Genomic DNA, 72,089 nt, shown 5'->3' on the forward strand with positions numbered 1-72,089 from the left:
TCCAGTTAGGAGCTTGAAGACCCGAAGCAGTAGATTCATCCTCATATCTCTTTTCACTTCATGATTTGTGTTCGAATCTTTGAATTTCAGGACGAAATTCCCTCTAACAGGGGGATAATGTAACAACCCGAAATTCATATCCCTAAATGTAACCCTTTTCGCGACTCGTTCCGATCATCCAATCGCTGTTTCCGATTTCGTTTCCGATTCCGACATTTTATTAAGTCATTAATGTATATTTTATTTTATGACTTAATAAGTGTCTTAATACCCTTAGAACTCATTCTAACGTCTCATATTAATGATCGGAACATTTCTAGAATCAACCATATCGGGTTACGGCAAATTGGCCGGGTGCGACCAAAAGTCCCGTCTAACGTCGGTATCGGGTAGAATTCTACCATGTCCCGAACTTGGACACTATTTAAAGTGATCCAAGTCTTCATTTTGTAGCTTTTGCTTCATTCTACAACTATCACTCCAACCTCTCTCCTCAAACTAGATTTAAGGGTCCAAATCTCAAGTTTAAGGTCTCAAATCTTCAAGGTACCTTCTTATACTCATTTTTTATCATATTGGGCCTTCAAATTCGAGAATAATTCATGATTTAGAGGCTTGTATATGAGTTTACGGCCCAGGAAGGTGCTTAGGCCGTAAACCCATATTTAAAGGGTTTTTAAGCCCTTAAACCCTTCCATGACCCAATCTAGACCTAGTTATGACTTTTAGGAACTTGGTAATGGACTTAGAACACTTCAAACATGGATTTTGAGGGATTTATATGAGTTTACGGCCAAGGTATGTTCTTGGTCCGTAAACCCCTCAATAATGAGAGTAAACTCATTTCCAATGTGTTAGAAAGCCATCCAACACCACCAAAAGCCTTGGAATAAATCATAGAACCAACCAAAAATAGTTTAGGGACCTTAAACATAACAAAACCTCACATATGAGAGTTTACGGACATAGAACATGCTCCAGGGCCGTAAACTCCTAACTATATGTTGTTTGATGCCCTAAATTCACCCCAAGCCTTGGAAAATTATCTAGAATCGCATGTGATTGTCCTAAGCATCACAAATTAAATATGGTTTGAGCATGGGAGAGTTTACGGCTGTAAACTCCAAGTTTACAGCCGTGAACTCTCAAATGTGATGCATATGTTGATTCAATTAAATCCATGACATTAGAAAAATCCATTTCAATATTCCCTTGTCCATTTAAGCCATTTTAGCACTCAAAACCACCTAAACATGAGTTCACGGCCGTGAACTCATGTATATAGGGGTATATGGCCGCAAAATTCATTAGGGAGTTTACTCTTGGGGAGTAAACTCAAATCCCAAGTCCCTCGCTTCAATTCCCGTCCGTAGATGTCACCCGGGTCACTCCAAACACCCGTTTTGAGGTGTTTTCGTTCGTTGGAGTGTAACTTCATATCTAATTAGAGTTTATGAATCTAATTAGATATATTTGTATGCTATTTCATTTTACATAGGAACCTCGCATGTTATCAGGCCTCGATTCAACGTTTAGCATCTGAAACCGACACATTTCCGCGTCCGGTGAGTTCATACCCCTACCTTTTTTCAATGGTTTTTCAATGTTTTCAGGGGGGGAATACAAGCAAAAGTACAAGAATATCTTGTACTTAAACTGACGATTTCAGTTAAATGGTTTCATATTTGTATATTTTTAAGAATTGAAAACCCTTTTAACAAACTATTTTTAACTTGAAGAGTTGTTTGTTTAACCCGATTTTCAATTCTTATTATACACTGTTATAATGTATACTTCACTTTTGAATGTTCACACTTAAACTGATAGAACACATAAACCATTGTAATGTCTGTAATAAAACACTAAGGTTCGAGTGTAAAAGACAGACACCATCAGAAAACATAAAACATCTGTATGTCCTTAACAATACACCTAGGCTCGAGTGTGATAGATAAATATAATCATAATACACAAATCAATTGTAATGTCCTTAATAATACACCTAGGATCAAGTGTAAAGGACAATCACCATAAGATAACACATATATCATTTGTAACGTCCTTAATAATACACCTAGGATCGAGTGTAAAGGACAGTCATCATTAGATAACACCTAGGCTTGAGTGTAATGTCCTTAATAAAACACCTAGGCTCGAGTGTAAAGGACAGGTACGTTAGAACTTAGCTAGTCGTAGATACTACTTTCCTAGTCGAAAAGTAAAGAATAATCTTAAAGATTGGAGACACGTCCTTGTAACACTTCCTTGGCACGAGACAGTGGAGGACTAACCCTGTAACCAGAATCTCTGAACATAGGAGAGCGTGGCTTGAGTGTATAGATCTATACGGGACTGACAATCCCACACCTGGCTGCTAGCTACAGCCGAACCGAAAGGTTCAAGGGTGACGAAAGTCATAAAAAGGATACTGGCCCTGGTCCGAGTCATATCTAGTCTGAGTATGGTTAAGGACTCGCAATCAGGATTATTAACACTTTACGAGTATTTATTAGTTTTATGTACGTAATAAAACTAATGTACGTTCAAGGATGACAGGCACACACATACACACAGTCAGGAAAACATGGGGTTTTCTTGGGGATAACATTGAACATATTCGGAATCGGAAACAGTTAGTACACACAGGATTGGTAACAGTACACACACAGTAAGGAAAACATGGGGTTTTCCTAGGGAGGACACTGACATAATCAGAATTGGTAGTAGTTCACACACACACAGTCAGGAGAATATGGGGTTTTTCCTGAGTAACAGTAGTACGTAACTAGAAAAGTATAGCAAGTTAAATAACTGAACTACAATTCACAAGAACAATCATGTTTTCATTGTACATCGTTTACTTTACTTTTCGGATTTGGAAACTAACTTTACATAAGAAAATATGGGATTTTCTTGGATAACCACGTTTTCAGAAAACTAAGGGAACTCGTACATTTTCAGAAAAACAAAACCGCTTATGAACTCACCAGCTTTATGCTGATTTTCAAACCGCTTGTATTCTCAGGTTCACATTAGACAGGTACCCGACGATCTCTTTTGGTGAAGAAGAAGTACATAGAAGACTCGTTTCGTGTTGTTTATATATGATATGTATCACTTGTATAACTTATGCTTTTGAAACGAATGTAAAACTTTCATATATGTAATGTAGTGGTTGATTTACTTTACTTACTATGTACATTGGATTTGATACTCAACGTGGAGTCAACCCCGGAAATGTTTCCGCCTTCGGTTTTCGGGGTGTGACACCTGGTTTATAGGATGATGTTACTGTTGGGTTTTGTATACTATAACATCTTATGGTGCACATACAACCCTAAATGCTTTGGATCTATGTTTTCTCTAATTATACGTGCAATATTGTTTCCAAAGCATTAAGCCTACAACTAGCATGCAATTGACATAAACAACATAAAATACTAGTTAGGAGTTTACCTCTTTATGTAGCTTGTAGAACTTGTTGTATTTGACCTTTAAGAACTTAGTGCCCTAAGTGTGACACCTCAAATGGTTCACATCACACCTTAGATAAAGGATGACTTTTGAGAGAGTTTATGCACACTAAAAATTATCTCCATGAACTCTTAGAACATTAGGGGTGTCGATTTTAGCTATGGGGTGCTCTCTCTCTCTCTCTCTCTCTCTCTCTATATATATATATATATATATATATATATATATATATGTGTGTGTGTGTGTGTGTGTGTGTGTGTGTTAGGAATTCAAGAGTCATGGGTAAACCCTAATCCATACTCTCGAGCTTATTATCGATGATCCATGATTCAAATGGGCTAACTCTTTATGGATTCTTCCATAAACTTAGTCCATCATGTATCATAAGCCCAAAACATATATATATATATATATATATATATATATATATATATATATATATATATATATAACTAATTTACACAATTAGCCCCCATTAATTTAATTAGTCTCTTTTGATGACTGAATTAATTCCAAATTAATTCTTGATCAATACTAATTAAATCATATGATTTCATATTAATATATTAGAACTTATAATATATTAATAAATCATAGATAACCTATTCTCAAAAGTCCATCCTATCAAATTGTTGTGGTGATATGCAACCTAAATCGACCATGCTACTCTCAGGTCAAATACATACCAATTATAATTATGGGCTTAGACACCTAATCCAACAGTCTCCCACTTGGATAAGTCTAATAACTATTATTGCAAGTACGACTCCACAACCAGACTAGCAATCGTAGCTCTTAAAAAGCCATTGTCCATCTATTGTTTCTCAATTTTCCGATTTATGATGACTGACTAATTGAACAAATCAAATCAGTCCAGGCTTGGCCAAGCACTTATGGTTGTCATCACTAAATCATCGAGGGGCCCACAAATATCGCTTTTATCCCCCTAAGGGGAAAAGGAATGGATAAACTTCGACTCAAATTCTTGCTTGTACCCACTCACCAAATCACACATAACAATATGTTTTATAACACCAAGTTACTGGTGCGTTTACATATGTCAATGTGCAACCGACTTGTAAATAAAAACTCACATGTCTTGGTTTCAAGAATATAAGATATTATCGTCTCACAATCACTCGTGAAAAAATCCATGAAGTGATTCAGTGCATGGGTTTAATCCAATACTCGAATCTTATTTCAGGGGTACGCATGAACACTACAACAAACTTGTGCTATGTCTAAAACACCTAGACAATCTACAGTCAAATTCATGACAATCTTGCCTCAATACCTACTTCCAAAGTATGATCAGCTGTGGATAGTTTGAATAACCTAGTTATTCGGGAAGTCAAAACATGCAAAGCGAAACATTAGAATAATCGAATCCAATATGGTCTCAGAGCTTATAAATATAAATAAAACACCTTTTATTTAATCCCCATATTGATTACACATTATTCATTGTATAATGTTTCGATTAATCAACTTAATACTTGAATTAAAAAAATAGTTATCCCATGCTCCAAGCATGCACACTATGTTTTCCTATGGTCCTTTCTTTGTGAAATAGATCAATTGAATACATCTTCAATGAAACTCATTTCACAATTCCGAATCCTTACCGTAGATGTAAGAATACCAAATTCTTTCCATTTACTGTAATCTGTTAGATTCTAAACTTATATGCAATGATCATCTTGTAATGACTATGCAAAAAAGTCATAGAGACTTGGCAACAGACATTACAAAGTATTCGAATGGAGAGCAATTCCATAGAAACTAAGTCTCATATTCAAAGTATATTCCTTTGAACATCCTTCTTGCATAAAAGTTTCTAACTTTCTCATCTATTCTTCAACTCCCAATATGGAAACATTCCATATTTTCCACAGGACAACTCATTATTAATAGACTCATGTCTATTCATAATAATGTCAATATGGTCCATCCATTACTATACTTCCAACTGTCCTTAAGTGACCAATCCTTGACGAACCTTAGATTGTCCTTAACAGTTGTTTAACCACTTTAGGCATATCTGGTTCTAGTCTTTTTCCCTCTTAATGCTCTAGTGTGACATCCCCATTTTCACGGCCAGAAAAGACCGATTTGTTTATGCTTTGTTTTATAAATCAGAGTGATCGTTTAAAGAAAACGGTTGCGGAATTTGTTCCCAAAATAAAATACGATAACCATTTATCAAAACGTTTCTCAAAGAGAATGTATTTTCATTAAATAATAAAACCTCGGGATGTCATGTTCCGATACAGACCAAAAGCATAAACAATATAAAATAGACCTTACAACAGTTATTCATAACTACTGGCCTATAATCCAAAATCTCTCGTCAAGTCCACCAACTTATACTCTTGTGCCATTACCTGTAATGCAAAGAAAACTGAGTGGGTCAGGCTTGGGAGCCTGGTGAGCATATAGGGTTTTCAACCCACAATAATATAATTATTATATTCAACCATCAAACAATCAACTCAATTACTCATCCCTATTATCTTTCTTAGGATTTTACCCTAGGAATTCAACTACTCGTCATTCATTCATTCCTAAGGATTGACCTAAGCAATTTACACAAACTTCCATTACTACATAAGGCGCATCTGCCAACATTATCCTTTAAGCGCCTCTGCCAGGATTACGTCATACACTATGAGGCGCGACTGCCAGGTTTATGACATTCTCTTTTAGGCGTATCTGCCGACATTATCTTATAAGCGCATCTGCCAAGATTATCCTATAAGCGCATCTACTATTGTTATGACAATCTCTATTTGGCGCATCTGCCAACATCACGACATTCACTACTTGGTGCATCTACCGATATTATTCTCAAGCGCATCTGCTAGTTTTATGACATTCTTTAATTGGTGCATCTACCAATATCATTCTTAATCATCTTTCATACCTCATCATTTTATCACATACCAACTATCTCATCTACCCATGTTCTACCCAACATATTTGTAGATATAAAATACATATACAGTTTAACTCAGTTAAAAACTATATAAAACATTCATTCCATACTCATCTCAAATAAACAACAATATATAAACACATAGCACATATTTTATAACAAATACTTCATATTTATGTGTTAGAAGAAAATAACTACACACTCACACGTATAAACCACAATATACTTAATACACTCAAACCATACTTGTATTATTATCGTGTTTATGAAAGGTAGTATAAACTCACTTGATCAGAAGATGATCGGACAGCACTACGACTTGCAGAAGTAGTATTCTTCGGTAGATCTGGAAGATCTCCACAAAAACCGGACTTCTCGTGGGCAGAGCTTCGGCTCGCGAATCGCACTTCACAGGATCTCGGGAGCGTAAAACTTCCTTCTTAACTTGGATATGAGATCCGGGGTGTCGGGATGGCTTCGGGGGTTTACACGCAGAGCTTCGGCACAAAAACGAGGAGAAATGAGCAAATAAGCCCGGAACCCTCGCATCCTATTTATAGGAGGTTGGAGCCTCGGAGTACGCGGGGCGTACTGGTCCGAAATCGTCATTGCGTTCGTCATCCGAATAACTCGAGTGCGAAAGGTCGTCATGCTTCGATGTACGCGGGGCATACAGCAGTACACTGGGCGTACTTCGGATATGCCCGGTGACTCCCCCTTCGGATAATACCGGGTTTTATAATTAAATTTAAATATTAATTATTTAATAAAATTCTGAAATTCATATCTTCTTCATATGAACTCCGTTTTCGACGTTCTTTATATCCACGCGTAGGTGCGACTACGCTCTACAACTTTCGTTTAGACTTCGTCGGCTAATTTTGACTTTATTTTTATTATTTATTTTTAGTAGGCCCGGACAGGAAAACTTCGTTATAAATTCATAACTTCTTCGTTTGACGTCCGTTCTCGCCTAACTTTTCTTCGCTTCGATACCAACAACGAGATCTTCGATTCTCGTTTAGATTGTTTCGGCTAAAAACCGCTTGATCTCAAATCGAGTATTTCGGGCTGCATACTGCTAAGTCGAAACTTAGAAAAATCATAACTTCCTCATACGAAGTCAGATTTGGGCGTTCTTTTTATGCACACTCATGGTTTAACGTATTATATGACTTTCATTTAGATTGCTAAGGCTAAATATCACTCTAACATAAATTTACTTTTTACGTCGCGCTGTGTCGTGCCGATTCTGTCGCGAAACTTCGACAGGTCATAACTTCTTCGTTATAACTCGGATTTCGGTGCTCTTTATATGTACGGAATCCTTGTAACATATACTACAACTTAGTTAAGATTATTCATTATAAATAATCTTTCATCAAAAATTCATTTTTTGACGCCTATCGTCTCTAAATTGATTAGCCCTGATCTACGGGCGTTACAATTATCTACCCCTTAGGATGATTACGTCCCGGAATCATCAACGAAAATAGAACTTGTACAATGATTCCATACGCTATCTCTTCATCCTAGGTAATAACCATAAATTCTATGTTTCCTCGAAAGAGTATTTAACTCTATGACTTTCTTGACCGCAGACGATGCCCAATCTTGCATCTGCTTATCGTACTATGTTGTACTTTCAATCGTAACCCTAGAGTTACCAAATAAGTCGTTAATATGGACTCCTTCTTCTTCTCAGGATAAATACTTTCCTTTATCTATTGTAACAAACCGATGGGTCGTGCTCTACTGACCTCTCATTGAATGATGCAATGCTTAGACTCAGGTCTCTTAGAGTTAAATTCCAAAATGGAATATACCTTCCTTCATATTCTAATGTGATATAATCACATTTCAGCATGTAGCATTTCTACCTACAAACTTCTTTTAACAACGAGTGCGACACTATCAATCGCATTAACTTCAACCTTCTGACTTAAGTCAGATGTTACATCTAACTTGGTCCTCTAGACCACGTAACATACCCCTCGTAGTCGAACTCACATTTAAATATGACCACTAGGGTCGGAACAAGAAACATCTTACTAGTCACTACCGAAACAAAGGTAATGACACACTTAAACAAAACGGAATCAATCACGAGCTTCTTGGTAACCTTGTGACTTTCCCTGATCCAAGTGTGAGTCCTGTGCTTCCGGTAGTATATGCATCTACTACCTTTCACACCTACTGATACTCGTCCCAAGTATTGTCCCGCAGTCGATCAACTCACCATACAAGAAAATCAGACAATCATTCAACGCATCAGTTAGCAAAACTAGGGTTTATATTAATTCCTTGAAACGATTACACAAAAGTTCAAGTTTCCCCTATACTATGCCTCTAATAGGCTACATACATGATACTTTTCATATCGCTACTTTATAACTTGATCTTTAGATATAAGATCCTTATTCCTGATTCCTTGCATTGCGATCTGCTTCATCAAGGATCATTTGAAATGCTCTTGCCTTTAGCTTTGGCGGTGCCTCTAGCCTTGCTGCTTGATTTTTCCTTGGGCAGTCTTGCTTGAAGTGCCCCTCTTCGTTACATTCGTAACACACCTTTTTGTTGAAAATACATTCATCGGCGTAATGCCCATGCTTTCCACACTTGAAACATGTCACCTCCACGCCACATTTTCCTGAGTGCTTCTTCTTGCACTTATCGCACCACCTTGCCTCATCCCTTCCTCCTCCTCCAGACTTTGAGAATTTTCTTTTCTCATTAGAACCTGAAGTTCCTTCTAACTTTCTCTTCTCGCCAACTTCAACCTTACTGTCAGTCCTCCCCTTGATCATATTCTCAACAGACTTGGCAGCCCAAATAGCTGCCTCTAGAGTAGGTGCCTGACGCACTGGCACCGCATACTCCCAAGGGAGTCCCTTTGCGTACCGGTCGACTTTTGTCAGTTCGTCTGGGACGATGCGCAAAGCAAACTCCATCTTGTCTGTGAAGGCATTAGTGTACTCATCCACTGACATGCTGCCTTTCTTCAATATCAGAAATTTGTTCTCCAATTCTAGCAGGTTTTGGGCCGAGCAGAACTTGCGCTTGAATTGCACCAAGAACTCTGCCCAGGTCAGTTGTAGTGGCTCATTAGGACTTAGGATCTTCCCCAAGGTGTTCCACCAACGAACAGCCCCACCCCTGAACTGACGTACTGCGAAAGCGGTCTGCAACTTGCCTCTGCAACCACATGTCATGAAGGCTAGCTCCATTTCCGATATCCAATCCATAACTCCGATCGGATCCTCCTTTCCAATGAAGGTCGATGGTTTGCAAGTCAGAAAATCCTTATACTTGCATCCCATTCCATCATTCCTTCCATTCTGGTTGTTTTTCCTAACTATCGGTCGGTTGGCTTGACCAACAGATCCACTGAAGTTTCCTCCTTCCGAGTGCCCTTCATTTAATTCAGGCTCTTCCAATTGAATTGACATTTCTTCACGATTCTGTTGAAGCAACCTCCTGGTTTCATCCATCTGACGATCCAACATCGTCTGAATCATCAATTGTACACCAGCCATTGTTATCGGCTCAGGTGCTGCTGCTACGACAGGTATTTGCTCAATCACTGGTGGTCGATTCCTGTTTTCATCAGCATTTCCAACTCCACTTCTTGTTCTCACCATTTTTGATCTATACACCGAATAAGGTGAAATTAGATCCTCATTCACGATAGATATTCAAATCATCCTTATCACTCCGAAACGTTTACAGGCTAGTTCTAATATAGTAGACGTACGCTTAGAATCCTACACACATAAGGTTTCTAGATCCGGTCGGCAATAGACCATAGATCCGAACAAATAATATCATATATGGCAACATATAACATTTAGCACATAAAGCATTTTAGGCAACTTTCCTAAAATAAACTAGTGCTCGTGTCTAAAACATAACAGACACACATCTCAAAATTCCACTTAGCATTCTAAGTTTAAGTCTAGAAATCCTACAAATTCCTAGTTCGCTTAAACTAATGCTCTGATACCAACTGTGACATCCCTATTTTCACAGCCAGAAAAGACCGATTTGTTTATGCTTTGTTTTATAAATCAGAGTGATCGTTTAAAGAAAACGGTTGCGGAATTTGTTCCCAAAAAAAATACGATAACCATTTATCAAAACGTTTCTCAAAGAGAATGTATTTTCATTAAATGATAAAACCTCGGGATGTCATGTTCCGATACAGACCAAAAGCATAAACAATATAAAATAGACCTTACAACAGTTATTCATAACTACTGGCCTATAATCCAAAATCTCTCGTCAAGTCCACCAACTTATACTCTTGTGCCATTACCTGTAATGCAAAGAAAACTGAGTGGGTCAGGCTTGGGAGCCTGGTGAGCATATAGGGTTTTCAACCCACAATAATATAATTATTATATTCAACCATCAAACAATCAACTCAATTACTCATCCCTATTATCTTTCTTAGGATTTTACCGTAGGAATTCAACTACTCGTCATTCATTCATTCCTAAGGATTGACCTAAGCAATTTACACAAACTTCCATTGCTACATAAGGCGCATCTGCCAACATTATCCTTTAAGCGCCTCTGCCAGGATTACGTCATACACTATGAGGCGCGACTGCCAGGTTTATGACATTCTCTTTTAGGCATATCTGCCGACATTATCTTATAAGCGCATCTGCCAAGATTATCCTATAAGCGCATCTACTATTGTTATGACAATCTCTATTTGGCGCATCTGCCAAGATCACGACATTCACTACTTGGTGCATCTACCGATATTATTCTCAAGCGCATCTGCTAGTTTTATGACATTCTTTAATTGGTGCATCTACCAATATCATTCTTAATCATCTTTCATACCTCATCATTTTATCACATACCAACTATCTCATCTACCCATGTTCTACCCAACATATTTGTAGATATAAAATACATATACAGTTTAACTCATTTAAAAACTATATAAAACATTCATTCCATACTCATCTCAAATAAACAACAATATATAAACACATAGCACGTATTTTATAACAAATACTTCATATTTATGTGTTAGAAGAATATAACTACACACTCACACGCATAAACCACAATATACTTAATACACTCAAACCATACTTGTATTATTATCGTGTTTATGAAAGGTAGTATACACTCACTTGATCAGAAGATGATCGGACAACACTACGAGTTGCAGAAGTAGTATTCTTCGGTAGATCTGGATGATCTCCACAAAAACCGGACTTCTCGCGGGCAGAGCTTCGGCTCGAGAATCGCACTTCATAGGATCTCGGGAGCGTAAAACTTCCTTCTTAACTTGGATATGAGATCCGAGGTGTCGGGATGGCTTCGAGGGTTTACACGCAGAGCTTCGGCACAAAAACGAGGAGAAATGAGCAAATAAGCCCGGAACCCTCGCATCCTATTTATAGGAGGCTGGAGCCTCGGAGTACGTGGGGCGTACGCCTGTACGCGGGGCGTACTGGTCCGAAATCGTCATTGCGTTCGTCATCCGAAGAACTCGAGTGCAAAGGTCGTCATGCTTCGCTGTACGCGGGGCGTACAGCAGTACGCTGGGCGTACTTCGGATATGCCCGGTGACCCCCCTTCGGATAATACCGGGTTTTTTAATTAAATTTAAATATTAATTATTTAATAAACTTCGGAAATTCATATCTTCTTCATACGAACTCCATTTTCGATGTTCTTTATATCCACGCGTAGGTGAAACTACGCTCTACAACTTTCGTTTAGACTTCGTTGGCTAATTTTGACTTTATTTTTATTATTTATTTTTAGTAGGCCCGGACAGGAAAACTTCGTTATAAATTCATAACTTCTTCGTTTGACGTCCGTTCTCGCCTAACTTTTCATCGCTTCGATACCAACAACGAGATCTTCGATTCTCGTTTAGATTGTTTCGGCTAAAAACTGCTCGATCTCAAATCGAGTATTTCGGGCTGCATACCACTAAGTCGAAACTTAGAAAAATCATAACTTCCTCATACAAAGTCAGATTTGGGCGTTCTTTTTATGCACGCTCATGGTTTAACGTATTATACGACTTTCATTTAGATTGCTAAGGCTAAATATCACTCTAACGTAAATTCACTTTTTACGTCGCGTTGTGTCGTGCCGATTCTGTCGCGAAACTTCGACAGGTCATAATTTCTTCGTTATAACTCGGATTTCAGCGTTCTTTATATGTACGGAATCCTTGTAACATATACTACAACTTAGTTAAGATTATTCATTCTAAATAATCTTTCATCAAAAATTCATTTTTTGACACCTATCGTCTCTAAATTGACTAGCCCTGATCTACGGGCGTTACATCTAGGCATTTGAAAAATTAAAACAAGAGAATATTATAGCATATGCAATCTATCCTATACCCAAAGCATATGGGATGCGATTCATAATGTCTAACAAAAAGACACGATACTTGATCAGTCTTTTGTTACAATATTTCTATTTGTTATGTTCTCACAATTCGAACTATGAAGAGGGATGACGTAATCATAATAGAATTTGAGAACGCAACTAACATTTCCATATATATATATATATATATATATATATATATATAGAATTTCCTTATGTTAAACAATTCCAATATAGCATTCATATATATTCTTGATTAAATTTGATTAAAAAAAATCTCAATCTAAGTTCAAAGATTTGAAATTAAGGATGAATTCCTCTCCCTTAATTATAGCAAAACAACTTTTCAACCCTGCAACTTTGCGATTTGAAACTTTTGTTTTTTTATAATTTGTTGGATTAGGTGTCTAAGCCCATAACTATAATTGATATTTATTTGACCCGAGAGTAGCATAGTCCATTTGGGTTGCATATCACTAGGACAATTTGATAGGATGGACTTTGGAGAAGAGGTTATTTATAATTTGTTAATATACTATAAGTTCTAATATATTAATATTAAATCATATGGTTAATTAGTATTGATCAAGAATTAATTTGGAATTAATTTTGTGATCAAAAGAGACTAATTAAATATATGGGGATTGATTTGGTAAATCATTCATTCTTATGGTGTGGGCTAATGATCCATGATTCTTTGGGTTGGGCTAACCTAATGTTACAACCCATGGATGATCCACAGAGGTTTAAACCCATGGAGCCTAAGGAATATGGAATGTCATACACATTAGGGTTTACATGGTGTAACCCTAGTTTTTCCACATTATATAAGGAGCCCCTTAGCATCCAAAATCATGCACTAGAGGTTCTAAAAGTTCATGAGCCAATTTGAGTGTAAGAATATTCTCTCAAAAGTCATCCTTTGTCCAAATGTGTGTTGTGATTCCATTTTAGGCGCAACACTTGGGGCACTAAGTTCTTAAGGCCAAACACAACAAGTTCCACAAGCCACAACCAAGATGTAACTCCATAACTCAATTATATGTTGTTTATATCATTTTGTATGATAGTTGTAAGCTTAATGCATAGGAAACAATATTGCATGTAAAATTAGAGAAAACAAAGATCCAAAGCATTTAGGGTTGTATGTGCACCATAGGATGTTGTAGTATACTAAAACCCATCAATGCTATCAGATCCTAGGATTGTTTTCTATTATACTTGATGTTTTATTGGTTTTCAAAGTGAAAAATCGAATTTTCTGCCTTCTACCCAGTGAACTCGTCGAGTCCAATGGGTGACTCGCTGAGTCCCCTCATAAAATGGTCAACTCGACGAGTCCAGTTCATGTACTCGTCGTGTTGGTGCTCCAGTGCACAGATTTTTGACTTTTGGCCAGAAATTGGATTAGGATCATTACCCCAAACTGTTTTTTGAACCATGAAATGTGTTTTTTCATAAGGTAATGATCATGCTAGTCCAATTAAAAGATAATTGTCATAGTCTCAAGATATGTATTAGTTTATATGATAGACTAATTTCTTGTAAATAGTTGACGTAAATTATCTGAACTTATGAGTTTAATCTAGATCATAGAAAATTTATTTGATTATTGTGTTAATTGAAATATTTGATCTAAATGCCTCTTATGAATTCCATAACTTGTCCTCAAGTAATGGAAAATAAAAAGTTTTTCATGAATGTTTTTTATGAACTCCGTAACTTGTCCTCAAGTTATAGAATTTCAAGAGTCTCATTTTAAAAGTCATCTTAAATGGTTTTAAGGTTTTCCATAACTTATCTTCAAGTTATGGAACATGAAAAGTTTTTCCATAAAAACCTCATTAAACTCATAAGTTAGAGAAATGAAAAGTTTTGACAAGTTTCAAAACTTGCCCTCAAGTTTTGGAATTTGTGAAGTCTGACTTTTGAATACTTTAGTTCCAAACCCTAGAGTTTTAAAACTTAAAATTCTACCCGTATACTTTATATTATTATAAGTTTAATAATTATATATATCTATACGACAAGTCAGTCTTACCGTTAGTAGGCCTCATTCACGAAGTCGGTCTTTAAAGGGAGTATAAGGTTACTGCCTATAAAATGGCAGTTTAATGGGTGTCCACTCTCACCCACCGCTTCCTTGATTGGTGGAGGGTCGTTAGCTACACTACTAGAAAAACAGCCTTTTATGACGCGCAATTAATGACACACACTGATAGAGGACGCGTATTTGTGTGTGCCCTAAAAGATAATGTCAGTTTTGCAAAATATGAAGGATAGAGGACACAGATTTGTGTGTGCCCAAAAATTAGTGTCAGAAAAGAAAAAAATAGAAATGCGGAGGGCGCCTTTCATAAAATGTGTGTCATCTAAGTGTGTCGTTTTATAATTTTTTAATGAAACACGCGTTTTAAGCAGGATTTCACCCGCCTATTGGATCCTAAAAATTAGAACCCTCCCTCTTCTAATTAGCAAGAAAAAGACCTAGCCTTCGTCTTCATAGCAGAATTGCTCTTGCTTTCGTGATCAAATGCCTCGCGACTACGATGAGATAGTGTGAGATCTATGAGAGATCCAATCCAGAGCATGCTTGTGATTGTGTGGCCATCCTTGGTTAACTCACACACTTTGAAACCCTAATATCATATCATGCCTGCCACTAGCGAGCATCATTTACAAGCTGAAACCCTATTCACATATGGAAACAGAATCATCCTGATACCCTCGTCCTCAAGCTCTTTTAACTCCTTCATACTTCTTCCAGTGGAGTTATTTTCCAAACTAGCAGCTCCTGCCGCTACACCACCACCAACCCTAGAATCTTCGTCGCCATCTATATCTATTCCATCCCCGAGTTTGATCTCTACATCAATTGCTTTATCACATGCACCTATCGTTGGAATCCCACCTGTGGTACTGGTGATTCCACCTCTAGCTCCCACGATTCCCCCAATCGTAATATCTAGGGTTAACCAGGTGACTTGGGATGAACACATAGAGATGAGTGCACCATGGAAACAAGAGCAAAACGTAAGCTTTTTAAAGCAATTACATAGCATGAAACATGAATCGTGTTGTTAGTTTCAAGTATATGAATCGCCAATTAGTTTGGGATGAATTTTCGGTAATTATCATGCACCTGTCGTTGGTAAATTTGTTTGCAGTCTGCAATTCCAATCGCAATATCTAGGGTTAACCAGGTTAACGCACAGAGATGAATGCACCATGGAAACAAGAGTAAAAGGTAAGCTTTTTAAAGCAATTACATAACACGAAACATGAATCGTGCTGTTAGATTCAAGTATATGAAACGCCAATTAGTCTGGGATGAATTTTCGGTAATTATCGTTCTTATTTATTTGACTATCATTTAAATCACTAATTAATTTTTTTTTTGTAATTTTTGTTCAGGAAATGTTGTTGTTGCTTCTTCCCCTTATCAATTTGTCTTCCATGAAGAATTTTCTTCTTCCATTCTCAAAAGATAACTCTTCAGGCTGTGCTGGAGATGAAACGCTATGCCCTATCTGTCAGGCCAATCCAACAACCGTGTATCTCGCCCTTCATTGCCAGCATAGGTACTTTGCTAAATAAAAATTACCTTTTTACCCTTTACACTAGGGACCGGGACTGAGACCAATGCCAATGAGAATAAATGTGAAATATGGTGGGACGGGGACTTGCTCTTGATATCTCGTCTATGCAAAAGACATAAATGCCCTATGCAAAGAAATGAATGTCAAGGCATTTGATCTTTTCACCTTAATTCAACAACAACCTGACTGGTTGACAACTAGATTTGTGTAAGTATATATGCATTATTTGTTCCTAAATTTTACTTTATCATTTCATTTATTAGTGTATGTTTAGACAAGTATGCTGCTACTTCTTTTGTTATCTTCAGGACTTCATAGGAACATGACCTAATATATGGTTTAGAGTATGGGATTGGATCCCGAGGTGCAGTCAAGGTAATTCATTCTACTTTGGAGTCACCTCAAGAAATAGGAAATGTATTTTCACATCATGATTTTAGGAGTTTAGATACTTGAAAAGTCCATATTGATGTGAATTTGATACTTACATGATGTGTTTCATGAATCATCGTGGTAAAGTTGAAGAACGTGTCCATTTCCAAGAGTCTGAACCCTTGATGACACATAGAAGAGCATCTGGATGGTGTCTAGATGATATTAGCTTAAGAAAACTTAGAGAGAACATGATGTGGTATCCTCTATCATTTATCATATGCAACACCAAACCAGTTGGTTATCAGGTAAACTCAACCAATCGTGTTGTGTTTCATGTTTGGGCGTGTTTAGATGGAGTATTACTTACTTTTGTAATATTATAATTATTTAATGGTGCGCAGGATCTTGTGGGGTTGGTGATATCTATTCTTCTTTTAGTAGATTTTATACTTGTGTTACTGATGTTGCTTCAGCTTTACTCAAATTCCATGGTGGATTTATTTTTGGTGTTATCTCTTCTCTCTCTCTGAATTCTCCTTCCATTTCTAGCTGGAATTAGCACTTTATTTAAGCATACTCCTAAGCGTTCATCAGGGATTGCATGTTTTTATGCACTCTGGAACATCACATCCTTGGTCAATGTTGTAAGTCTAAGTCATTCCCTTCAACACTTGAAAAAAATAAATTACATGAGCCTTTGTAACTATAGTTTCTGAAACAGGTTGTTGCTTTCATATGTGGATATTTTCATTACAAGAATCAACTCCCCCTAAACAACAATCATCTAAATTCTTTGTCTTGGAGCTTAAGCTTGTAAGCTACTATTTTACTGTTATCTTATTTTATTTACCTTAAAAACCTAAGTCTAGTGGTGGTGGTGTGCAGGGATGATGGTGGATGGTGGATGCTTCCATCTGGATTGATGGTGTGTAAAATTGTACAATCACAACTAATTGATTATCATGTGGCTGATCAAGAAATTCAAGATCGAACATTATACTGTAATGATCCCATAGTTTTTTGGCAGTCATGAAACAAAACATATATCCACATTCCTTTTTTTAATTTATTTATTTGTGTGTGTAGTTTTATAGGAAAGAAAGTACAAAAAAAATATAAATTTTAAAACATTAGATTTACCAAAAATCATGAATACACGCACGTATATGGAATGGATGTAGGTTTAGAGTATGGGATTGGATGTCGGGTTTTGAAAAACGAGTAAACTGCTATAATGATCCAATCTCACAATTTCAGGCTTTGATGTACCTCAAACCTGCAACTTGGTCAAAAGGCTGTGGCTGGAATCAGAGTAGGTTTTTTCTCACTACATAAATAAATGCTTGTGTATGAAATACAATTACAATCACAAACTTCTTTTTCAGAGGATGATGCAAGGCTGCTACTAGGGATCCACTAACATGGATTTGGGAACTGGGAAAAGATATGTCTGGATGAAAAGCTTGACCTTTTGAAGAAGATTGACATTAGGTAATGTTATCTAAGTCCTAACTTCTACAAACTATATTATCATTTATGAAACTCATTATTCTTTTTTACAATGATATCTTTGCATTACTACAATTCCAACTCCACTTGTTAACTATATATGTATTTATTTGTACTTGACAGAGAGGTACTAGGAAGCTTCATGAACAAACAAAAGAAGTTCAATCTTTGCAGGGGTATAGCAAACAGGAAATATCTTAGCTCACAGAGCAGATGCATAAATCATATGAAGAGCACGTTAAGCAAATCACTGAAATGGTATTCCTATTGCTAAATTTGATATATATATATATATATATATATATATATATATATATATATATATATATATATATATATATATATATATATATTGGTATAAATACATACAAGGAGGGGACTTATTTGGAATTTGTGATGTATTTATTGTACAGCATCATGCAAAGAAGAAAAAGTGTTATGTGTGCAATACGAAAGAGGATGGTTGCTGGAGGGAAATAATGAACATGTAAGTTTCAACCTTTTTCTTTTAGCTTTCTGATACATCTTATGTACTTTACTAGTGTTATGCAAATTAAATTCACTTTTTGAAGTTAATCAATCTTTGCTGATATGATGGAGTTTCACTTGATTGCTTTTTGTTTTAAATTAATTGCTTTCTACTGAATATTGCTTTGGACTCATAACAGCAGGTTAGGCGCAAGTTTTACACCAATGGGCTATAAGGTGGACTGAGGTGGACTGAGGTGATAGATCAACCAGAGGCGTCATCTTTTTGTACACATTGTGAAGATCCATGTAATGCTTCTTTACTTGGTGGATCACCTATATGGTGTTGTTTATAGTGTCACAGATTAATACATGTTGATTTTCATAGCAGCATGTATCGTGAAACAGGTGATATTTGAGACTTGGGTCCTTTTAAAAGATTGATTTTATCCCCTCTACATGTTAAAGGACTTGGTAGATCATCATCTAGTGGAATCTTGAGTTTCGTTACTTATGGAGCCAATGAGATTGCTTCTTCTGTTCTAGCAAGTATCACAAGTCAAAGTAAGAAAAACAAAGGGAATTTCAATCGAGTGAATTTAGATAAAGATAAAGGTATAGGGGAATCGTCTATCTTCTTGCATGCCTTCTAGAACCTTTTATGCCATTGGTTTCCATTGAGGCAAGTAAATTCCCACTAATCTGTTTCCAATCTGTAAAAATGCCGTTTTTATCCCTTCAAATAGTTCTTTCTATTTGTTTTATTGATACACAGGTACTCAAGCAGCTCAATTTTCCCCTTCAACTATCCTTCTATGATGATAAGGGAGATATCAAAAAGGCCAAAACGCCTTGGGAGTTCATACCTATTGGCCACAAAATCGGGACCCATGTTCCATTATTCAAGGAATTGGTAATTAACTAATTATCAATAACAAAAACTCAATATTAAAAATATTTCTTTTTAATTTTTTTTCGTGTGTAGAAAGATGAAGAAGTGGAGTTTTTCCGGAATAAATTTGCTGGCAGTCAAGCTGACCGAGCTGATTGGGCTGTTAAGGAAGAAGCTGAAGCAAAAAAAAGTAACGTAAAAGTTGAAGAACACAAAAATTTCAGGTCATTATTATTTTTCCCTAAAAACCCTAAACCTCTGAATATTTAGTGATAAAGCAAAAGGGTTGGTAATTATTATTATTATTATTATTATTATTATTATTATTATTATTATTATTATTTTATTTAATTTTAATAATGTTTGCAGATAAAAGTGGAAAGAAAGAAAAGGGGAAAAGTCTAGTGTTGGTGAAAAAGCAAAAACAAAGGGAGCTGTTGTGGAAAAGGAAGTAACAAAGGGAGATGATTCTTTTCTATCATTAACTAAAATAACATGAATTATGCTTTGATTTGATTTTTTTACTGATGTGTTGTTTTTCGGTGACCACCAGCCACCACCGGAAGACCACCGTTGAAGCCAACCCGGAGAAATCCCGCTGCCATTGCCATATAACATGTATGTTTTTTTATGTTATTTTATTTTGGTTGGATAATCTTATAAATTTCTGATATCTTGTATACCTCGTATGATTATTTGTATAATTGTTTGAATTTGATTATGTGAAAATCATCTACTAAAGCAAGGTTGGTGTAAGAGTTGATGACGAGAACATTGTTCGAAGACCTTCAGTGAGTTATGATGATGTCCCTTAATAGCAATGTAGTATTAGGTTATATAGTTAGCGATGATTATTTGTATTTGACTTTTTAGTGCAACGAATTATCTTTCTTATTTATTATATTATATTTTGTATTTTGTATGACATTAATTTTTGTGCAATGGATTGTATTTTTTTGTATATGGTATTTTATTTTCTATTATGGGACATGAAATGCAAATTTAATTTTAAAATTAGTAAATCTATAAATAATTTTTTTAAAAATAAAAAATAAAAATTACGATACGCAAAAATGTGTGTCATCTTCATTTATGACATGGCCTTTCTTGACAGTTGCTTTAATGATATGCAATGCGTGTCATAAATGCGCGTCGTAAATGCGCGTCGTCTATAGACGACGTGTAAAAGCGTGTCGTCTCTCGTTATGATAGTGCCTTCCTTGACGCGCATTTACGCGTCGTCTGAGCGTTTTACGACACGCAATGAGCGTCGTAAAAGGCCTTTTTTCTAGTAGTGCTAAACGGGTAGGATAGGACATTAATTCTCATTGTAAGTATAATTATAAAGTAACTAAACTTTTATTAAATTCCCAATCTTAGTTACTTTAGGAAAAATGTGAATTTGGTGCTAACCCAATAAATTGCACTTTGCACCTTGTTAAGTCATTAGTAGAGTGTGTGTGCTTAACTGGCACACTAATCTGGGACTGACAATGTGTGGCGAAGGGTAGCATGATGTTAATCATAAATCAATGGAGTGTGTGTGGTTAACCGGCACATTGATTAGGTGGTTGTAACATTAAGTGTACCAAACTAATTTTCATGGTTATTCACACATTGTTTGCGATCCTCGGCATCCAAGTCACAAACTTGAAGGGCACAATCAAGATTTAAACATGCCATTGAAAAAATCGATGAATCTCAAAGGATCTAGGAATTTCAATCCAATTAAAACTTAATAATCACTTTCGTTTTTTCATGGTGGAAATTGGTAAATCGGCATTTACCTACCTTCAAATATTTTGCAATTAGATTACGACATCCCTCTTCCGAATTGTAAAATATTGTGTTGGGTCCTAGCCTTAATATTTCATTTGGGTGTTATATTAAGGACTTAAATCAACTAAATTGAATTTCTCCCATTGTAGATGCCTAGTTCAGACAACTATGGTCTTCCCAAGTCTTTTGGAATAAGCTTTCCTCTTGAAGATGATGTTCCACGGTTAGATCTTGGAAGTAGAAATCATACTTCACGTCCTCCACCTCCTCCAACTATTCTCCCTAACCCACAAGTTCAAAGACTTGAAAAATTCAAGGTCAATCAAGCCCTATTGACTAGCAAACACCAAGATGGAAGGTATGTGTGTACTCATATCTTGGAGATGAAGTCACATATTGACAAGCTGAGAGTATTGGGTGTTATTGTCTCAAAGAAGTTGCACTACTAGAAAAACAGCCTTTTTACGACGCGCAATACATGTCGTAAAACACTCAGACGACGCGCGAATGTGCGTCAAGGAAGGCCCTGTCATAACGAGAGACGACACGCTTTTGCGCGTCGTCTATAGATGACGCACATTTATAACGCACAATGCGTATCATTAAAACCCGTGTCAAGAAAGGCCATGTCATAAATGAAGATGACACACATTATTGCGTATCGTAAATTTAAATGTTTAAAAAAATATTTATATATTTATTAATTTTTAAATTAAATTTACATGTAATGTCTCATAATAGAAATAAAATACCATATACAAAAATACAATCCATTGCATAAAATTTAATGTCATACAATTCTATTTCTTACAATATATAAATTTGCATTCATCTAATCTAATGTGTGTTTCATACTAACAATTCAATTGAAGAATGAAACCCTCGCATTTGTAACATCTTATCTATTTCAGCTTAAGATTTCTTTTCCTCTTCTAACTCCAGAGCTATTCGCTTTCATCAACCCTGTAAACGTCAACACAAAATCACTTGACATTTTCATTCTACTTTTAAAATTAATTCTTATCAGGACATTCTACTTTTAAACCTACCAATCTAGCAAAGCTTCCAAGATAATGAAGGGTATTTATGTTAATCTCTGAGCAACCTCCTTAGCAATAACCCTCTCTTTTGCTTTGGTTTTAGCCTGTGATTTTGACCCTATTATCCCAACACCCCACTTCTTTCTATACTCATCATACTTATCATTGAAATTGGCCTAAAACAAACAACATAAATTCATTCATCATATCAGAATCAACCATAAATATTTCCATATAATTTTTGAATAAATAAATTTTATAAAAAAACAGATACCTTGATGGCTTCCAAGATTCTGATGAACTCCATCTCATCTTCATTCTTGACTGTAGTCAAGCACAGAGTTGCTGCAGTTTTCTGATGAACAATCTCCCATAACATCCACAATAAACATGTTAACTCAAGCAAAACAATCAAAGGATATTTAAGTAAAAATACGTGTAGTTCAACTCCCAAACGACATTTTCCCTTCACAGATGCATCTTTCTCATTTTCTTTCTCCAAAAACACTCTAAATTAGTGTTAAGGTAGCATCTTCTTTTCATCACCACACGGGTTGTATGATCAGAAGGACCTAAAGGAAAATGCAAAATAAAGACAATAAACAACCGAATCCAAAAGGTATTAATGGTATATGGAAAAAAATAGTAGATATACTTTGAGAAAGGAAGTAAGAAAATACAGAACCTAGAAGAATGAATGTCCACACATTGTCACAAAATCTGTACATACGTGTACAAATGCCCCTGTCGTTATATAAACCAAATCATCAGCATCCATACACCAAGGGTATAATCGTCATTTAACTCTTACATGCTTAAGCCAAATCCTAAGAGTGAATGTATCAATACATTATTAACTCTTTGCCTTATGTAACTTATCTCATGTTCAAAGTGATGATATTATGAAAATTTTTAACTGGAATGTAAAGGGTATAATGGTCATTTTCTCTCCACACGAGAATTAAAGAGATGAAAATGATTTACCTTAATAGAGACGTTGGTCTTAAACTGATTGTCCAGAGCTTCAGCCATTGACTACAACCAATGAAACATGAAGTGATAATGATATCTCATAGATTAAATAATCATCAAAACACATACTACCTTCATACTAAATTAACACATAGTTAAAAAAGAAGAATAATAAGAAGAAGCTCTGAAGAGTTAAGAGACCTTATCAAACTGAACAAGAACTTGAATAGCAAGCTCAGGACCAAGAATCCCACTTGATACCATCTCATCCAAAGTTTCAGTCAAACACCTTATTCATGATTCTAAGATAGTAGCATCACTACTAGAAAAACAGCCTTTTACGACGCTCATTGCACGTCGTAAAACGCTCAGACGACGTGCAAATGTGCGTCAAGGAAGGCCCTGTCATAAAGAGAGACGACGCGCTTTTGCGCGTCATCTATAGACGACGTGCATTTACGACGCACAATTATGACACACAGTGCGTATCAAGAAAGGTCTTGTCATAAAGGAAGACGACGCGCATTTGCGTGTCGTAACCTTACGACGCGCGTGTTTATGACACTCAATGCGTATCAATGAAGCCCCTGTCAAGAAAAGCCATGTCATAAATGAAGATGACACACATTTTTGCGTATCGTAATTTTAAATGTTTAAAAAAAATATTATTTATAGATTTACTAATTTTCAAATTAAATTTGCATTTAATGTCTCATAACAAAAAATAAAATACCATATACAAAAAATACAGTCCATTGCATAAAATTTAATGTCATACAAATAGTCGATCCATGGAAAGATAAAACAAATCAATAGAAGTTGTTTTCTCCCTATACATGATTATCACTTACTAAATAACAAACTTTATTTCATATTCATACATATGATTACATTATTCATTAAAAAAAACATATACCTACATATTTGCCTAAAATGTTATTACATGATGCAAGTTGGCCACTTAATTGATGGATCACCAAGAGGAAGACCAACAACTACCCTAAAATGTTCCATGATGTGTCCATACTCATGTCCTGTAACTTTAAACATTAAATAATGTAAAATACCTCCTAAAAATAAAATTGCACAAGAAACAACACATCATAATGAGAAATTACTAACATGAATGGAAGAAATACACTATAAATTTGTTTTACCAAGAGTGGCATGGACGATCAGGTGCTACAAGTTTTTCCAAGCTGCCAAACAAAAGCCAAAACATTGGAAACTATGCAGCTACAAAAGCCAAAACATTGGAAAAAGTTGAAGCAGAGCTTCTTAGAATCTCCATATTTTTCACAGTTCATGAAGGATTTGGCAGTGCCTGCAGATAGCTCAGAGGCAAAATTTTGACATAGAAAAATGTAGCATGCTTCTTTTGAAGTGTGACATAGCTCAGGGGAAAAAGGTAATTTGACAGACAAACATGATTATCTTACCATGTATGAGCAGAAGGCAAACGATAAGAGCTTCCATAAACTTTGTGAATCTGGATGGTGGTGCTAGTCTTTGGAGTAGCTTGAAATCGATTCCCAAATCCAGGCGTCACCTCCTTTCATACAGCCAATAAACATGTTCGTATCAGAAACAACTAATAAACCATGTTAATTCTTCAAGAAAATTTAAATAAATACACAAAGTATATGGACAACTTTATATAAAATGTAGCTATTTGGAATTCCGACAGCCATGCAAGCTCTCTTACAATGGGGGTTACTCATTTCTAGAAAGAGACCTTGAAGATTCCTCGTTGTCTTACAGATAAAGGAAATGTAAGAAAAAAATTAAGTCTCACAAAGTATATGGACAATTTTATACAAAATTCTATTGAAACAGATAGAAACTTGGGAGTATTTATATTAGGTCATATCCTAAGAAGGCCCATAAACAAGTGATATGCTTAAACAATCCTTAACTGTTTTCCAGAGTGTGGTAGTTTGTTATTAACATGGAAGGCTCATAAACATCTATTATACATCATCCTACTTTCCTTTCATCTTATTACAACATTCTACTTTCAGAAATCTACCCAGTTTTAGCAAATGTATTACAAATACAAAGTGACTTCGCCGCTTAATTAGGAAAAAAAAAATTTAGAGTATAATGTCCTAATAAGCAAAACAATTATAAGTAGAATATCAGACATATTATATTCTTTAAGAAAATCCATGACATCAGGAGACAAGGTTGATGGCTAAGTTTGTCTGTTTAAATTTATCATCAAAAAACAAAAAAGTTTATTTGAAAAGACTAAATTCTAACATGTATTGCATGGCCAATATGTCGGACAACCACCATTTGAAACTTTCCCTGCATTTGTCCTATCGTGAGAGCCCTAGTACAAAAACTTACCATCTTACCCTTCCACCAATAATATTGACTTTTTATTTAACAATTATTATATATTATATTGTGAGGGCCCTGATGCAGTCATATTCTTAATTAAAATTTAAACATCATTTATCCAAACAACACTGAATGGGAAGAAAAAGAAAGAATCTGTCAAGTCTATCTATTCCAGCCAACAACAACAACTTTGGGACAGGAGATGACAAAAAATTTTCCGAGAGGCCTTCATACCTGAATACTTTTTATTTACAAAAATAGAAAGTTAAACATAATAAAAAAAATTCCTTCAATGACTACAAATATCAAAGAGTTCATTTTTACCATCCTCTTCAATATTGCTTTGTTTCCTCCAATCGTGCTCTGTGTCGATAGCTGTACATACAACAGCAAGATCAGTTAATTTGCACAAAAGGAATTCAATATATTTGTAAAAAATATTTACAAGGGAGTTGAATTACTAATCTGTTAACTTTTGTTTCTAAATTTCAACAAATAATTTACAAGAATCAAGATATGTTGTATAAAAATTAGGAATGACAAAAGAAAAAAGAAATTAGTTTTCAAAAAATAAAAAACCTAAAAACTTACCACTGCTGTGAGTCATCGTACTTTACAGTCCTGGGAATTGATATTTGAGCAGAATCGATGTTTCTTAAAGGGCCTGATCTCACATTCCACTCAATCTATAAGTATTTACAAATTACAATTCAAATTTATATAAAAAAATTTAACAGTTTTTTAGATTCTTACATATATATGAAATAAGTGAAGTCAAAAAGCTGATTTTACAGCTTTCTTAAGAGTTGGAAAATGTTGCACTCTATTTGATAGAATTTTCTGCATATGCATCAATGAAGCCATAGTTGTCCCCTGAAATTGTAATTTTGAATTTTAATATTTTTAAAAAAGTTGAAAACAAAAAGTTTATAGTAAAATACACTTGATAGGAGTGAAACTACCTTTTTCTTTTTCATCATAATCTTGGCAGCAGCCTGAAAGAAATATCTACATATAACTTCCATGATTAAGTGCATGCTTCTTTTTGACTTGATAGACTTAATATTTGTTTTTTAACCTGTTAAATAGTGTGTCAAATTTAAGTTGTTATTGATTAAACAGCCATTTACAATTTCAGTTTGTAAAAGTTCTTGATTAAACAATCAGTTCTTGTTTAGCATCACTTCCAAACAGAAAGGGTAAAATGGTCATTCACTAACATCCAGACGATTAATCTTAGCAAAAAAATTTGCTTGAATCTAGATTGGTGTTCTTATATGACTCACAGTTTTTTCATTCCACTCATCTGTACTGTGTACTAAGGTATTGAACTTTTAAGCAAGCAATTTCTCAAATGCCTGCAGAAAATTAATTAAAAAAATAATGTCAAGTTTCTGTATGAAGTTAATAACTACAATTATCCCCCTTTCTATAACATTGCCATGAAATCAACTTATAGTCTTACCACCCGTGTCTGGTTTTGCAGATTGGGAAAGGTTGTACTTGGTCCAGTCAAATCAGTTATCCTCCTGAAAACCAAAATGCAAAATTAAAGTAAGTTTCATTGGTGGATGAAAAATTAGTTAAATTTTTTGACAGAAAATGGAATCAGAATTCTTGTAAGTTTGTCAACAAAGATCTTGTAGAAGGAGTAGGTCCCTCCATCGATCTTCCTTGCCAATCACTGCATGATAAATGATTTTATTAAAATAAAAAACCAGAAATATTTGGAAAATGGAAAAGATTTATCGAACTAGGAACAAGAAAAGCAAGATAATATACTCACAGTCTTATGATCCTTGTCCAGTTTCCAATAGGATCAGGGGGGAAGAGATGTGTGTGAAGACCATCGATTCAAGAAGAAATACAATTTACAATTCAGTAATGGGAATAAAAACAGGTAGAATGCTATAACAATTAACAAAAACAAATCAATGAATGTTTGTTGGCATTTCTTGTAGTAGCCCTAATGTTCTTACACACTCTTCATATTATCAACAATAGTTAAAAAAAAATAGAAATTATTACATGTTTCGGATTGGAGCTGTAAAAGGTAGAACAAAAGGAAGATGATGTAGAACACCAGCCTAAAATTCTTTAGACTACCCATCCCCTTTAAAGAATCCTTCCTCTAAATTGAACCTACAATTACAATTTACAAGTAGGGTTAATGTCATAAATTGTGTTGTTTGTCACAAAACACCATTGGTTTATAAAAATGCTAAGCAGGCAACTGTAACTTTCTTTGTGCTCACAAAATAAAATTATTTCAATGGTGTTCTTTCAACAAAAACAAACAGTTTGCGACAGACCTGTTTATGGCATTTTGTTTTTTAAATCAAAGGTATTTTGTAAAAATGAAAAATAGTTGGTCACTTATTTTACTAACCCTTACAAGCATAATCAGTATGTGAATATACCAGAGCAGAGCAAAATACACTTTATTTTTTGTGGGTGCATGTGCAAGTTTAGTAACAATGTAACATGGATAACAAAGAACCCATTATTCTAACAACTAGAGTTAATGTGAAATAAGTTCACATCTAAAACTAAATGAGATTTAATTACAGCTAGGGGTGATCATCGGAACCGGAACTGAAACCGCGTTGGAACCGTCGGTTCCGGTTCTGGTTCTTTTTTTTTCGGAACCGTTATCCGTTGGGTAACCGTCGGAACCGGTTTATATATATATATATATATATATATATATATATATATATATCATATTTGGAATTGAGGGATGTCATATTTGCTATTGCTGCGATGTCCAGATTAAAAAAGAGTTTACATAAATTCAAAATTAATGTATTGTAAGTGAGAAGCCAAAAGAAACTGAACTTGTTATGTTATTTTGGGATGGCTACTTATACTACATAGATGTTGCAATAAAGTAACATGACTTGTTTCTAAATAGAATGGAGAGACAATACACGACAGTATATCATTCCCGCATAGTAAAAAGCAAATGGTTGGTTTGTGGTACTTAAAAACCAATGGTTAATTTCTAAATGATATGTTTATATAACTTTTTAATAATTAATGATTTGTAATTGTTGATTTATAATGGAATAATAATAATAATATTAAAAGCTTAAAACAACCGGGTACCGGGTATCGGAGCCAGTTCCGGTTCCAGTTCCTACATTCCATGAACCGCCGGCTCCGGTTCTGGTTCCGGTTCCAGACAATTAAGGTGGGTACCCGCCTATGCTCATCCCTAATTACAGCAAAACCACTAGACTTCATGCACCCACAACAAATAAAGTGTATTTTGCTTTGCTATTTTTAACAATTTATTGATAAGTTTGGGTAGAAGTAGAACTGGCTTTCCAAACGTAGCAATAATAAAGATTATAATTGCAGGGCCAATGTATTTTTCTTTGCTATTTTTTAACAATTTATTGATAAGTTTGGGTGAACTTACATAAAGAAGAACTATATGAAATGAAAGATCAAATTTGGCATGATATGATGTTCAAGTAGATATGTAACGAGTGTATACCTTCCAGTAATCCAAGGACCTAACCACGCATCTCGACACAAACGTAAGCAAGTAAAATGTAAAATTACATTTACACCATAAAAAAATAATCTGAAAGATCCCCTGGGTTGCAATTAATATCTCTGTTTCTAGTGGTTGGGAGTCATATGTAAGCATGGCCTACAAAATATGGAAGGATGAGTATTTAAATTTTGATTTAGCTATGTTGTATGATTTTCATGAAACCACGAGTAAATGAGCACCTTTAATCCATAAAGTAATCCCACGCATACATTTGTGACACTGGTTGAATGTAAAACATGTCTCCTTCCAATTTTAAGAGACTGCTCAAGTATGCCAAGAAGTGATAACATCCCACTACTATCCTGGGGTGATTCTCAGATCAAGTTAAATTGAAATCCAGGAATCAATGATAATAAAGAGGAAAAATTAATGCACAAAATGATACAAAGAAAACACTACCTGAGTAACAAACATGACTCCAAAGCAAAGGAGCATTTGGTTCACCAACATCTTGCTAATAGTCTCTGGCTGCAAATTCATTCACCAAATAAGTGTACATCAAAGAGTATGATTTTTTTTATTCTCCATTTGGATCAACAAAATATACCTGAGGGAAACTAGGGAGCTCATTCTCCCATACACATGGCAAAACGCCATCTTTTCCACCTTGAAATGCCCAAAGTTCATCTTCGAACCAATCCCTATATGCCAACAAGGATAGTATAGACATACTATAAACATACATTAAGTATCAAGCATTAAGGATCCATAACACAACCTGAATTCTAAATAGTATGTTGTTTCTTTTTCCTGTCTATATTTTATCTCCTTTTGTCATTAAATACTTCTTTTTTCCAATTTACTTTCTTTTTCAATTTGCCTACACTAAAAACATATGCAAACAAAAATGAAATAAGGATCAAAATTCTAAATCTCTTTTAGGGTGAAAGCACATGTCGATCAGTTAATTTGACTGTTGAAAGCAAACAAGTAATTAAAACCCCACTCATCTACTATTCTACAATTAACAAGAAATAATAGGCAATCAAGATTCAAGAATTCAGAGAAAAAAAAACTATTAACCATAGAAAATGATCTTTTTAAGGAAATAACTTTATTAGAAACCAAGATTCAAGAATTTGGAAAAAAACTTACTCAGATCTGTAAGGAGGGTCAACATAAATCAAATTCAGGACTCAAGAAGTTGGATTCCATAAATATGAAATCTCATATGGAGATCAGGCATTCGAGTTTCAACGAGTTTTATACTTTCAGTCAATCACACATTTGAGTAATCGATTTTTAGCAAATTCCAGGCTTTCAGCGGTTGAGCCAGTTTGGTTTCCGTGATGGGCTGATGGCGACTGGAAGAAATCTTGACCTAAAATCAAAATTAGATGGAAGAAATCAGAAATTATAACATCAGATGGGAAGAAATTTGTGAAAAGAGTTGAATTCGTTTGAGATACCGATATTAATCATTAGAAATACCAATCGAAAAGAGAACAGTGAGTCACTTCCTTTTTTGGCGTTGAATTTTTGGTAGGGCAATCTGATGAGAAGCGATTATTTGAGATATCGATGTTAACCTTCGCTTCTTTTTTCCATCCTTCTACACATTATGCAGGGCAATATGGTCATTCTTGCCCTATAAGCACAAAACCATTTGATTATGAAGAGAAGCGAAGAAATGGTAAGGGAGCAAGGTCTGAATTATTTCACCACCAAACACCCTCGCACATACTGGGTTGAGAGAAAACGAGAGAAGAGGAAGCTTAGAATAAAATAAAACCCTAGCACATCCTAGAGAGAAGGGAGGTGGCGATGCTTTAGGGTTTGTAGAGAGAAGGGAGATCTAGAGGAAAAAGCGAAGAAGCGGGCACTTAAAATTTTAGAATTTTTGAGGATTTCATTCTCCGCCTTTAAAAATGCGCGTTTGATAAAAAAATATAAAGCGACATTTCTAGAGGACACACATTTAAAACAAGTGCCCTCTGTGTTTGTATTTTTTTTGTTGGACATTAATTTTAAGGCACGTAAAAATGCGTGTCTTCTATCCTTCAGATTTTGGAAGGCTGACATTATTTTTAAGGTCACACAAAAATGCGTATTGTAAATCAGCGAGTGTCATTGTTTGCGCGTCATTAAAGGGTATTTTTCTTGTAGTGCATGTGACTCAGTTACATAGATATCAAAGAGAAGAATTTGGAGAAGGGTGAATCGAACACCTTATTCTTTTTGTCTAATTTACACTTTACCCAATCATTTGAAACTCAGATCCATTGGTGTATGCTTTACTATCCCGCATCATTGATTTATCACTAAGACTCATAATTAGGCGTTACAGCGTGATACTAGATTGCCGCTTCCAGCTCCTCTGCATATGTAATCTAGAAACTAAAAGTATTAGGCTTAAAATTGATATGTAAAAGATGAGAAGATGAGAAGATAGATGTACCCTGGCATTAAAATTGATACAAACCTTTGTTGGTCAAGTATGGATGTTTGATATGGGTGTTCTGGTCATCAATCTCGTTTTCTTGATTTGTTAGACCATCCGCTGATAGACTCATGCCTGTTGCTAGGTCGGAATGTTCAGATGGAGCAGAGTTAACCCTGCCTCCGGCGGCAGGAATGCAAGGGTTAGTTAACCTAGCCACGATTTGAGGTTCGGGAGTAGTGCTTCTATACAAAGAACCACCGAGTGCAGATGCGTAAGTAAGAGAAGCTGATGACATTGCGTGAGGATGGTTTGGGCTCGAAATGTAAAGATTACATGGAAACCAGATCTTGATGAAGACCAAAATATGCAAAGAAATAGTGTGTTCGTCGCCCCTTATGTGTTTTGAACCAGGCAAGAGGGATAAGATGGAAATACGAGAGTGAGATAGTAAAAAATTAGGGTCAGATTTAGGAACCCTAAATCATCGGCTCAAATTGATAACTAGGAGGTAAGAACCCTAAATCCTCAGCTCATTAGGGTCGAATTAAGCGTGTAAGAACTTGTTGGAACCGAGAATTAGGTTTTTGGTGGAGGTGATGGATCGAGGAATTGAGGAAGCTGTGGATGAAGACGAAGGCCCTAATTCGAAGAGGCGGGGAATTTTTAGGATAAATAGGTGGGGGTTAATTTTTTGGATTTCATTTTCCCCCCTAAAAACTTGTGTTTCCTTAAAAAAATATAAAGCGACACAGTTACACAACACACATTTTTTTATAGGTGTCCTCCGTATTTCTTTTTTTTTCTTTTCTGACACTAACTTTAGGGCACGCAAAAATGCGTGTCCTCTATCCTTTAAATTTTGGAAAACTGACATTCATTTTTAGGGCACGCACAAATGCACATCCTCTATCAGTGTGTGTCATTAATTGTGCGTCATAAAAGGCTATTTATCTAGTAGTGTTGGCTGTAGACTGGGTTCTTCAATCACTTCCCGAGTTATATAGTAAGTTCATTAAGGACTACTATGTGAAAGACCACGACATGACCCTTATTAATCTTACCTATTTGTTTGTTGCTGCTGAATCAGCAATGATTTGGCGCACTGTAAAAGAAAATTTGATTGGAAGATCTACTTCTCAAACTTCTATAGACATTGACAATGGTAACATTGGAAGTCCAGAAAATATTTCTCTTCCCAATGGAAAGGGATCGGCCATAGTCAACCCGGTTGACCAAATGGTAAAGAGGAAGGCTAAGTCTGAGATTGTCTCATGTGTCAATGCAAAAGAAGCCATTTGTTTCTACTGCCATTTGAAGGGACATTGGAAGTGAATCTACCCTGACTACCTGAAAGATCTGAGAGAAGGTAAAATAAAAAAGTTTGACTATTCTTAGGTAATTCTACTGTCTGACTCTATTAAGTTCCTAATTGTTGATTCTTAATACATGATGTGACAAGGTTGCATTTTGATGTTTTGTAGGATCATGCAAAAGGAAGGAATCTTAAAGGAAGAGTATGCTGAATCTGGTCGCGAAGATGGATTTCAATCGCATGGTTCAATGATCGGAATTTTGAGTCGCTGCTTAAGAGTTATAATAGATTGCTTAGAAATTTGTAATAACATAGTTTTCATTTATAATTGCATTGTAAGGAAAAGTTTTTGCACATTTTATAAATAAATAAAATTTTGTTTTTATTTTATTATATCTCCTTGCAATTACATTTGTGAAAATTGATGTTTGTATGTTTCTATGTTAGCAATATGAATTTGATTCTTTCGTTTGTGGTAGTGTAGAGAATTTGCCAAATAAGGAAAGATTCTCATCACCCAAGTTTCAATTGGATAGAAACTTGGAATCATGCAACTTGTATTGTGTAATGAATGAGAACTTTCATCTTTGGGAAATTAAGACTAATTCCTTGTTCATGTGTATATGTGAGTCAAGTGAAGGACTAGCGGATCGGGTATACTTGGTTGTGCGCTGGTCAGGTCCACCATAAAGAACGATAAGACTATTTGTCATTATTTACTAAATTTTAGTAAATATGGTTATACTTATGAGTTTAAGTATAATTTTGAACATTAGAGAAGTTTCAATGTATGGCAGAACAAACGAGAAGAATCAAATTAGGCAGAAAGATAAAAGTATCTCCAATCTAAAAAGATGGGAGAGTACTTTAGTATCGTGTTTTATGATGATATTAATGATTATGAAAAAACATATCACCATTGATCCCCTAAGGTTATCTTAGTGCATTTGTATGGCTAAGAAGAGGAATTGTGAATTGTTGAAATGGTTAAATCAAGAAGATGAGTCATACTTCGTTCCAAGAACAAGTCTTAGAGTCATACTCCAAGATTGTAACTTGAGTGACATAATCTTTAGAAAGGTTTATAACACTTGTCAAATGTAGAGTAAAATGCTTTTTACTGTTGTACATTTGAGATTGGTAAGTTGTGATGTTTTGGATAAAACAAAGACCAACTAAGACCAATGGTGTAAAGTGTTTGTCTTGATAAGAATCCGCACTGACTCTTGAAAATTTGTTTGTCAAGAAATGGTTCATGACAAGAGAATCTTGTATGTCAACAGTTCAGTGAGAGTCTTAAAGATCTTGAAAGTTTCAAGAACTAATCAAGAGTAAACCTATTGTTAAACACTAGCACACGACTTGAGGTTTGTAACCTATCGTGTTGACACATTCTTGTTTTTGTGCCCATTCCAGTTAATGTTGACTATGCATGTAAGTTCTATGAGTTCTCAGTTGTTTGCATAATAACCTATGAAGCAATGGTAGGCCCTTGTGTTGCCAGGTGGCGAGAAATTAAGATTGAACAAGTTCAGTCCATATGAGTTTGGATTTGTCACTAACCTTGTCTTATGATTATGGTTTGACAAATTCACATGGATAGGAACACATGCACCATAAAATCTAAGTGTCATAAGGTTTCTCTCGAATTCATGAAAATGGTTGTGAGGAAACACACTAAGTAGATTTTAAATAGTTAGCAATTGTGACATTTGCATTCATAAATTTGATTATGATTACGACATCCCTCATCATAGTTTGAATTGTGAGAAATGACAAAGGTCTAAACATTTGAGACTTATTACTGTAAGTTCTAAAATTGTTTAGACACACATGTGAGCTATATAAGGAAAGGTGTATGAGTTTGAGAAGCCTAGATAAAGTCTTATCGAAGCTTCTCGTATCAAAAATCTGAACTTTGGAAAGGACGTCAATAAGTATTGATTTCTAGAAGTCCACCTGATTTTAGAATACATGTCAAAGCTAGTGGGAGCATAAGTGTAACAACGTAAATTTCAAACCAAAAATTTCATTTTTGTCACAACCATTTTCACATAAAATGTTTTATAAAGTATCCAATATTAGTTATCAAAACATATCATATCCCAAGATCACAAAAATCAAATCCTCTCTCTCTAGTGTGTAAGAGTCACGCCGGCGCCTTCCCACGGTCCTCGCTAGTACCTGAAACACATAACACAACAACTGTAAGCATATTGCTTAGTGAATTCCCCAAAATACCCTTACACACATATGCCTTTTTGGGCCATACTCTACACGACCTTCCGGTCTATGTGTCTTAGGGGACTTACGTCCTAGTCCCAGTAGACCTTCCGGTCCTACTCGTATCGACCTTCCGGTCCATGACTCCCTGACCTTCCGGTCCACGTCATAATGCCTTCCGGCCCATATCATACATAGCATACATATCACATACATAACGCATACAGAATGTGCAACGCATAGCATACAAAACATGCAACTCATAGCATACAAGACCTTCCGATCACACATAGGTACCTTTCCAGGTACAGTATAGTGAGAAGACTCACCTCAGATATCTCGATAAGTCTCTGTCTCGGTAGAAATGTGATCTAGCCTACGCCTAATCACATAAAGAAAATACTCCCATAAATACAACTGAACTCACCCCTATAAGTCAACAAGGTCAACGGTCAAACTTTGACCCGACTCGGCGAGTGCACTAGGGTGACTCGGCGAGTCTACACGTGTCAACTAACTCACTCTTAGACCCTCTCTTGGCACGTCGAGTACTCCCCTGACTCGACGAGTTCCACCTGGCAAGAATCGTGGGGCCACCCCGACTCAACTCGCTGAGTCCCAAGAACAACTCGGCGAGTTCCAACTCGAACTCAGACCCCTGACTCTCCCTGGCTCACCGTGTCATTCCCCCAAATCGACAAGTCCACTCACTGAGTGATTAACGGGCAACCTTCAAACTACTCGCCGAGTCTGTTCTTCGGACTCGGCGAGTTCATGCCATGCACAAACTCAAAACGACTTCTGAGGTTAGATCTATTCCATACAATCATAGATCTAGCCTCCCCAAGCATGATAAACACATAAAGTTCGGACCTTGACCCACATATATCATAGAAATGGTCCAAAATGGTGATTTAGCCCCAAAAATGACATTCTAAGCTCATGACTTCCAAAATGGCTCATAAAGCTCCAAGGGTTAAGGTCTCTGGACCTCTTTGAGTCTAGATCCAAAGCACAAACTCGAAAGGGGACTAAATACTCTACATACTCTTCTTCTAAAGGGTTTAAAAACCCTAACTCTATGAATCAACACCCAAAACTGGAGAAGGTCCGAAGGAATACCTCAATATGAAGCCTTTGATCTCTGAAGACACTAGATTTGCACTTCCTTCAGCCTTCTTTGCCTTGGTCACCTTCTCCTTCAAATTTCACCAAAAAAAGATCAACAATAGCCTCTCTTCACCTCACAAACGATCTAAGACTCTCTCTAGGGTGTGGTAGCCGCAATGGACGGCCATAAGGGCCTTTATATAGGTCTCAAACCCTAGAAATTAGGGTTTCATTAAACAGCATGGACTCGCCGAGTCCACTCATGAACTCACCGAGTCCAGCTGTAAACTCACATCCGAATCCGCGACCATACTCGACGAGTCTAGACGCCAACTCGCCGAGTTCCCCCACAAAACCCAAAAATAAAGGGACAAAATCTCATACCTGTAAATCCTGGTGTTACAATAAGTGTTATGCTAGTAAGATAATAATTATTATGCTAGTGGGAGCATACTTATTATGGAAAGTGTTGCAAGTTAGCAATGTTAATTATAGAAAAACAAAAGGTTTCAAATCGCAAAGTTGCAAGGTTTGAAAAGTTGTTTTCCTATAATTAAGGGAGAGAAAATTATACTTCATTTCAAAATCTAAAATCTTAGATTGAGTTTTTAATCAAATTTAGTCAAATATATATGAATGGTATGTTGGAATGGTTCAACATAAGGAAATTCTATATATGGAAATGTTAATTGCATTCTCAAAATTTGATTATGATTACGACATCCCTCTTCATAATCAAATTTATGAGAACATGACAAATAGAAATATTGTAGTAAAATACATGTCAAGTATCATGTATTTATGAATCATGTCCAATATGCTTCGGGTATAGGATCGATTGCATGTGCTATAATATTCATATGTTCTAAATTTTCCAAATGCCTAGGGCATTAAGAGGGAAAAAGGAATAGAATCGGGTATGACTAAAGTGGTTAAACATCTACTAAGGACAATCTAAGGTTCGCCAAAGATTGGTTGCTTATGGACAGTTGGAAGTATATTTTGAATTTTAGAAGGACCATATTGACATACTCTGAGAAGACGTAACTCTTGTTCAAAAATGATAGTCAAAATGGGAATATGGAAATGTTTCCATAAGAGGAAGTTATTCTTTAAATCTATGTAAGATTAGGAAACTTTGCAAGAAGGATGTTCAAAGGAAGGTTTTGAATTTGAGACTTTGTTTCCATGGAAGTGCTCTCCATTGGAATACTTTGTAATGTCCGTTGCCAAGTCTCTGTGACTTTTATGCATAGTCATTAAAAGAGGATTGTTGCATATAAGTTTAGAATCTAACAAATTACAATAAATGGTAAGAATTTGATATTCTTACATTTACAGTAAGGATTTGGAATTATGAAATGAGCATCATTGAAATGTTGTCAATTGATCTATTTCACAAAGTAAGGATCGTAGATAAACATAGTGTGCATGTTTGGAGCATGGGATGACTATTGTTTTAATTCAAGTATTAAGTTGATTATTCGAAACATTATACAATGAATAATGAGTAACCAATATGGCATTCAAAAGTTTTGGGGACATATAGGATTATTATTATTCTTGTGTTTCACTTTGCATGTTTTGACTTCCCGAATAACTATGTTATTTAAACCATCCACAGTCGATCATAATTTTGAAGTAGGTATTGAGGCAAGACTGTCATGAATGGGTTTGTAGTTTGTCTAGGTGTTTTATACATAGCTGTAGTGTTGATGAGTACTCCTGGAATAAGATCCGAGTATTGGATTCAACCCACGCTCATATGAATCACTTCATGGATATTATCACGAGTTATTGTGAGACGATAATATGTTATATTCTTGAAACAGCGACATGTGAGTTGTAGTTGCGATTCGGTTGCACATTGACACATGTAAACGCACCAATAACTTGGTGTTATAAAGCGTATTGTTGTGTGTAATTAGATGAGTAAGTACAAGCAATCATTTGGGTCGAAGTTTATCCATTACATTTACCCCATGTGGATAAAAGTGATATCTGTGGGCCCCTAGATGATTTAATGACGACAAACCTAAGTTTTTAGCCAAGTATGGACTGATTTGATTTGTTCAATTAGTCGGTCGTCAAGAATCAGAAATCGAGAAAAAATAGATGGAGATAGAGAATGATTATAATCCATGTCTCAGTCCATATGATATCTAGAATGGAGGTATATTTGATCCCTTATCTAATGGATGTGTCATTGACTAGGTCAGAGTTCGACAACGGCTTTTAAGAGCTACGATTGCTAGTCAGGATTTTGGAGTCGTACTTGCAATGATAGTTATTAGACTTATCCAAGTGGGACACTATTGGATTAGGTGTCTAAGCCCATAACTATAATTGGTATGTATTTGACCCGAGAGTAGCATGGTCTATTTGGGTTGCATATCACCAGGACAATTTGATAGGATGGACTTTTGAGAAGAGGTTATTTATGATTTGGTGATATATTATAAGTTCTAATATATTAATATTAAATCATATGATTTAATTAGTATTGATCAAGAATTAATTTGGAATTAATTTTGTGTTCAAAAGAGAATAAAATATATATATGGGGATTGATTTGGTAAATCATTCATTTTTATGGTGTGGACTAATGATCGATGATTCTTTAGGTTAGGCTTAACCAATGTTACAACCTATGGATGATCCATGGAGGTTTAAACCCATGGAGCCTAAGGAATATGGAAGGTCATACACATTAGGGTTTACATGGTGTACCCTAGTTTTGCCACACTATATAAGGAGCCCTTTAGCATCCAAAATCGTGCACTAGAGATTCTAAAAGTTCATGAGCCGATTTGAGTGTAAGAATATTCTCTCAAAAGTCATCATTTGTCCCAAGGTGTGTTGTGATTCCATTTGAGGGGCAACAGTTGGGGCACTAAGTTCTTAAGGCCAAACACAACAAGTTCCACAAGCCACAACCAAGAGGTAACTCCATAACTCAATTTTATGTTGTTTATATCATTTTGTATGATAGTTGTAGGCTTAATGATTTGGAAACAATATTGTATGTATAATTAGAGAAAACATAGATCCAAATCATTTAGGGTTGTATGTGCACCACAGGATGTTGTAGTATACTAAAACCCATCATAATTAACATTGCTAACTCGCAACACTTATCGTAATAATTGTGCTCCCACTAGCATAATAATTACATTCTTATTAGCATAACACTTATGCTCCCACTAGCTTTGACATGTACCCAGAAATCAGTTGGACTTCTAGAAATCAATACGTATTGACTTTCTTACCAAAGTTCTTATTTATGATACGAGATGCTTTGATAAGACTTTATCCAGGCTTCTAAAACTCAAACATATTTCATTAGATAGCTCGCATGTGTTTCTAAACAGTTTTAGAACTTACAACAATAAGTCTCAAATGTTTAGACCTTTGCCATTTCTCACAATTCGAACTATGAAGAGGGATGTCGTAATCATAATCGAGTTTGAGAATGCAAATACCACAATTGCTGTCTTCTTAAAATCTACTTGGTGAAAGCGTTTCCTCACCATCATTTTCATGAAGCGGAGAGAAACCTTATGATACTTAGATTTTATGGTGTATGTGTTCCTATTTATGTGAATTTGTCAAAACATAATAATAAGACAAGGTTTGTGACAAATCCAAACTCATATGGATTGAACTTGTTCAATCTTAATTTCCTGCTACTTGGTAGCACAAGGGCCTACCATGTCTTCCAATTTTTAAGCAGCTCACCCATACTGGTCAATGAAACTTTCATTGATCCAGGTGTTTTGCCTTATACAAACAATTGAGAACTCATAGAACTCACATTCATAGTCAACTTTTAACCGGAATGGGCACAAAAACAAGAATATGTCAACACAATAGGTTTCAAACCTCAAGTCATGTGCTAGTGAAAAACAAGAGGTTTTATTCTTGATTAGTTCTTGAAACTTTTTCAAGATCTTTAAGACTCCCACTAACCTCTTGACATATAAGATTTTCTTGTCATGGACCATTCCTCGACAAAACAAATATTCAAGAGTTAGTGCGGATTCTTATCAAGATAAACACTTCACACAATTGGTGTTAGTTGGTCTTTGTCCTTACCAATACATCACAACTTACCAATTTCAAATGTACAAGAGCAAAAACATTTTAGTCAACATTTGATGAGTGTTTTAAACCTTTTTACGATTATGTCACTCAAGGCACAATCTTGGAGTATGACTCTAAGACTTTTTTTGAAACGAAGTATGACTCATCTTCTTGATTTAACCATTTCAACAATTCACGATTCCTCTTCTTATCCATACAAGTGCACTATGATATTCTTAGAGGATCAATTGTGATATCGATTTCATAATCATTAAGATGATCATAAAACACGATACTCAAGTACTCTCCCTTCTTTTTAGATTGGAGAAACTTTTATCTTTCTGGTTAATTTGATTATTCTTATTAAGTCTGCTATAAATTGAAACTTTTCCAATGATTCAGAATTACAATTAACCTTGTAAGCATAACCATATTTACTAAACTTTGGTAAATCATGACAAATAGTCTTATCGCTCTTTTTGGTGGACCTAACCAGCGCACATCCAAGTGTACCCGATCCCCTTGTTCTTTACTTAACTTACATATACATGTGAACAAGGAATCAGTCTAAATTTCACAAAGATGAAGTTCTCATTCACCATACAATACAAGTTTCATGATTCCAAGTTTTTATCCAATTGAAACTTGGGTGATGAGAATCTCTCCTTATTTGGTAAATTATGACACTCCCACAAACGAAAGAATCAAATCTATTTCCAATATTGCTATCAATGGAAACATATAAGCAACGATTTTCACAAATGCCATTGTAAGGAATCTTAAAATAAGATAAAAATAAAAAAAACTTTTCTTTATTTATAAATGTGCAGAAAAAATGTTCTTACAATGCAAATACATATGAAAACTATGTTGTTATCTATTCCGAAGCAATCTGCCATAACTCTTAAGCAGTAGCTCTAAATTTTGATCATTGAACCATGCGATCGAAATCCATCTCTTCACGATCAGAATCAAATTACTCTTCCTTTAAGTTTCCTTTCATTTCTTCGATTCTACAAAACATCATAATGTAATTACATTACATCATGTATTAAGAATCTCCAATTAGGAACTTAATTGAGATAGTGGATTTTACCTGAAGTAGAGTCAAACTTTTTGACTTTACCATATTTGCGATCTTTCAGGTAAATATGGAAGCTTCGCAACCAGTGCCCCTTCTCTTGGCAATAGAAACATATGGACTCTTTGGGAATGGTACATATGACTATCTCAAACATAACCTTTCTCTTTACCATTTGTTCAAATGACTTGAGTATGATTGATCCCTTTCCATTGGGAAGAGAAAGCTTTTCAGGACCTATAATGTTCCCATGTCAATGTTCATGGAAGTTTGGGGAGTAGATCTTTCAATCAAATTTTCTTTATCAGTGTGCCCAATCATTACTGATTCAACACCAACAAGAAAATAGGCAAGATCAATAAGGGTCATGCTGAGATATGTCATATAGTAGGCCTTAATGAACTCACTATACGACTCAGGGAGTGACTGAAGAACCCAGTCAATAGCCAACTTCCTCGACATCGACTCCTAACCTTCCCAACCTGTCAATGTGTGATTTCATCTCCAGGACATGTGCACACCCAAACCTTCCATCTTGGTATTCGCGAGCCAATAGGGCTTCAGTGACCTTGAACTTTTCAAGTCTTTGAACTTGTGGGTTAAGGAGAATTATTGGAGGAGGTGGAGGAAGTGAAGTATTATATTATGGAATATCATCTTCATGTGGAAAGCTTTTTCCAAAAGATTTGAGAAAACCATAGTTGTCTGAACTAGACATCTACAAGGGAGAAATTCAAGTTAGTTGATTTGAGTTCTTAATATAACACCCAAATGAAATATTAAGGCTAGGACCCAACACAATATTTTACAATTCGGAAGAGGGATGTCGTAATCCAATTGCAAAATATTTGAAGGTAGGTAAATGACGATTTACCAATTTCCACCATGAAAAACGAAACTGATTATTAAGTTTTAATTGGTTTGAAATTCCTAGATCCTTTGAGATTCATTGAGCTTTTCAATGACATGTTTAAATCTTGATTGTGCCCTTCAGGTTTGTGACTGGGATGCCGAGGATCACAAACAAGGTGTGAATAACCATGCAAATTAGCTTGGTACACCCAATGTTACAAATCACCTAATCAATGTGTTGGTTAACCACACACGCTCCATTGATCTATGATTAGCATCAAGCTACCCTTTTCCAAGCACTGTCAGTCCCAGATTAGTGTGTCGGTTAACCACACACGCTCCACTAACGACTTAACAAGGTGCAAAGTGCAATTTCATAGGATAGCACCATATTCACATTTTTTCTAAATTAACTAATATTGGGAATTTAATAAAAGTTTAATTACTTTATAATTATCATTATACTTATAATGAGAATTAGTGTCCTATCCTACCCATTCGGCTAACAACCATCCACCAGTCAAGGAAGCGGAGGGTGAGAGTGGACACCCATTAAACTGTCATTTTATAAGCAATAACCTTATACCCCCCCCCCCCCCCCCCCCTTATAGACTGGCTTTGTGAATGAAGCCTACTAATGATAAGACTGACTTTTCTTATATATATATATATATATATATATATATATATATATATATATATATATATATATAATTATTAAACTTATAATAATATAATAGTATAAGGGTTGAATTTTAACTTTTAAAACTCTAGGGTTTGGAAATAAAGTATTGAAAAGTGAGACTTTACAAATTCCAAAACTTGAGGGCAAGTTTTGAAACGTGTCAAAACTTTTGGTTTCCATAACTTATGAGTTTAATGTGGTTTAGGACAAGTAAAACCATTTAAAATGACTCTTAAAAATGAAACCTTTCATTTTCCATAAACTATGAGTTTTATTAACCTTTTTAAAAGAAAATTTTTTCATTTTCCATAACTTGAAGACAAGTTATGGATTTCATTAAGGCATTTAGTGATGGGTTTTATACAAAAGAACATCCTATGGTTTTAGACAAAATTAAGTTTTAAATGTATTGAAAACTCCTAGATCTTTTGAGATTCATTGAACTTTTTAATGGCATGTTTAAATCTTGATATGCCCCTCAAGTTTGTGACTGAGATGCCGAGGATCACAAAGCGGGTGTGAATAACCATGCAAATGTACACGGTGCCCTCAATGTTATAGTCACCTATTCGACGTACCGGTTAACCACACACGCTCCATCGAACTATGAAAACATCGAGTCACCCTTCTCCATGTTTTCTTAGAGCCCAATTAGTATGCCGGTTAACCACACACACTCCACTAACGTCTTAGCAAGGGTACAAAGTGTAATTTCATGGAATTGTATCAATTCACTTTTGCCTAAAGTAACTAAGATTGAGAATTTTGTAAAAACATTTAGTTACCTTATAAATTCATTATACTTTTATTGAGGAAAGGGTTGCCCTATCCTACCCGTTTGGCTAACAACCCTCCACCAATCAAGGAAGCGGTAGGTAAGAGTGGACACCCATTAAACTGCCATTTTATAGGCCATAACCTTATACCCCCTTATTGTAACATCCCGAAATATCAAGAGTAGAGTTGAAGGGCTAAAAGAGTAAATTGGGAAATAGCGACTCGGGGAGCCCATGTGCGGACTCGGCGAGTAGAGTCGCGACTTGGTCGCGTGTTAAGTGGCCGACTCAGCGAGTCAGAGTAATGGACTCGGCGAGTAGGCGCTGAGTGGAGAAAACCCTAATTCTCGGGGTTGAGCCCTATATAAAGAACATAACATCCATTCCCCCAGCCTCCTTACTAATCCTCAAGTCCAGAAACCCTAACCCTTGTGTGTGAGTGGATCAAGTGCATTTGGAAGCTTGGAGAAGCATTGTTGAGGAAATCATGAAGGGTAAGAGGCTTGGAGCAAAGGGGCTTTGCTTGGATTCGAGTTTCATTGCAGTTGGGGGGTTCCTTTGAGGTAATATCTCGTTTTTGAGCTGCTATTTCTTAGATGCATCATTTTGGGGGTGTTAGAGACCATATCCTTGGATGTATTGGAGTTTAGAGGTTAGATCTGAGGTTGCTACCTCAGATCTGGAATGGAGAAGGGTTGGAATGCATGAAAGTCCTTGTTTGTGAGTGGTTGATGGAGCTATTTTGTCCCAAACCCAAACCCTAGAGTGAAAATGCATGGATCTCTTTAGATTCACGTAAAGTTTGCCACTTTACGTGATGGATGAGTTGTAGGAGGCTAGATCTATGTTTTGGATCAATTGCATGGCCTGGAATGCTTCTGTATGGGTTCAGACCGGTGGTACTCGGCGAGTCACATGGGTGGACTCGACGAGTTGCTTGAAGATGAGCTGGAACTCGACGAGTTGGAAGAACAACTCGGCGAGTTGGATGAAGATGGCCTGGAACTCGGCGAGTTGTATGAACAACTCGGCGAGTAGGTTGAAGATAGCCTTAGACTCGGCGAGTCTTGTCGAAGAGTCCCAATATTTTCTGGTTGAGTCGAGAATCGGCGAGTCAAGGGATGACTCGGTGAGTTATGTGCGAGTGGACTCAGAGTTGTGGGACTCGGCGAGTCTCGGGGTGACTCGGCGAGTTGAGTTGCGGATTAGGGAAGTTATGAGCATGGGGACTCGACGAGTCGACGGGTTGACTCGGCGAGCAGGGTCAACCAGGAGGGTTGACTTTGACTGAGGACTTTGACTTTGACCAAGAGTTGACCGTTGACTTTTAGGGCTTGGTCAGCGATGTGGCCTTTGGGCCAAGAGAGGGGTAAAATAGTCTTTTACCCTTAAGAGGGTGCCATGAGAGGGTTGATTCTAGTCTCAAGAGTTATATTCATGAGAGTATATGCCTTACGTGTTAGGCGGCGGCGAGTTCGAGATTCAAGTGTGGGGATATCTGCTTTCTGCTTGCCATGTGAGTCTTCTCACTATACTTTACCTTGAGTAGGTAACCAGAGTTATGTGACAGAGTATTTGTATGCTATGTATGTTATGTGTTGTACTGCATTATTTCTATGTGATTTATGTTGTGCATGTTTTCAGAGTTGGAACCGGAGGGTTCCTAGAGTTAGAACCGGAAGGTTCACAGAGTTAGAACCAGAGGGTTCACAAAGCAGGGTCCATGGACCCACAAAGTTATAGCCTCGAGTGGCTAATATGTGTTGTGTGTGGTATTTTGGGGAACTCACTAAGCCTCGTGCTTACAGTGTTTTGTTTTATGTATGTGTTTCAGGTTTCTTTCAGGATCACGGGACGACACCGGCTTGATTGTACACACCAGAGAAAGAGTCATGTTTTGAGGATCCTGGTTTTCTATACAAGTGAAAATGGAGTCATGTTTTGTAATTCGATTACGAATGAGATTTTAAACAAGTGTTCTAAGAATTAAACGATTATTTTTAAATGAAAAAAATTGTTTGAAATTTTCGGTGTTACAGTTACAAATCGGCTTCGTGGATGAGGCCTACTAATGGTAAGACTAGCATTTAATTTACACATATATAATAATTATTCTTATAATATGATAATAGTATAGGGTGAATTTTAAACTTGTAAAATTCTAGAGTTTGGAATTTAATAATTTCAAATTAAACTTTTAAGTAAAAATTTAAATTCCAAAACTTGATGGCAAGTTTTGAACTTTTCAAAACACATAGAATCAAATAACAAATAATTTAAATTAAACATCTAATTTAATGATTATCTAAATTTGACATCTTCCATTTTATTCACAAGATAATTCATCAAATAATTCAAATAATCAAATTATATCATAGAAGGAATTTATTATTCAATTAATTGGTAATTATCTTTTGTTTTGGTAAGGATAATCACATAATAATAATAAAATTCGGATTTTATTAGTCAAAAAAAGTTTTAGTAATCATCCTTCAGCGAAACAACAAGAAATCTCGAGTTTCCCTCTGTCTGACTCGCCGAGTCACTCACTGGACTCGCCGAGTTGGGCCGACTCGTCGAGTCAGGTCGGGCAGAGGACAGAAAAAACGATTTTTAGCAAGATAAACATACAAGGCATCAATACAATAGAAACCAATCAAGGATCTGATACCACTGATGGGTTTTAGACAAATGAACATCCTATGTGCTCATACAAACCCTAAAGCTTGGATCTAGGCTTCTCTATCGTACATGCAATTCATCCAAGACTTATGAACCCTAGATCTAGCATACATATTTCGAAATTATCATATAAGATCAGATCTAGATGATTACCTCTTCAAGAATGGATTGAATCTTCTTGTCTTGGAGATTAGAGTCATAAATTTCACTCCTCTAATGACTTACAAACACCACAAGCAAGTGGATGATATTGGAGAGACGCAAGGAGGCACAATTTCGGCTATGAACTCTTCTAGGGTTTCCAGTGCACCAAAACTGATGCCCTAGGGGTCTATTAGTAGGGTTTCAATCAAAACCCTAATGGACAGCTTAGGCCTTAAGCAGTCCAAGGAACCTTTTGGAATAAGGCCTCCTTGGACGAATTCAAGACGGGCTTCATCTAATTTCGTCCATGCCTTAGTCCATAAGGATTCTCAGCCCAAAACTCAATTATCTTATAATTCCAGTCTAGTCCCCTATATTTAATTAATCTCTTTTAGCCACCAAATTAATTCTTAATTAACTCATGACTAATATTAAGTAAGTAATATGATTTCTCTTTTAATATATTATTCTCATAATATATTAATAAACCATAATATCCTCTCTCTCTCCATAAATCTCCCTGTCAAGTTGCTTCGGTGAAGGCAACCTAAAAGGACCATGCACAGCCGGGTCAAGTACATACCAAATATAGTTACGGGCTTAGACACTAATCCAACAATTAGATCATATTTTTAACTAACAAATAATTATCAAATAATTTATTCATGATCTATCTAAACTCATAAGTAAAAGATAATTCATATTATCAATCTTCAAGAAATTAGCCTATTCATATAAACTAATACAAATCTTGAAATTATGAAAATTATCTTTAAATTGGACAAGCATGATCATTAGCTTATGAAAAAACAAATTTCATGGTTCAAAAAACAGTTTGGGGTAATGATCCTAATCCAATTTCTGGCCAAAACTCAAAATTCTGCACATTGGAGCACCAACTCGGTGAGTACATGAACTGGACTCGTTGAGTTGGTCCATTTCTGAGTGGATTCGTCAAGTCACCCAGTGGACTCGGCGAGTTCAACAATTAGAATGCAAAAAAAACGATTTTTCTAGCTTTGAAACTTAAGCAATGCATCAAATATAATAGAAAACAATCCTAGGCTCTGATACTACTGTTGGGTTTTGTATACTACAACATCCTATGGTGCACATACAACCCTAAATGCTTTGGATCTATGTTTTCTCTATATATACGTGCAATATTATTTCCAAAGCATTAAGCCTACAACTAGCATGCAATTGACATAAACAATATAAAATACTAGTTAGGAGTTTACCTCTTTATGTTGCTTGTAGAACTTGTTGTATTTGGCCTTTAAGAACTTAGTGCCCCAAGTGCGACACCTCAAATGGTTCACAACACACCTTAGACAAAGGATGACTTTTGAGAGAGTTTATGCACACTAAAAATCATCTCCATCAACTCTTAGAACATTAGGGGTGTCGATTTTAGATATGGGGTGATATATATATATATATATATATATATATATATATATATATATATATATATATATATATATATCTGTGTGTGTGTGTGTTAGGAATCCAAGAGTCATGAGTAAACCCTAATCCATACTCTTGGGCTTATTATCCATGATCCATGATTCAAGTGGGCTAACTCTTTATGGATTCTTCCATAAACTTAGTCCATCATGTATCATAAGCCCAAAACATATATATCTATATATATATATATATATATATATATATATATATATATATATATATATATATATAACTAATTTACACAATTAGTCCCTATTAATTTAATTGATCCCTTTTGATCACTGAATTAATTCCAAATTATTTTTGATCAATACTAATTAAATCATATGATTTCATATTAATATATTAGAACTTATAATATATTAATAAATCATAAATAACCTCTTCTCAAAAGTCCATCCTATCAAATTGTCGTGGTGATATGCAATCCAAATGGACCATGCTACTCTCAGGTCAAGTACATATCAATTATAGTTATGGGCTTAGGCACCTAATCCAACAGTTATGTTCAGTGATCTGTAGATTTGCTTATCTACCTATAGACTGTTTATATGGTTATCTGTTATATGTTGGCATTTTGTGTTGGGTTGAGGTTGTACTGCTCCGTGTTGTAGCCAACAAACCCTGGAGCATTCCAGATACGAGTTGAGGACCTGGTGGTATGTCAGACTCGTACTAAGGGCTTAAGGGTATTCCATCCCGAGGATGATTGGAACCGTTATGTATCGGCATTCCAACCCGAGGGTTGATTGGGCCTGGGGTATTCCAACCCGATGGTTGATTGGACCCAATATGATAGTATGGATTGTGGTGAGACTGGATTGCTTTGTGTGTCAGTCAAGAGGCCTGGGCTATTCCAATTCGACGGTTGAATGGACCCGACACGTTTGGTATTCCAACCCAATGGTTGACTAGACCAACCTACTTATGATACGAGGGTATTTTTAACACTCGTGTTTCTAGCCTAGGCATTTATATTGAGTTGATAGTGTAGGTTAACCTTTGTAACTCATTTTGAAGAAATGAAAAGGAATTATGTGAATATTATGTGAATTATGTGTTTTATGCTTAATTATTAGGACTTAATTAATTAAGAATAAAAATAAGCGTTAAAATTAAAGTGTGAGATAAGCCCGATATCTTTATATAAAGTTGTAGTGGTCGAAAAAAGGATTCCGGGGATATAAAGAATACCAAAATCCGAGTTATAACGAAGAAGTTATGACCTGTCGAAGTTTCGCGACAAAACCGGCACACTGCTGAATGTCGTAAAAAGTGAGTTTTCGATAAACTACTTTTTAGCCTTAGTAATCTAAACGAAAGTCGTAGTAATCGTTAAACCGAGAAGTTCGTAAAAAGAACGCCCAATTCTGACTTCGTATGAGGAAGTTATGATTTTTCGAAGTTTCAGCTTAGCAGTAGACAACTAAAAACTCAAATTTTAGATCGAGCGATTTTTAGCCGACACAACCTAAACGAGAATTGAAGGTCTCGTCATTAGGAGCACAACGGTAAAAATTCTAACGAAAACGAACGTCGTATGAAGAAATTAAGAATTTTTAACGGATTTTTGTCCCGGTGTGTTAAAAATCATAATATAAAATTTAAAGTCAAAATTAGCCGACTAAGTCTAAACGGAAGTTGTAGAGCGTAATTTTAGCTACGCGTGCATATAAAGAAGGTCAAAAACGGAGCTCGTATGCGAATGTTATGGATTTTAGAAGTTTTGGCGCGAAAATCAAGAAAATTCGCATAGTCACGAGTTGCCATGTCACCCTCGCCGAAAAAGTGCCACGTGTCCTGCTGAGTCATCCGAGCTGCTGAGTCATCCGAGCACATGGCCTTATCCGAAGTGGTCCAGTGAAGATCCGACGCGTGTCTTCTCCCTCGTGTCCGAACCCTCGCAGAAGCCACGAGCTTCCCTCATCGGATCCGGACTTCGGTCCAATCACAGGCCGCCAGCAGCCCCCTCGCATGCGCAGCCCTCGTGCGAGCCACCCCCCTGCGAAGCCTCTCAGCCGTCGGATCAGAAGACTCTCAGCCCTTGGATCAGAAGCTTCACCCTATAAATAGAAGGCTGCGAGCCTTCTCGGATATTTTTAAGAAATTGCCATATTTAGCCCCTTTCTTCATATTTTCTTCACCTTAACCTTCCGCGAAGCCCCGATATCGATTGTAAAGCCCGGAATACTCCACGAAGTGCCCGTGAAGCCCGCAAAATTTATCTTTTCGGTTTCGAAGCCCGAATTTTGCAGGGCCCGGTTTCTCAATAAAACTCTCGGTTTTATTAAAAACGATCGTTTTAGGAAACGAATTGTTGCCCGATTTTCATCAAAATATGTGAGTGTGTAGTTACTTTCAATTTACACATAGATATGAAGTATTTACATTGAAATACGTGTTATGTGTAAATATATTAATTGTTTAATTAAGGTGACTGTTGAATTGATGTTTTATACAAGTTTTAAACTGTATATGCTTTTTATCTACAAAATATGTTGGGTAGAACATGGGTAGATGAAATAGTTGATGTGTGTTAAAAAGGTGAGAGGCCTCGATGTTGTTGTTGTTGTTGTTGTAGTCATCTAGCGGAGTATAGATGACGACCACGGACTTTCTAGATAGTCCAGTGGAACACTAGCAGGTTCGCAACTTGTAGGTGTTGATGAATTAAATGTTCATTGTCATACTCCATCCCCCTCATGGTTGCCTTAAGGACATGTATGGCTGAGGAAACCCCTTAGCAGTAGTGTCCATCCCGATGATAATCCTTAGGCTAGGTCCCTTGTGATAGGTGTTTAGGGACGTAAAGTGAGGACAATGGGAATGGGTAATCAGGGTTATTGTTGATTGGTGAACTTAATAAGTATATTATTATTGTGGGTTGAAAACCCTATATGCTCACCAGGCTCCCAAGCCTGACCCACTCAATTTTTATGATTACAGGTAGTGGACCTCGAGCATAGTCGGAGGACGACGAGAGATTTTTGGATTATAGGTCAGTAGTTGTAAATAACTGTTGAAAGGCTTATAATGTCTTGTTTATGCTTTTGATCTGTATCGGAACATGACATCCCGAGGTTTTGATATATATGGAAAATATATACCTTCTTAATGAAGGATTTTGATAAACTTTTATAATATGTTGTTTGGGGACCAATTCTGCAACATCTTTTAAAAAGATTTCTCTAATTTTATTTTAAAAAGCATACATTAAATCGGTCTTTTATGGCCGAGAAATTAGGGGATGTCACAGTATTTCGTCCCAGGGATGACTGGGTCCATTGTAAACATGCCTGGTATTCCAGCCTGAGGCTGATTAGGCCAGGCATGAGTATTTAAGCATGCATATTGTATGTGTTGTCTATTTGTGTGGTAGTATTTTGGGGGAACTCACTAAGCTTTGTGTTTACAGTTTTGTTTATGGTTTCAGGTTCTCCAGATGATTTGTGGCAAGGCGAAGGCGTGACCGTATACATCCTTGGTTTTACAACAAATTGGATATTGGGAGACTCTGATTTTAAATCATGTTCTGAAAACAATGTTTTTTGTAAACACGTTTGTTAATAAATGAGTTGTTTTGAAAAGTTTAATTTTGTTGAAATTTTCGGAATGTCACACAAAGGATATACATCATTCCGAAACGAGGATGAACAATAACATCCGAAGCATTCCGAAGATCATAACCAATCGGAATGTGAACAGTGAATTCTGAAACATTCCGAAGCTTGGAACCGTTCGTAATGTGAACAGTAAAATTTGAAACGTTCCAAAGCTCGGAACCATCATGAACAGTTACTTTCGCAATTACGAAGTTGATTTCGGAACTGACTCTGCTTCAATCATTCCTAACCCTTGTAAAATTTGATTGAATAAAGCTTCAGGAAGGACCTTTTTGAAGATATCAGCCAACTGGTCTGAGGATCTAACAAAATGAACTTCGATATTTTCATCCTCGACATGATCTTTTATAAAGTGATATATCAGTGCAATATGTTTTGTGTTGGAGTGTTGCACTGGATTGTGACAAATTCTTATAGCATTTTCGGAATCACAATAGAGAGGAATTCTTTTCATGTTAATTCCATAGTCTCTAAGTTGGTTTTGAATCCACACTACTTGGGACGTACAAGATGATGTTGCAATGTATTCAGCTTCAGCAGTGGATAAGGACACACATGTTTGCTTCTTAGATTGCCAACTAACAGGCTTGCCATCTAGAAACTGACATCCCCCAGAAGTGCTTTTACGATAAGGCCACATCCTCCTAGACCAGCGTCGGAATAAGTTTGCACAAAGAATCCCGAATTGGATGGATATCAGATTCCGAGAGACGTTTTTCTTTTGAGGTATCGGAATATATTCTTTACGACTACCATATGAGGTTTACGGGGATTCGTTTGAAACTTGGCACAACCCAACACCAAGTTACCTGTCATGGTGGACAAGTTGTTGATCAAGATGTCTCCAATTTGTCGGGAAATCTCCTTATGCTTGTCTTCTGTTTCCTCCTTGGATTTGGTGAACTCAACTTCCAAACTCTCAATCTTTTTGTTGGCCTTCTTCTTGTGAACAACACATGAACAATGTCGGTCATAAGAAGTACGCTTACCCCATAATCATATTGCTCTTATACCAATTTGATAAGAACTAGCCTCGAACGACGAACACGTAGGCTAGGTGCCACCAAACCTTGTAGTTCAAGAAACAGGGGAGGTTTCCAAGAATCAAATACTCAAATTAATTATTCATAACCATAAAAAAAGTTTCACAAGGTCCAAATCTGTCGAACCCTACCTACCAAAATAATAGCATACCAAAATAAAAAGATGACTATTAAGGAAATACTAATCTTAATTAACGATAAAATATAACTCCGACTTATTTGTGATGCGGATAAACTCGCCCAAATGCCACGTCGTATAGATAAACCAATATGTTACCAATCCAAATTCCATTTCACCATCTGTAGTCGATAATCAACAAACATTGAAGAACCCAGAGAAAGATCAAAGATTATGAAAGTCAACAAGAAGAAACACAAAAGAACTTGTTTTATACTATCAACCTCTCAAGTTACATATTCAAAAGTCAATCAACAATTGCATAGCAGCACTAATACCACAATCAAATAAACAACACTTAGGTCATCATTCTCCTCTCCTCTATAACATATAAATACCAAACCCAAATCACTAATAAAAAAATAAAAAATAAAAATACAAACCAAATCTAACCTACTAATTAACTTTCTTTACAAAAATACTTACACAATCAACCAAAGTCAAACCAAGTGGAAGAACCCAAAAATCAAAACACTTTCTCTCACATAATACTACAATTGCATTTAGATTCTAGTTTTGGAGGTCTCCTATTCTCTTTATTATTAGGATAAACAATACGCGGTTTTACCAAATCACTTTCCTCATCCGTATTTGTGTTGTTGTTGTTAGGAGGTTTTGTAGTCGTCACCTTTTTGTTTCTGTTTTTCTGAGACTTCGATGATGTTTTTTTTGTTTTTTTGGTTTGAATCTCTTTTGTAGGTTTTCCTATGGATGGAATAAGTTGCCCTGAAGATGAAGTATTGTTGTTTTCAGTTTGAGAAGCATCTGAATGTTGTTTCTGAATGGCTAAAGTTGCAGCTTCATAGGCTATGTTATGGACTATTGAGCTGCAAAAGAGTATTGTCTCTGTTGCTTCTTCTAGTGTTAGCCTTCTTCCTTTCGTTTTTCCTTCATCTTCGATTAACACCAACGATTCCAATTCCGGTTCCGGTTCCGATTCCGATTCCGATTCTATGTTGTCATCATCCATGGCTGAAACATTACATTGTGAAACAGGAGGAGAAGCACAACTTTGATCAATTTCTCCTTCCGAAATCACACTCAATTCAACTTCAACTTCAACTTCTGCAACACAAACACTTACACCTTTATCTTCCTCTTCCTCACTCTCTTCAACATTTGAACATTCATGTCCTGTTTGATTATCCACATCTTCGTTTTCAGTCCACGTGTCGTTTTCACATGGGGTGGTTTCTTGAGGACATGTTATAGATGCCACGTCAGCAACATCTTTCACTACATGAACACTGGATACCTCGAATGAATCAAGAGTGCTTGTTCCAACGCTTGAAGGATGAAAAGCATGACTAGAGCTTCCAGAAAAAGATGACACACTTCGTTGATGCTGTTTTTTGTTACGATTTAAACGAGTGTCTGTATGTGTATTTGTGGTTTGACCAAAGTCAAATGAAGATGAAGCAGATAAACTCCCACGTCCCAAAGAGCTTCTCATGCTGTTTGTATTTGTACTATAGTATCTCACATATGAAAGATCATCTAAAGAGATACTACTAGCTGAAAAGTTCCCGCTTCTGACAACAATGCCCTTCATGCTGTTTGACTTTTTCAAGACTAAAGAGTCTTCAACCTTTGAATCTGAAAAGTCAACAGCATCAGTATAACTTGGTTGACTTATGACTTCATGGTTGACTTCTGTTGCTTCATTAACCACATCTTCATGTAGTTCAAATGGAGTTAATTCTAGGGATTCAACTTCAACTTCAAGAACTGGATTCATTTGAGGCTTCATTGTGTTGAATGATTCATGATCTTCATCTGATATGTTGACTTCTTCTGCTTGAGGCTTCAATGATGGATACGAATTTTGGCAATTTTCACATAATTTGATTTCTTTTTCTGATTGTATGAAATCATCAGAGTATCTACAACCACATCTGGAACAAAGTAACATATCCTTTAGGGTTTCAACTTCTGTGTCTTTAAAATCATCATCTAAAACTACACACGTTTCAGTATCACAATCTGCAAGATTTTCAACCCCATCTTTCAAATCACCAAGCTGAAGAGTTGGTGAAATTTCATGCGTTTCATTTGTCATATCTTCAGTCAAAGAATCGGTTTTTTCGGATATAAATACTTGATCATCAACAAAAGAAGAAGAAGAAGAATCTTGCAACTTTACACATGATCCACTTGTTGCTTCATCATCGTTTAGTTGAGTTTCTTGAATTTCATGTGCATAAGTTGTGGGAAGATCAGAACTTGCATTGCTGCTAGTTGTCACAGAAGAATTCCAAACAGGAGCTGATTTTCCAGCATAAAATGTTGAACTAGGGACACTGGTGAGTAGTGGTCTGAACATATTTTGAGGAACTCTTTTATTATCCTACACAACAACATTAAGACATTCAGCAACTTCATCATAAAACATAAAATGATACATGGATGTTTCTTTTTTACTTGATTCATCAATATTGTAAAACTTGATTCATGAAATGTAAGGGTAAAATGGTCATTTAATCTCATTCAGACAACTTATTCATTCTAGAAAAGAAATAGACCTTATCATTACCATTCAGCCACTTTATCCATACAGGATTTTATATATGCTAATGATAAAATTTCAAAGAAAAGGGGAATGGAATTAAGTCATTAACATCTACAAAGCAAAAACATTACCATTTGTCGAAGTGCCATGTCAAATGATCTTTTAGGAGCAGAGATAGAAGAAACTGTTCTGTTTGTCTTTTGAGAAAAAGAAGCTTTATTATTATTATGACTATTATTCTGAAATCCACCGAGTTTCCTTGAATTCAACCTTTGTGAGACATCAACAACAAAAACAGATGGCAGAGATTCAATTTCAACATCATCATCAGCAGAAGACGCAATTGACCCTTTACTCCTTGGGCTAAATCTATCTCTATCATGACTATGAGATGAACTAATGCTTCTAGGAGTAGGTGACATTGATTGTCTACTGCTTCTAGAAGCTGGTGAGGACCCACGTACATATGATGCTGGCCTATCAGCCAAAGATGTCCTCAGATTTGGAGGTGCTTCTGTGGAAAAACCAGGAATGTTCGCCTGCCATGCCCTTATCTTGGGTGAAGCTGAGTTTCCTCTTGTTGTCTTCACAGGTGAAATACCCGAAATACCCTTGGTAGTAATGGAACTGGATCCTGTGCTTAATCTTCGTGAAGCTGGAGGTGGTGTTGAAGGTTTACTTGATGGGGAAGATGGTCTCTTTGATCTAGTGGGAGGCTGAAATGTGATATTACTAGATTGTGGAGATGGGGTTAGGCGATTTGGGCTTGGACTACTTCTACTACTTCTTTGATGCTTTTCCATCTGTAGTTAAGTTAGATTACACACATAGATTAAGGGTTATGATGAATATGTTTGAACACATTAGTGTGTGTTAATGAATAGTGATTAGCTTGGGATATATAAGACTTACTGTGGATGATCTTGAGAGTGAGATGGGTTGAGCACGTGGCCTTCCCCTCTGTGGAAGAATAACTTGAGGTGTCTCATCATCCAATGAGGAAAACAGAGGGGTATCAGGTGGAGTTATTAACCTTCATTAGCATAAAAGAAATTAGTATAAAGTGGAGAGTAATTAACTTGAGATGATCTGATGCAACAGTTTATATGTAGTTAAAGATAAGAAGCAAATGAATACCAACCATTCATAATCGTTCTTTTCCTCTTCTGTATTGAGGAAGTCGCTACTTTCTCCTCTAGCAGCAATGTTTATTCCAAGCTTGTGATCAGAAAAATCGCGTAACTTGGTCACTGCAAAAATGCAAGTAGACAAAAAAAGAAGAATGTATGAGACGCAATAAGTAACAAATATCTAATTCCCATATAAAAGTACGTTGTTTTGAATATACACATGAAGAAAAGCTAAAGAAATTACCGAAAGTATCTTCAAAATCATCATTAGACTGAAGCAAGAAATTGTCTTGTTCTCTAGTTTGCACCTCATTGAATAAAGCAAGATCATCATCTCTCTCTTTGAAAACTACTCCGTTCTCAAGACTACGCCCTCTCTTGTGATTATCAGCCCTTGATTCCCTCCCTGGAGAAAATCTCATTGCTGGTGAAGCAGGCATTTTGGCTACCTAACTCTTTCAACGACCATTGTTCCCCAATTCAATCCCATTCCCGTAAAACACCATCAATTCAATTCCAACTTCTAATTTGATGCGATAAAGCCTCAGAAATCAGCTTATTTCCGATGAAAACACTCCAATTTAATATATATCAACCGTGTAAGCATCAGAAACCTCACCAGCTAAGAATATTTCGAAATCACTAGATCCACTAATAGTTAAAGCATAAAATATGCCCAAACTGTTGTCAAATTCGAACCTAACCACAAGTTAATATTCTCTTCTATTCCTGTACGCCAACCTGTTGACTTACCCGTACGGAAGTCAAATTCGATAGAACGACAACCAGTAAACCAACCTGATTGGACGTAATCACGAAATCAGAGGCAAGTTGTAGTGCAATAAAAGTTTGGAAAGGAATCAATTTGTCGGATCTGCTTGGGATTTGGGCGGATCAAGGAAATCTGCCGGTGGAATGTAATCAAAATTGCAGTTGAGAAAACCCTAAGAAAAAGGGAAGAAGGATGGGGAGTCACGTGAAGAGAGGTGGAGTGTTGATGGAGAAACGGTGAGAGAGAGAGAGAGAAAGTGGAGGTGATGAAGGTAGCACAAGTGCAGCTGTTGCTTTGCTTCTTTCTTTCTTTCTGTAATTCTCTGTCCCAGTTCAGCATGTTTGCTGTTCATACTTTTTTTAATCTATTTTTTCAATAAAATAATCATATTACCTTGTAACCAACTTTTGTACAAATATATCATAAACAAATCAATAATACGTTCATGCAATTTAGAAAGCGATATAAATCAAAGTTATGTTTTTTTTTTTTTTTTTTTTTTAATTTATTTTCAGTTAAACTATTATTTGTTTGTTAACCATAAATATTTATTTTCGAAAGAAATTTTCACATTGACCGTTCTGATCTTGTATTTTTGGTTAGTACGTGTTAAAATTAATACAATTTATCATTTACGTATGAAAGTTTTTTTTTTCACTTATCACAATCTTATTTAATTTGCCAAATATCATTTTGTGGTTATTTTGAATTAATTTTTTTTACATATCATTTTATGATTTTTTCTATTTTATTAAATTTCATATAATATTTTAATAAATATAATAATAAATGGGTCTCACAACTAGTGTTTTTTATTTGACGGATTATAGTTATATACATAACATTTTTAAATTTTAGATCTTTTATTTATATATATATATATATATATATATATATATATATAAAGAGGGAGAGGCTCAAATGAGAACTTAAGAACCACTATTTTAAATATTTTCATTAAAAGCATTTTAGACAAATCTAACATTTATATTGTATTAAGCAAACTTTTTCATTTCATAGTTTACAAACTGCTTGACATTTATCGACAGACCATCGTCGGACCATCTTAGGATCATCACCGGAGCGTGGCTGGACCGCCACCATATTAACATTAAATTCAATAGCAGTTTTGTATCCATATTCACAGCTTAATAAAACAAATATTGTAGCTCCCATTTTCTTGGTAATACTTTTTAATTTTACAGCTAAAATATACAAATTTTAGCAAAAATTAGAATTATGATTTAAAAAATCAATTTTCCTTTTTCTAAATTGTAGATTTATTTAGAAAATATATCGTGCATAAGAAATATTCACAGTTTAATAAACATAATAAATCACTAATACACGGTTTAATATTTTCATGCATACCTCTATACATAGTTTAACACAAAATTTATATAAAATATACAACTTAATGCAATCCATTTTTAGTTAAATTCATAAAATTCATAACATGACATTATACAATCCATTATATACTAATTCATATATTTAAAGAAGTCAAACTCAGATTCGTCCGCCACCACGGCTAACTACCATACATCACCACCAAGCACTCGTGTCATTGTTGCAGTCATTATTTTTTCCAAATCAAATATATATATAAAATCATTGATTGATATTTAAATACTATATTCACAATTTAATAAACCAATTAATTCACATTTTCAAAGTGTAATGGAAAATAATTATAAAAACAAATACATTTTTACATATTTATACAACAAAAAATAAATATATTCACTAGAAATTAGTACAAACATTCATACATATATCATTCATAATTAACATAAAATTCTTATAAAATTCACACTCAATTCACAATTTAAATAGAAAGTTCATTGTTTAGTGCAGTCAATTCACAATTTATAACACAAAAATCACAGTTAAAAATACATAATTCACAGATTAATAAAGTCAATTCACAGTTTAAACAGAAAATCTACAGCTTAATGCAGTTAATTCACAGTTTAAAACCTCAAAATCACAGCTTAACACAAAATTTATAGTTTAATACAAAAAAAATCTGCGGTTTAATACACAAATTATGCATTTACAATCATATTATCAACTTAAAACTCTTAATACAATTAATTCATAGTTTAGTACATAAAATTCACGAATTAATTGTAACGTCCCAAAAATTTCATAAAATTTAAACTTTTCAAAGCAACCATTTTTTCTATAGAACTGTTAACAAAAACCGTTGTCCCCAAAACATTATTTAAAAATCAAAATCTATTTCAACATAGTTTCTAAAATGTTCACATTATCAGAGTTTCCGAGAAATCATAAGTCTAATACGTGAGGATGTGTATGGCCATGCCTTCACCTTGTCAAGATCTACTGAAATGTAACATCTTGATCGATCATTTATGAATTTTGAGTTTTATTTGTGGAGCTTTGAGGCTGTGATGTGTTGCTAGAAGTGTAGGGCTTCTCACCACCTTTCTGGGGATATAAGGTTCGTTGGAAACGGACTTGTAACGAAGGAGCTATGATAGTTTGAAGTTTTGGCAAGTTTAGTCCTCATTGTGAAATGTGTGGCAATTAAGTACGTGGGGCGTAATTATGTGTACGCTCGGCGTACTTATGTGCATGGAAGGAACGTGAAGGCCACCTAGTATGCTGGGTGTACCAGAGGGTACGAAGGGCGTACTAGGTCCTGAAAGAAACCCTAATGTTTTCGAGTATCCTATTTAAGGAACACTATATGCTCATATCCGGCCACCATTTCCAACATCCTACTTCTCTTAAAACCCTAAATCTCGTTTCTTAGCTTGTATGAGCAATGGAAGCCTATGGAGTGATCTTGTGGGATTCTTTTGTGAAGAAGGAACTTTGAAGGAAGAAAGAGTTGACGTTCAAGCTTTTGGATATGAGTTTCCTTGTGGGTGGAGCATCATTCTGAGGTATCAAGCTCAAAACTTTGCTCTTATTTTTCATAGTTCATTTCATGGTCCATTTTAGGGTTTATGTCCCCAAAGCTTGAAGCTTTATGAGTTGGTCAACCCCAGAGCTTTATACATGTCCTCCTTGATGTCTTTATACGTTAGAGTTCATAAAAATGGAGTCTTGGTCGTCAAGACCTCCCTATCTATGAGATATGTGGATTTTTATGTTGAATAAGTGAGAGTTTATGAGATCTAGACTTGTCCAGCCTTGATAAGGCTTAAAGTCACCAACTTTATGCTATAAGAGACTTTATTTGACCAAGATCTGAGATGGTAGCCTTTGTCTTAATGGGTTAACACCAATAGAGTGGAATAAGCAAGCCTAGGACATACGCCAAGCGTACTCCCAGCTACGTGCAGCGTCGCACTGAGCCACCCCGATGCATGCATGGTTGGCCGTACACCCAGCGTAGTGAGATGTACGCCCAACATACGCGTTGTGTGTTGACCCCCCCCCCCCCCCCGGTTGACTTTTAGGTTTTCGAGCAAATGTGGACTTTTGAGGGGTAAAATGGTCTTTTTACCCTCTTGGGATTTAGTAGAGGAGTTGACCTAACATTTATGGGATATTCATGTGATGTATTAATTGGTGGAAATTGTGACATATCTTAGGCGGGGATTAGATTAGCGGGTCGGGTGCAGGAGTTGCTTATTCTACTTGCGAGGTGAGTCTTCTCACTATACTTTACCTAGAGTGGTAATATTTGTGTGACCGGAGGGTCTTATGTTTTTATATTGAGTATTTTGATATCCTGCATTATGTCTTGGTGATTTATGTTGTATATTATTCTGAGCTTTACTGAGTTAAGACCGGAGGGTCCACCTGAGCTGTGGGACCGTAGGATCCCATTGAGACACATTGACTGAAGGGTCTTATTTGAGCATAGCCATGAGAGGCTAATGAGATATGTGTGGTATTTTGGGGAACTCACTAAGCTCTGTGCTTACCGTGTTATGTGTTATGTGTTTCAGGTACTTCTCAGGATCACAGGAAGGCGTCGGCTTGATTGTACACATGGGACTGAGTTATATTTTGTGGATCCTGGATTTTGTTATTATAGACATGTGGTTGATAAATTGAGATTTTGGAGATTTTGTGATTTATGTTAATGAGATTAATTTGATTTTTAAATAAAAATTTTGTTTGAAAATTTACGGTGTTACAAGTTGGTATCAGAGCCTTGGTTTGAGGGATTCGGATGCACCTTCAGGTATGTATGGACTTAAACTGAGGATTTGAGAAAAGTTTTCAAAAGAAATGATTTTCTAAAACGATTAAGAGTTTCTAAGACAAAAACGAGAAGGAGCAGTGTGTACAATCAGCCAGAGCCCGAACGGTGATTTCCCAAAATACCTTAATTGTTTACTTTATGAGATATTTATGAGATGTTTATGAGATATTAGAATTGCATGCTATAGGATAGGCTAGGTATCTCAGATTTTAGGGCCAGAGTTGCCTGATTTGTGATTCCTTAGCCTAGGAGATGTTGTTATTTGTTATTTGCTCTGTGAATGTGCTTAGTAGGAGTACCTAGCAAGAATCTTTTAGAGAGAGGGAGCTTTGAGTAGCAAGGTAATCTATGAGAGATACCTAGATGAGCATTTGAGGAGTCTATTGAAAAGAGTGATTAGATACCATGAGAGGTAAGATATCCTGAGTTCGGTGATGCTTTTTGAGTTGTGAATAGAGCAAGTGGAGTTGTGTGATCGAGTAGTGTTTTGTGCTGGTGAAGGTTATTCGATGTCCGAATGTTTCTTTCTTCGTGCTTTGTGGAACTCTTGATGATGGGAGTCAGCTACTAAGTGAATATGACAATATTCAGGAGGTAGATGGTTAGCATCATAAGGAGTTCTTTAACAGTTGATGGTAGAGAAGTGTGAGAACCTAGGAAGAGCCTAGGGAGTGACCTTAGTCAGATGAGTACACTAATAGAGGAGAGGATTTGCTAGAGAGCGACCAGGTATAACGAGATTGGTGACCGAGAAGGTTGAGCAACTACTTAGGAAATATGGGATGATCCGTGTGGAAAGTATGGGTATATGTGGCAGGTAGTATGGGCTCGTACTACTGAAAGCAGAGGACCCATACTCGAAATAGGGAGAATTCTAGGAGTTCTAAGTAGCAGATTGAGGGGAGATAACATGGTTCGAGTACCATGATTCGTAGCAGATAGTGCTTCTAACTTTACCAGTTGTCCCGTTGTGATTGTTTAGACTGAGAACTGATATGATAGAGTGTGGAGCCAGAGGTCCATGTCGAGCAAGCTTCAATTAGAGCATACCTTGAGGGGGAAATTGAGTTAGTTTTCGAGAGATTTTACTGGTGAGATGCCGGTTGGAGTCGCAAGACTCAGGGATAAGCAAAGATGGTGCTTATGGAGGATTGCAGTCTGAGTTGAGCAATCGGCCGATAGTTGAGATGTCACTTTCTGTGACCAGAGTTGCGTTATTTTTGTTTCCTGTGAGAAGTAGAAGAGATATTGAGCTTTCAGTTTCCGAGTCTGGAGGTAAACCTCGTGGGGTAGAATATGGTTGCGACCTTTTCACCAAAGTATGTGGGCAGTATGTCTGCTGTGAGGTATTTGTTATACCATGGGAGAGTCATCAGTAGGGACTGAAATGGATGAGGACAGGGGTATACCTTCATTGAGTATAGTAAGGTATAATCAGTAGCAGTTCCAGGTTCAAGGGGAACGTATCGGGGTGGTGGCCCTCGTGGGTTATATCGGACATCGAGTGTGGGAGTAAGGTCTCTTGCTTCCATGATAATTCTCATGATGAAACATTGGTTGATGAGTCGAAGATGAGGAGTGTGATAGTTCATTATCTTCAGACTGAGAGTCATGGATACTGCGGGACGGTTGAGATGCCCGGTAGTGTTTCGGTATGAGATTTTGGATGACTAGAGGCAGTCACGTTGGGAAGTTTCTGAGGATTTCATATGAGATTCGGGATATTTGGAGTCGCTTGGTCTATATCGGGAAGATCATTGAGTGTTACGTAGTACGTTCTAAGAGTCAAGTGAAACAGTCTATGGAGTAGACTATTGGTATGCCAATTGGTGATGGTTCGAACCCTGAGTAGGGGAGAACTGGGTATTTTATTGAGAGGATCAGAGATTTGTTCAAGTGTGGTTAGAGAACTGGTTATGGAGATCTGCGGTATGGATTCATGAGACTTGGGTTATTGGTTGATGAATCAAGGTGCGGAGCGAGAAAATGCATGTTGCACATGTTCAAGAAAGGATGGGTGTATCACGGCGAGTAGCCGTTGGTCAGGGACCTTATGGTGGTTAAGAACACTTCAAGGTTGTAATGGTTGAGTTCAAGGCGGTTGGCTCGTTAAGGATAGTTTCAAAGGTTGAGAATTTATAGTTTGATGTATGGTTTGTTATGTGCACTTTGGGAAGGGCAGAAGTTGATTGGAAACCAAATTCAGAGTCAGTGTGAGTATTCTTTCTTGGGTTTTTGTGCAATAGAGGATGGGGTTTCGGATTGTCATCAACGTGTTGTGATTCATTGACGATTCCTCAGTGTTTCAAATTGAGAGTTGGAGTATTTTGAAGTTACGAGTTGTGCAAGAGGAAGATTAATGGTCGAGGAAAGACGTTGTGAGATTCTGATAGGGTGCATTGCGGTATCCGATTATGATGTCGTGAGTGGGAGATCAGTGGTTGAGGAAAGACATCGTGAGGTTCTGTGATGGTGTACCGAGGTATCCGATCATGATGCTCTAAATTTTTGGATTATTTAGAGACTTGAGTTGTGAGATGGCAAGTGGGGTACCAAGTGACTATGGTTCCAGTGGGAGCCCTTCAGCTATTTTTCATCAAACGGTATTATCCAAGAATGTGAATTCCAGCGAGAGAAAGTGTTTTGTCATGACGGTTGTTGTTAGAAGTAGTGATGCTTAACCTAGGTGGGTGGGTGTACCTATCTATGCTGGACCATGGAGTATTCGATAGTAAACTCAGTGGGGTGATGAATCGATGATGAGATTATGCGGGTGATAAGAGAGTGAGTGGATCTAAGTGGGAGTAATCACTTGAGGCTATCAAGGAAAAACCATGGGGTGAGCCCCTAGCGAGCAAGAGAGTATTGTGAAACTGCGAGGAGCAGTAGCTTTCACTGGCGAGCGAGAGAGTATTATGAAACTGCGAGGAGCCGTAGCTTTCACTAGCGAGCGAGAGAGTATTGTGAAACCGCAGGGAGCCATAGCTTTCACTAGCGAGCGAGAGAGTATTGTGAAACTGCAGGGAGCTGTAGCTTTCACTAGCCAGTAAGAGAGTATTGTGGAGCTGCGGGGAGCCGTAGCTTCCACTAGCCAACGAGTGAGAGAGAGCGTAGAGAATTTGCGAGGAGTCGTAGCTTTCACTAGCCATCAAGAGAGTATTGTGAATCTGTGGGGAGCCGTAATGATCACTAGTCAGAGCATGACGCAAAGGAATTCTTAGGCTTGGGTAGCCTTACCCATCGAGTCTTTGAGAACCTGATGGCCGGACCAGGGGAGGGACTGGGGTCTCCGTAATGGTCATAAATCGTTATGTCCCAAGTCGAGGAGGGATTTTTGCAATCGGAAGGAATTGGAGAGATGGTGTGTGCATGAGTTTGCGAATCACGGGCCATGAGTGGAGTATCAGATTGCAGATGAGTGGTTCCAACTCTGTTGTTGAATCCGACTCTCGAGCTTGAGTTTGGATCCATGTGTGTATTGAGTAGGCATGATGAGATTCCGGATTCATAGATGGGTTTCATTTTTAGAGGTATTGATTTCCATCTGATGTCTTAGACCTGAGTGGGTCAGTTCGTTGGTATGGGAAGGACCACAAGATGCATAGAACCAGTGAGTAGTAGACGACAAAGGTCAGAGGTGAGGCGACTTCAGTTGAGATTGTAGTATTCGCTTGGGATAAAGCGAACTTCATGACTTATGTGTCGCAATGGGCCGAGATAGTTAATATGAGAAGGAAACCAATGATACGTTTTTGGTATGCAATGGGTAACCTTTGGAGGTTCAACTATTGGGTCGGGAGCTGACCTGGTGCTCAGTGTTGAAGGGGATATTTGAGAGGAAGCTGGGGCTTATGTCTATAGATGTCAGAGGATACTTCCAAGCTAGAATGATCATTTTCTTGTGTCCGAGGACAGATTTTTGAGGTTCATTCTTTTAGATGAGTTCTGATAGTTGTTCAGGCGGTGGGTCCTTGGTGGGACGTGACCTTTCCGTTCCTTTTGAGTTGTGATCTGGATCGATTGGTATATCTAGTATGAGTGATCGGTAGCCAATTGGTGGGTAATGACTTGTTTCCATCAGTCGCAACAAGAGAATCAGAGTTAACAATGTGTTCTCAGGGTCTGTTACTCGATGAACGATTATCATGATGATATCTTGCAAGGGCGGTCTGGCAGGCAGACAGACCACTACAGTTTTCAAGTTCTAGAAAGTCAGAACGGGTACCGTAGCAGCAGAGGGTCCGTCTTTTCAGGATTAGGAGTTCATGTTTGGGTTCAGGTGTCTTTGGTGGGGGATTGTGTTGGATTAGTGTCTAAGTCCACAACTATAATTGGTATGTACTTGACCCGATTTGGCATGGTCCATTTAGGTTTTATAACATCAGAACAATTTGGATAGACTTTTGTGAGAAAAGGATATTTATGATTTGTTAATATATTATAAGTTCTAATATATTAATATAAAATCATATTATTTAATTAGTATTGATCAAGAATTAATTTGGAATTAATTTTGTGATCAAAAGGAGACTAATTAAATATATGGGGATTGATTGTGTAAATCATTCATTCATATATATATATATATATATATATATATATATATATATATATATATATATATATATATATATATATATATATATATATATATATATATATATTTGGGCTTATGATCCATAGTTCTTCATGTTGGGCTAAACCCATGGAGTAAACCATGGATACTCCATGGAGGTTTTAACCCATGGAGCATGAAGAATATGGAAAGACATGAGTTACATGGTGTAACCCTAATAGCCACAATATATAAGGACCCTATGGCTCAAGAAATCGTACCAAGGGTTTCACTTATGAGGGCTAACCGATTTGAGCATAAGACCTTCTCTATCAAGTTATTCCAAGTTGTTGGTGGTGTTGTGTGAACCATTTGAGGTGTCACACTTGAGGCACTAGGCTCTTAAGCTCCATGGAATCAAGCTACAACATCAAAATGTATGTCATTCTACTAGATTCTTATAGTATAGTTGCTTCATATTATGCTAGTTACGATGAAACCTTGGAATATCAATTATTTGCATGTATAATAGAGAAAACATAGATCCAAGGTTTATAGGGTTGCATGTACACCATAGGAGTGTTAGAATGCTCAAAAACCTTCAGTGGTATTAGAGCCTAGGCTTGTTTTCATTTATACTTGATGCAAATTGCTGAAAATCGAATTTTATATGCTGTCTGGACAGCTGACTTGCCGAGTCCATTAAGGGACTCGACGATTCCATGCCTAAATTCATCCAACTCGTCGAGTTGGTTCATGCACTCGATGAGTTGGACCCCCTGACAGCATATCTTCGCATTTTAAGGCTGGAATTGGTCTAGAATCATTACCTTAAACTGTTTTGGACTTATAAAACCTGTTTTTGATGTGGTAATGATTATGGTAAATCAATTTCAAGGTTATTATCAAAATTTCAAGTTTATGTGTGTTTATGTAATTCTTGAAAGTGTTGATATGATTGTTCATACACTTATGAGTTATGGTAGATCATAGGAATTATTTGCAAATTGTTGTTAGTTAATTCTTGATCTAAATGTTTTTAATGGAGTCCATAACTTTTCCTCAATTTATGGATTACCAAAATTCATTTCTTTTAAAGATTCATTAAAATGCATAGGTTACACAATTGAAGAGTCTTTTTTGTTTTATGAACTCCATAACTTGTCCTCAAGTTATGGATGTTCAAGAGTCTCTTCATTAAAGTTTTTAAAACCTTAATTAAACTCATAAGTTATGAAAATCCAAAAGTTTTTGAATAGTTCAAAACTTGCCCTCAAGTTTTGGAATTTGTAAAGTTTCCCCTCATTAATACTTTAATTCCAAGTTAAGCCCTTAGAATTTTAAAGTTAAAATTCAACCCTTATACTTTATAGTATTATAAGTTAATAATATATATATATATATATATATATATATATATATATATATATATATATATATATATATATGTGTGTGTGTGTGTGTGTGTGTGTATAAGAACAAAGTCAGTCTTACCGTTAGTAGGCCTCATTCACGAAGCCGGTCTATAAAGGGGGGGGGGGGTATAAGGTTACTGCCTATACATTGGCAGTTTAATGGGTGTCCACTCTCACCTATCGCTTCCTTGACTGGTGGAGGGTCGTTAGTCGAACGGGTAGGACAAGGACTACAATTCTCCCTTCATTATGAGTATAATGATAAATATAAAGTAACTAAAACTTTTATAAATTCTGAATCTTAGTTACTTTAGGAAAATGTGAATTTGGTGCTAACCCATGAAATTACACTTTGCACTTTGCTTAAGTCGGTAGTGGAGCGCGTGTGGTTAACCAGCACACTAGCCTAGATTTAACAAGGTAGGCAAAGGGTAACTTAATGTTTATTATAGGATCGGTAGAGCGCGTGTGGTTAACTGACACATCAATAAAGTGATAAATATTAAGGGTACCAAGTATATTTGCATGGTTATTCACACCTTGTTTTGTGATCCTCAGCATCCCATTCACAAAACTTAAGAGGGCACAATCGAGATTGAAACATGCCATTGAAAACTTCAATGAATCTCAAAAGATCTAGGAGTTTCAAATCCAATTAAAACCTAATAAATTATTTCGTTTTTCATGGTGGAAATTGGTGAATTGTTATTCGCCTACCTTCAAATATTCTATACCTTTGATTACGGCATCCCTCTTCCAAGTTATAAAATATTGTGTTGGGTCCTAGCCTTAATATTTCATATTGGGTGTTATATTAAGGACTTAAATCAACTAACTTGAATTTCTCCCAGTGTAAATGTCTGGTTTAGAAAACTATGATCTTTCCAAATCTCATGGAAATCATACTTCTCTTCCTCCACCTCCTCCAATTATTCTCCCTAACCCACAAGTTCAAGGTCACTCAAGCCCTATTGGCAAGCAAGGTCTATGTGTGCTCACATCTTGGAGATGAAGTCACATATTGACAAGCCGGGAGAGTTGGGTGTCAAAGTCTTGAGAAAGTTGGTTGTTGACTAGGTTCTTCAATCACTTTCTAAGTCACATAGTGAGTTTCCTTTGAGACTACTATGTAACATACTATGACATGACCCTTAATGATCTTATCTATTTGCTTGGTGCTGCTGAATCAGCAATGATTTGGAGCACTGGTAAAGCAAATTTTATTATAAGATCAACTTCCGAAACTTCCATGGACATTGACAACGGTAACATTGGATATCCAGAAAATCTTTCTCTTCCCAATGGAAAGGGGTCGGCCATAGTCAACTCGGTTGACCAAATGGTAAAGAGAAATGCTAAGTCTGAGATAGTCCCATGTAACATTACCAAAGAGTCCATATGTTTCTATTGCCAAAGGAAGGGGCATTGGTTGCGAAGCTGCCCTTGCTACCTAAAAGATCTGAGAGAAGGAAGAATAAAAAAGGTTGACTCTGCTTCAGGTAAGTCCACTATCTAACTCTGTTAAGTTCCTAATTGATGATTCTTAATACAAAATGTGGCTAGGTTATATTTTGATGTTTCGCAGGATCAAGCAAAGGGAAGGAAACTTAAAGGAAGAGATCGCGAAGATGGATTTCAATCGCATGGTTCGAAGATCGGATTCTTGAGCTACTACTTAGGAGTTATGATAGATTGCTAGGAAATATGTAATAGCATAATTTTCATTTAAAGTTGCATTGTAAGGAAAAAGTTTTTTCCGCATTTATAAATAAATAAAATTTTGTTTTATTTTATTATATCTCCTTGCAATGGCATTTATGAAAAATTAATGTTTGTATGTTTCTAGCAATAATGGAAATATGAATTTGATTCTTTCATTTGTGGTAGTGTCTAAAATTACCAAATAAGGAAAGACTCTCATCACCCAAGTTTTCAATTGGACAGAAACTTGGAATCATGCAAGTCGTATGATGAATGAGAATTTTCATCTTTGGAAAATTAAGACTAATTCCTTGTTTACATGTATATGTGAGTCAAGTGAAGGACTAAAGGGATCGAGTATACATTGTTGTGCACTGGTCAAGTCCACCACAAAAGATCGATAAGACTATTCATCATGATTTACTAAAGCTTAGTAAATATGGTTATACTTACAAGTTTAAGTATAATTCTGAAACATTGGAAAAGTTTCGATGTATGGCAGAACGAATGAGAAGAATCAAATTTGGCAGAAAGATAAAAGTTTCTCAAATCTGAAAAGATGGGAGAGTACTTTAGTATCATGTTTTATGATCATCTTAATGATTGTGAGACCATATCACAATTCATCCTCTAAGGACATATTAGTGCATTCTTATGGCTAAGAAGAGGAGTCATCAATTGTTGAAGTGACTAAATCAAGAAGATGAGTCATACTTCGTTCCAAAACAAGTCTTAGAGTCATACTCCAAGATTGTAACTTGAGTGACACATCTTAAAGAAGGTTTATTAACACTTGTCAAATGTAAGATTAAAATGTGCTCTAATCTTGTACATTTGAAATTGGTAAGTTGTGATGTTTTGGATAAAACAAAGGCCAACTATGGCCAATTATGTGAAGTGTTTGTGTTGGTAAAGAATCTGCACTATCTCTTGAATATTTGGCAAGAGAGTCTTATATGTCAAGAGGACAGTAGGAGTCTTAAAGATCATGAAATAATTTCAAGATCTAATCAAGAATAAAACATGTAGTTTATCGCTAGCACACAACTTGAGGTTTATAACCTATCGTGTTGACATACTCCTATTTCTGTGCCCATTCCAGTTAAAGTTGGCTTTGCAAATGAGTTTTGAGAATTCCCAACTAGTTGCATAACAACTTGGAAGCAATGGCAGGCCCTTGTACTGCCAGGTGGCAAGAAGTTAAGACTGCACAAGTTCCGTCCATATGAGTTTGGATTTGTTACTAACCTTGTCTTGTGATTATGGTTTTGAAAAATTCACAAGGATAGGAACACATACACCATAAAATCTAAGTGTCATAAGTTTTCTCTCCGATTCATGAAAATGATGGTGAGGAAATGCTTTCACTAAGTGGTTTTAAGTAGATAGCAATTGTGATATTTGCATTTTCAAAGTCGTTAGTGGAGCGTGTGTGGTTAACCGACACACTAACATGGACTTGTGAGGAATGGAAAAGATCTAAACAATTGAGACTATGATTATGGCATCCCTTTTCATAGTTCTTAAATTGTTTAGACATACATGTGTGCTATCTAAGGAAAGATGTATGATTTTGATAAAGTTTTATCAAAGCATCTCGTATAAGAAATTTTAACTTTGGTAAGAAAGTCAATAAAGTATTGATTTCTAGAAGTCCAGCTGATTTATGAGTACATGTCAAAGCTAGTGGGAGCATAAGTGTTATGCTAATAATCATCATGTTAGTGGGAGCATGATAATTATAATAACTGTTGCAAGTTAGCAATGTTAATTATAGAGAACAAAAGTTTCAATTGGGAAAAAGTTGTTTTGCTATAATTAAGGGAGAATAAATTATACTTCATTTCAAATCTAAAAGCTTAGATCGTGAGATTTTAATCAAATTTAGTCAAGTATATATATATATATATATATATATATATATATATATATATATATATATATATATATATATATATATATATATATATATATATATTTGAATGTTATGTCGGAATGGTTCAACATAAGGAAATTCTATATATGGGAACATTATTTGCATTCTAAAATTTGATTGTGATTACGGTATCCCTTTTCATAATCTGAATTATAAGAACATGACAAATAGAAATAGAAATATTATAGCAAAAGACTGGTCTAGTATCATGTCTTTATGTTAGACATCATGAATCGTGTCCCATATGCTTCAGATATAGGATCGATTGCATGTTCTATAATATTCATCTGTTCAAAAATTTTCCAAATGCCTAGGGCTTTAAGAGGGAAAAAGTATTAGAACTGGATATGACTAATTTGATTAAGTAATTGTTGAGGACAATCTAAGGTTTACCAAAGATTGGTTGCTCAGGGATAGTTGGAAGTATGGTGTAAATTTTTGCAGAGGACCATATTGACATATTCTGAAAAGAGGCAACTCTTGTTCAATAGTGATAATCAAAATGGGATATGGAAATGTTCCCATAGGTGGAAGTTATTCATTAAATATGTGTAAGATTAGGAAACTTAATGCAAGAAGGATGTTCAAAGCAATGTACTTTGAATTTGATACTTTGTTTCCATGGAATGATCTCCATTGGAATACTCTGTAATGTCTGTTGCCAAGTCTTTGTGACTTTGTGCATAGTCATTACGAGAGGATCAATGCATATAAGTTTAGAATCTAACAGATTTCGGTAAATGGCAGGAATTTTTAATTCTTACATTTATGATAAGGATTTGGGTTTGTGAAATGAGCATCATTGGAATCATGTTCAATTGGTCTATTTCACAAAGGATCATAGACAAACTTAGTGTGCATACTTGGTGTACGACATAACTATTGTTTAGAAAACATAGTCT

The 72,089-nt window shown here is 36.1% G+C and overlaps 2 protein-coding genes across 19 annotated transcripts; both read right to left on the bottom strand.

Moving 5' to 3' along the window:
• Window positions 1-24,188: 24,188 nt before the first annotated feature.
• LOC111918317 (protein SWEETIE) lies at window positions 24,189-31,146 on the bottom strand. 18 transcript variants are annotated; one of them, XR_006186185.2, is made up of 17 exons: window positions 30,742-31,146; window positions 30,428-30,653; window positions 29,880-29,973; window positions 29,732-29,800; window positions 29,512-29,634; window positions 29,270-29,428; window positions 28,876-28,984; window positions 27,796-27,909; window positions 27,233-27,296; window positions 27,054-27,125; window positions 26,730-26,845; window positions 26,521-26,640; window positions 26,359-26,431; window positions 26,092-26,142; window positions 24,861-24,973; window positions 24,579-24,745; window positions 24,189-24,461 (listed from the first exon to the last, which is right to left on the bottom strand). XR_006186185.2 is itself a non-coding variant. In XM_042897724.2 (7 exons), exons 3-7 carry the CDS (start codon window positions 30,000-30,002, stop codon window positions 28,979-28,981), a joined length of 480 nt encoding a protein of 159 aa, XP_042753658.1. In that variant the 5' UTR covers window position 30,003; window positions 30,428-30,653; window positions 30,742-31,146; the 3' UTR covers window positions 28,500-28,978. The 18 variants fall into 18 exon arrangements, 1 of the variants encoding a protein (XP_042753658.1); XR_008225807.1 differs by having other exon boundaries at window positions 27,233-27,451; window positions 27,554-27,909; XR_008225810.1 differs by lacking the exon at window positions 28,876-28,984 and having other exon boundaries at window positions 27,233-27,451; window positions 27,554-27,909; window positions 30,764-31,146.
• Window positions 31,147-53,173: 22,027 nt separating this feature from the next.
• Window positions 53,174-57,771, bottom strand: LOC111918316 (uncharacterized). Its single transcript, XM_023913995.3, has 5 exons — window positions 56,864-57,771; window positions 56,631-56,739; window positions 56,402-56,522; window positions 55,621-56,292; window positions 53,174-55,327 (listed from the first exon to the last, which is right to left on the bottom strand). Exons 1-5 carry the CDS (start codon window positions 57,057-57,059, stop codon window positions 53,462-53,464), a joined length of 2,964 nt encoding a protein of 987 aa, XP_023769763.1. The 5' UTR covers window positions 57,060-57,771; the 3' UTR covers window positions 53,174-53,461.
• Window positions 57,772-72,089: the final 14,318 nt, after the last annotated feature.

This window comes from Lactuca sativa, chromosome 8 (assembly GCF_002870075.4).
Source record: "Lactuca sativa cultivar Salinas chromosome 8, Lsat_Salinas_v11, whole genome shotgun sequence".
Lineage (NCBI taxonomy): Eukaryota > Viridiplantae > Streptophyta > Magnoliopsida > Asterales > Asteraceae > Lactuca > Lactuca sativa.

Excerpts from the sequence above, each read along its gene's own strand:
- LOC111918316 (XM_023913995.3), bottom strand. The coding sequence starts at position 57,059 with ATGCCTGCTTCACCAGCAATGAGATTTTCTCCAGGGAGGGAATCAAGG. Across the intron at positions 56,523-56,630 it reads GAAAAGAACGATTATGAATG|GTTAATAACTCCACCTGATA; the intron begins GTTGGTATTCAT and ends ATGCTAATGAAG. Across the intron at positions 56,293-56,401 it reads CACTCTCAAGATCATCCACA|ATGGAAAAGCATCAAAGAAG; the intron begins GTAAGTCTTATA and ends ACTTAACTACAG.
- LOC111918317 (XM_042897724.2), bottom strand. The coding sequence starts at position 30,002 with ATGTCTATACTATCCTTGTTGGCATATAGGGATTGGTTCGAAGATGAA. Across the intron at positions 29,635-29,731 it reads GAGTCATGTTTGTTACTCAG|GATAGTAGTGGGATGTTATC; the intron begins GTAGTGTTTTCT and ends GAATCACCCCAG. Across the intron at positions 29,429-29,511 it reads GATTACTTTATGGATTAAAG|GCCATGCTTACATATGACTC; the intron begins GTGCTCATTTAC and ends CATATTTTGTAG.